Source organism: Enhydra lutris, unplaced genomic scaffold (assembly GCF_002288905.1).
Source record: "Enhydra lutris kenyoni isolate GAN:26980312 unplaced genomic scaffold, ASM228890v2 scaffoldscaffold9, whole genome shotgun sequence".
NCBI classification, from domain to species: Eukaryota; Metazoa; Chordata; class Mammalia; order Carnivora; family Mustelidae; genus Enhydra; species Enhydra lutris.
Window position 1 is genome coordinate 74,193,146 of NW_019154093.1, and position 69,477 is coordinate 74,262,622.

Sequence of the window (69,477 nt, forward strand, 5' to 3'; positions counted from 1 at the left end):
TTGGTGCTACAGTGGGATGGGTATTTAGGAGTGGAGAAGGTTGGAGTGGCCTCCAACAGAATGGAGAAGTAAGTTGACCAGAGAATCCTAGGAAGGTTGTTGTGCCACTTGAGAGCCCACTTGAGGTTAATGACCATGAAAAGTAGAGGGACACCTGTGTGTTCCATAGTGCGTTTTTCTCTAGAGAACTTGGCATAGAGAAAGCCAGTATCGAGTTCATTCATGGTTGGGGCTTGACTGGGGTTGATGTGACATACAGGTAGGGTAGCAATGGACATCCTGGGGTTATCCTTTTGATAGCCCACGGACATTTTATTTTCAATATGTCCCAGATTCATGATCTCATTACTTTCTTCCCTACTGTTCCTCAAATCTGTTCCTCTTTTGAAATTCCCTATCCTGGTTAATAATAATAAATCATCTAATAATAACACTAATAACAGTCATTTTTTAAGCATACATATCAGATGTAATACCAGATATTTTAAAAAAATCATCTCATCTGATCATAATAACAGCCTTATGGGGGATGTATTATTCATTGTACAGATGTGGAAACTGAGGATCAGAATGTGCTCAAGGTCTCTAGTAAGTGGCAGTTGGGATGAAAGAAAACAGGTCTGCAAGGTCCAAAGTCCTATCCTTCCCCATCAGCACACCATTAGTGCAGTGAGTTCCCTTGCCCCCAAACCACCTAACTCTGACCCCACCCTTCTTCTCCATCCCCGACCAGGTCCAGTGTCCCATTCTGTTGGTTCACCTCTGGCACGTCCCCTGGATCACTTGCTACTTCCTGCCATGCCTCTTCACCCCACTCCGTGTTATTGGTTGGGTCCCCTTGCATGTCAGCTCCATGAGGATAGGGATCATCGCCTGTCCTGTTCTCTGCTGTGTCCTCAGGGCCTAGAATAGCACCAGGCAAACGCTAGCTAGCACTCAGTAGCTGCTGAGTGAAAAGATAGATGTCCTTTGGGAGATAAATCTCCACGGGAGTCTCACATTTCTGCAGGCCTTGTAGGCAGAGGCACTGAGGGCTGTTTGCTCCAGACTATCTTTTCAAGGATATTTGCATAGTGAACAGCTTCGGAAGACAGTCTCCCTCAGTGGAGGATGGGCTTGTTTGCTGTCTAAGATAACCATGTCTCTCTCCAGGGCAAAGGCTGGCAGGTTTGCTTGCAGCCCATTATAAAGGACTGGGGTTTCTAAACTTAGAATTCCTCAGGGTATGCAGGATCGCAGGGACCTAGCCCTTCCCATGGAACTTGGAAAGCAAGGGAAACTGACTTGAAAGTGAAGCTCCTGCTTCTTGCTGCACTACAGGTAATGAAGTCCTTTGTCTCTGGCCATGGAGTCTCATGTCTTCTGCCAGCTTCCATGAAACAGTGGCAGATTCACTCTTTAGACTCCAAGGGTAAAAATCTCAGAACCTTCAGAGTTTGTGACAGTGGTCCTCTTGCCTGTCAGTAGGACAACTGAGAGTCAGCCTCCACCTCCCCCTGCCTCTCCCTTCCCCCAACACTGTCTCTAATGCCAAGGTCCCCTAGAGCACAGAGAATTCAACCTAGACTCTCTCCTCACAACCAGCCCTCCAAGGCTGGGAAGGATGGCTCCCCCTCCCTAACTTCACTCCTATTACCCCACTCCTCCAGCTTGGGCAGTCAGTCACCTCTGCTGCACACCTTCTCCACTCTCTGATATCTTTTTCCTCGTCATGCTCTCCCCTCAAGGGCCAACCTTCTCCCTTTCTGTCTGTTGAAGTCCTGTCCACCCTTTGAGGCTAGGATCCCACTTGGCTTCCTCAAGGCCTGCCCAGAGCCCAGTCAGAATTTTCCTCTCCCTTCATTGTCCCCTACTTTCCTCATGTTATAGGGTTCTCCAGTCCTTCGGCCTGATATTGTGGCTCTCTAGGTAACCCCCCTCTGCCTGTCCCAGAGGTTCCCCCAACAGTTCTGTGATCTTCTCAACCCCGTGGCATACAGGAGGAGCGCAGCAGAAAAGTACTATATTGAAGTCGAACCGCACGGGAAATGGTCTTCAGGATGGTAGGACAGAAGAACGGTGGAGTGGAAAAGGAATTCCAAGCAGGGGAAGAATGAGCGAAGGAAGGCAGGGAGGGGGAAGTGGCTACAGGGGAGTAAGCACTTTGGCTGGAGCTGAGTTCACGAAGGAAGGCCAAAGAGCTGCTCCTTAAAAGGTGAAGAAATAAGGCCCAGGACTCCGGAGGCCCTTGGCCATCGGGGCCCCATTCCTCTCTGAGGACAGAAGCCCTGGTAATGCAGTCCTAGGGTCTGGGTCCCTTGGGCTGGCGCCACAAGAGGCTGGTCCCGGGTTAGCCCCTCTCCCTCTCCCGGCCCACTCCCTCAGCCTGCGTCGTCGGCCATCAGAGCCTCGCTTGCGGCCCCAGAGCCTCGCACTGACGCGGGCCCGCGCGTGAGTCAAGCCTGCGTCACGGCGCCCCGCCGCCAGGGTGGCCTTTCGGAAAGCGAGGGAACAGTGCGCGCCGCGCTCCGCCCAGCTCCGTTCCGCTCCGCAGAGCCGGCGCGGCCAGGGCACCGGGAGGGCGGCACTCGGCTCCGGCGACCGCAGCCGCACGCGCCGTCTCCACCGCGGGACCTGGGTGTCCGCGCTGCTTCCTTGAGGCTCGAGCGCGCAGCGGGCGGGATCTGGGCCGGGACCGGCGGCGAGGGAGGGAGCGAGGAGCGAGCAGAGTCGCGTGCGCGGACGCGCTACTCCAGGTCCCCTCCCAGACCGGGCCGGTGCCCGCCGCCGCCAGACTCGGGCTGCCCGTGGGAGGGGCGGTGCGCCCGCCACCCGTCTGGGACCGCAGCTACTCGGCCGGAGTGCAGGGTCCGAATCCGCGCGACGGCCCACGCCGGACAGGTGAGTCGCCGGCCGCGCCTCGCCTGGGTTTACCACGCCAGCCGCCGCAACTTTAGCCGTTCCGGCCCCGCCCCAGCCAGGAAGGCCTAAGGACAGAGGCGCGAGGAGGCGCCGCCAGGTACCCGCCCGGCCCTGAGCCGGCCCCGGGCTCCTCCCGCCGCTCCAGCCGCTGTTGCCTGGAGACGGAACCCCGGAGCTCGCGCTCTTCCGCGCTCACGGGTTGGCCAACCGGCTCTAGCTTCCCGGGCTCAGGAGGGCCCAAGAACTCCGGGGTAACCGGGCAGAGCTGCAGAGGCAAGCGCCCCGCGGAAGACCAGGCTGGAGGCCCGGCAGGTGTGGCCGCCCGGAGCTGCGCGCCCAGGGCGCAGTTCCCGCGAGGAGGCTTCTACGCGGCTGGAGACCCCAGCCCCAGCCGCTGGGCTTCAGGCCCGTGACCTTGACAGTAACATTGGCCAGAGAAGCAGAGAGCTCACGGCCGAGATGAATATTTAATTCCCAGTCTGGGGCTGGACCGCGCTCAATTCGGAGCTAGCGGGGAGCTCATCTTCCCTCGAGGGAAGCGCGTCTGGCAACCGAATGGCGGACATGGGGGACGTGCGCGGGGTGTGGGTCTGGAGAACTGTCTCGGGAGAGGCCTCTGCCACGTTTATACCTGTGCACACCGTGCTCCCAAACTACGCTCGCCGTAGTCTGGGGAGGGCTGAGGAGGGAAGCCTAGTGCTATCTTTTAAAAGCCCAAAACCCTTCTTGACTTTAAGTGTTCGGAAATCCTGAGGCCACTCACTTTATAGGACCCAGTTGCTATCAAGTGGAGTTTAAAAAAAAATTTTTTTTTTTTTTAAATCCTATTCCTCTTTCCTTCTTTGGGAAAACATTTAGGAATTAGGAAATTTCTAACCAGAGCTGCCTTGGTGGGGGTGCAATTCAGCTGTGAGAGTGAGACAGGAAGGTTGGGTTGGGGAGACAGGGCAGCGGTATACAGAAAAAAAGATGCTTGTGAGGGGGCTGTCCTTGTCAATAGGAACTTCCAGGAGCTAAGAAAATCCTGTAATGGCTCCCCAAATATTCAACCAAAACTTGAACTGGAGCCTGTTAGATGGTGCTGGACATTCTGATGGATGCCTGGAGAACAAGGTCAGAGTGTGTTGAGGTTAACAGCAAAGGATTCCTGTATTTCGTGCTGTGCCTACATTGTCCCATGGTCCAGTGAGGTAGACCCATCACCCAAGCAGGAAGGGCTTTGAGGTCACACCTGACTGTCCTTGGCTGTGGCCCATCCAGTGGGACCATCAGAGGTTTTGGCTCTTGTGCTGGCCTTTTCTCTAACGAAGCAGCTGCAGCTAAGTAGGTGGTGAGTTTCAGCAAATCCTTGCAGCTTGGCCCGAGTGACTCAGTGCAGGAGGCAAATCGTGCCCACCGGTGCTGATTGGAGTCAGTTCGTTTGGCCTGAGTCACACACAGAGTTGTGTGTCAGCTGTTTATGAGTTGAATGGAGTTCTTTATCAGGACTTGTAAGCAGAAACCCCAGAGCTCCCAGGGTTTTGGGGTCACAGAGGTGGGCAAGTCCTCGGGGTGAGCTAAGCAGAGCTCGGGCTGTCTGGCTCCTGGGCAGGGGTCCTAGAGCTCTGGCCTCACGGGCAAGGCAAGCAGGGGTTGGGGGGTGGGTTGGAGCACAGGCTCCGTGGGAGGCTCTGTGATTGTGGACAGAAATGGGCCCCATGCTCTGCCACATGCTGGCATGGGGTGACCTTGGACAAGTCACTTTACCTCCAGAGCCTTGATTTCCTCAGTTATAAAATGGGGATGCCTATAGTGCCTTTTTCTCAGGCTTATTTGGAGCCCCTTGCTGGACACCTGGCAGATGCTCATAAAATGTTGATTCCCCACCCTTTTATTTATGGCCCGTAACCAGCGGTGGTTCTTTCTCTCCCTGCCCTTGTGCCTTGGTGTGAGAGGGGGTATGGAGACCAATGAAAGTGTCAGGGCTTCACACGTGGTTGAGAAGGACCCATAATTCAGCTTTAAACTGACCTCTTCCCAACCTTCGGGTCTCCCCAGGACACCCTGAGTAAGAGCAGGATTACAGGGCGAGGGGTGGCAGGAAGAGTTGTGCTGGGTCTGATGGGTGTGCTTGGCTGTCTGCAACAGCTCCGGGGCGAGACTCCTGCATGGACCTTTACTCTTTAGGATCGTGCGTGACTGTGGCCTGCACTCAAGTTGTGGCATTTAGCTGGGTGGACTTCAAGGACCCCTGCCCTTGGATCAGATCTTGCCCTTCTCCCCATACCCCCACCTGTCCTGTCCACCATGGAGTTGGAAGCTGCATGACAACCATCCCGGAGAGGAGACTGTATTATTCTCTTGCCTTTCCCGAGGGATCCTGGTCCCTTGCTCTCTTTCTGTAATGTCTCTAGACTTGGTGTGAGCTAAGATGTGTGCGCCTCAAAAGTAAAGGCAGTAAGGGGATCCCCAGTGCAGCAAGAGGCCATGCTGGCCCAGGGGACTCCAGTCTACTACTGGCAGTGCGTGTGTGTGTGTGTGTGCGCGTGTGTGTGCATGAGGCACACGCACCCTGGAGGTATGCCCTCCCCACTGGATCTGGCAGCAAATTTCTGAGATGAGGGCATTCTTGACAAGCAGGATCTCTCTGCATGTGCACCTTCCCTCCCCTCGTGCTCCTTTCCTGTCTAAGTTAGCTGCAGCAGGACAATTCATCACCAGTCCCTTTAAGGCTGCTAAGATAAGCAGCAGAATAGTTTAAAGGGAAGATGGATTTGAGCTTTCTTCCTGGAAGCAGATCTGAGTTATGGCTTGCTCCTGGGCTGGGCTGCAAGGCATTCTCACAGCCAAACATCTGGAGCACCCAGGCTGGGAAAAGACTCTGTAAGTCAGCCACCACAAAGTCCTTTTCCATCATCCTCCCCCACCTTGTGTCTAAGACTTCCAGAGGTCAGAAGCACAAGACCGCTGGTGGATCTGTATTAGTGCCCTAACCTAGACAGGCGGGTTAGTGACCTGTGGGGAAAGGCCAACTTGGCGTGCTTTTAGGGGGGTGACTGCCGTTCTGGGTTCCAGCAGCTCACGCCATGCTTGGCACACAATGATGACACCTAGGTTTTTACCGAAGGCTTTGGTGTTATGCTAAGTGCTTTATTCATATACCATCTCATTTAATCTTCGCTACAACCACAGGAGACGGATAGTGCTCTCTATACTTTACAGATGTGGGACTTGAGGTTCAGAGAGGTGAAATAATTTGTCCAAGGTCACACCAGTAGTGAGCAGCAATCTGACAATTTGAATTCAGGTATGGCAGGATCCAAACTTTATGCCCCGAACCACTTATGTGATATCTTCACAGTATGCTCTTAATAAATATTTGCTGGCTACCTGAGCATTTATCCAAACAAGGTGTTCTAAGCCTGTGGGTCCGGTTCTTTAAGGTAGTGCCCCAAGGAAGCAGAAAATGAGCCTCCACCAATGGGAATTTGGTAGAGAATGAACATACGTAAACTTCCACGGTTTGGGGAATCTGGTCCGTTGTGGGTTGGAATCCAGCCGAAGATTCCAGGTTCCATTGTCATGTTTTACGGTCCTGTTGGTCTTTTTCTTCCTGATCTCTACCACTCCTGACCTCATTCCTTAAAGTTTATCCAAGTCAGGGGTTGGTGCTGGAAGCAGCGAGGGAAGAGTCCCGGCAGGCTGGATGGTACCCAGAGGATGTCTGCCTCCGCAGAATCAAGGACGGCCGTGTGCTGCTGGGAGCTCTGGTGTGTCAGATTTCTCTGCTGGAGAGCACGTGCCAGGGACTTGGAGGGATTTCTGGTCAGGTCCCAGACCCCAGAGCGAAACTGTTAACACTCCAAGGTTATTTACGGCAGCTGCTGGCATGGGCTGCTCAGAGGGACGCTGCTTGCTTCCTAGTCTTGTCCCATGGAGAGCCCACTGTCCTCACCCCTGGGGCTTTGCCCTGGAGTCCGTGACTGCTCTGGGAAATGTAACTTCTGATTCTTCCTGCCTCTTCATCTCTTCACTCTCTGAGAAATCACCAGCCTTGGTAGAATAGGCCCATTTGTCCTATCCTGCCTTGTACCTCCAAGCCACCGTTGATCTTGGGGAAGTTCCTGTAAGTGAGGGTGGAAAACTGGAGTGTAAGCATTATTGCTCCCCCACCCCACCCCCAAAGGACATGAAGAGTTCTCCCAGAGGCCCTTGCTGCACAAGCAGCCATTTTGTGCAGATACAGTGCTTTGAAAATTCCCCCTCTTCCACCTCCATGAGTAATTATTTAAATTAAAATGTGGTTCAATCATGGCTAAAACTGGTTATTAAAAAAAAACTAGATATTCACAGTGTTCAGAAAATTTACAGGTGAGAAACTAAGCTCAAATACAAGATGGATTACTGTACTACATTATTCTCGTGTTCGTGACTGGGTATATTTTGTTGGAGAATAATTCTGGGTCAGGTGAGTCCTGAGTAGCCTGAGTCTCCAACCTGGGGATTGAGACTTATAGCCCTATCTGGATGGGGCCTCTTGTGGAGTGAAGGCATAGGCAGGAGGAAATAATGCCCAGCTCTTGGGCTCTGGGCTCATCTCATCTCCTGCGTTTGTCCCACCGAGCTGCCTCTCGATCTTCCAAGGCTACTCATGGTTCATTTGGAGATAACAAGTTGCCTCTCACTGTTCTCCATCGTTTCTAATTACTGGGTTAATTAGAATTTCCCCTGGATTCTGTGCACCACTAATTTGCCACCTATTCTTTTACTCACAAAAATAATTCATTGGTCCACACCCCCAAATTCTGCTGCTTGCATTTTTCTCTTTAATTATAAGACTCCCGGGTCCTGTGGTTTTAAATCCCACTCCAGGTCAGGAGTGATGTTTGTTAAAGCTCCCTTTTGAGGAATGAGAACAGTCACCTGCTGGAGTGCCTCCATCAGGTGCTGCCAGGTGCCTATTCAGTGAGGATGTGAGGATGTGGACCTTCTCTTCCCTGGGGGTGGGTCTAAGGGAAGGAGGGCAGCCGCAACCCACAGTTAGCTCCCAGAATGGCCCGGTGGGCACTGTCCACGGTCCTGGCACACCACGGAGATGACCCTCCGGCTAGTGATTTGGACACTCCTTTAGAGCAGCTGGAAGGAATCTCCTTGACCAGTTCCCCAACTCTCATTATGCCATTGGCTTTAGGGAAGGACCTAGCCAAATGAAGAAACTCCTAACCACAGGGAGAAACGATGGTAGAAGGACTTGCCTCACTGTTGACATGCTGAGTGAGATTCAGGTGTGTCACTGTGCAACACAGCCAGGCCCAGTGGAGAACTTCCTCACCGGTGCCACATACAGGTAGTGCATGGCCCGGAAACAGTGATGCCTTCATGTTTTGGAGTAGCCCCAGTGTCCCAACCAGCATTCTTTTCTTTGTGTATTATGACATACAGAAGATTGGAAAGCACCAATATATCAGAAAGGAAATGGGCTACAGAGTTTTGAATCCCCACTCTGACACTTCATGACAGGCTAATCTTGTACTTGTTATCTTCCCTTAGCCTTGGCTTCTTTGTAAATGAGAATTACATTTTTTATCCCAGGATTTTTGGGGGATAAATTATGTATGTAAGCATAGCAGGTCCTCAAAAATACTTGCTCCTGGGGCGTCTGGGTAGTTCGGTCCATTGAGTGGCCGCCTCTTGATTTCGGTTCAGGTCATGATCTCAGGGTCGTGGGATTGAGCCCCATGCTCAGCGGGGAGTCTGCTTGTGGATTCTCTCTGCCCCTCCCCCCACTTGTGCACTATCTCTCTCTCTCTCTCAAATAAATAAATCTTTTAAAAAAATGCTTCCTCTCTTTGCTGTGATCTCAGCTGTCCTGTGACCTGTTCCCAGTAGGAGCACTTTTCTGGCCACCCCTTCCACAAAGCTGCACTGAGTGCTGATGAGCAAAGAGGCACAAACCCTTCTCATTCCCAGGAAAGAGACATAATGTTGGGACGGTAATTAAGGGTTTCTGATTGCTATTCCTTCAAGTGCACTTCAGCAGTCTGGTGGGTAACTCAGGTAATTGGACCCCCTTGGTTCCCTCTATCTCTCTCTGAAACAAGACAAAATAGTGGCTTTAAGAAAATCCAGGTCAGAGAATTTGGACAGATACTGCGAGGATCCATCTGTTACCACCATGAGCCTCCCGTGAATGAGGAAAGAAGGTAGTGAGGTTTTTACTCGTTGCTCCTGAACTTTTTATTTTCACATCTGATTTTAAAAAATTGTGTCTTTTTCCAATTGGGACAGTCTCATGAGTCTTCTGCCTGTCTGGGACCTGATATGCTCTGCAGCAGATTGGGGCCCTCCTTTTCCTTCTCTCTCTAAAACTTAAACCTCACCCATCACCCAGGCTTGGGTCACCATCCCCTCTCACCTGTCCTCCCTGTTTTTTCACTTGTCCTGTAGTCATCTCCTTAAAAACAGTTGAGTCACATCACTCCCCTGCTCAGACACTTAAAACAACTCCCTGCTAGCCTTGAAAAGAAACCCAGGCCTTTCCATGCTTTGCAAGTCTTCTCTGGAGTCTAGCTATCCTCCTGTCAGCACTTCCCATTCTTCCCTGCTTAGGATGCTCTAGGCTCAGGCTCTTCTTTCTGGTCCTTGTACTCACAAGCAGGCTGCCTCAGGGCCTTTGCACTTCCTATTCTCTCTGCCCTGAATGGTTTCTCAGGCTACTCACATGGCTCATTCTCTCCCTCTATCAGGTCTTTATGAGAATGTGCCCACCTATTCCCCCTATATGTCGTAGCATCCCTGTCTCACTCCATCCCCTCACATTCACTATTACATATTTTTGTGCGATCTTTATGTATACTACAGGTATGTGTCTATATACACAATATTGATTATATGTTTGTCTGATTTTTATTTGTCACTTTACGCAAGAATATAAACCTCATGAGGGAGGGACACCGTTTACTCTGTTCTCTGCTGTGCTCGAACAGGGCCTGGCACTTAGTGTTCAGTAAATATTGGATGAAGGAAGTAAAGAAAGCAGCACATCAGTTGGAGCGCCAGCACCTGTGTCTCCCAGCAGCAACCCCCCCCCCACATCATGAGGGACCCACATGCTTGTTACACTCTTCTTTGCCAGACTGTGGGCAGCTTGCCTCTAGACTTGGGTCAAGCCCATCTCCCCCGCATCTCCCAAGACATGAAGGGGTGGATGGTGTCTGTGTTATCTTTTTATCCTCATGACGCCTCTGTGAGATTGGGGCTGTCTTCTCCATCTTTTCAGATCTAGAAGCCAAGACCACAAAGGTTATGCAGTTTCCTGAAGACTCACAGCTAGTAAGGAGAGCAGGACTCCAACCAGGCTGCCCTCTCTCCGAAGCCCATCTTTCTGGGCTTGTGTTGAGGTATAGAGCCAGGCCCCAGAGTCAGACTGCACTGGTGTGGACCCAGGGCCCCCAGATTTTGAGTTGTGTCTAGGAACCCGTTGCCTTACCTCATCAGTTCCAAGATGCGTTTTTCTGTACGTTGTCACGTCGTCAATTCAGGACACCATGCACAATCAGTGGTATCTCAAAATGGCTATTGATTGGGTAGGGGTGGTGATTGGGTGGAAAACTTCCATTGACCCTCCCCGGTAAGTTCAAGAGAATGCCAGCATCAAAGGGTCTTAAGTTCAGTGAAATTAGGTAACCAATCCCTTCGAACCTCTACTTCTTCATCTGTAGAATGGAAATAATTGTGGGACCAACCTCATCCCATAATGGGCAGGAGACGACGCTGCTGCACACAGGGGCTGCTAGAGAGCCAGCCCTCAAGAAGGGTCCCCTGTGTGTCGTGGTTGTTGTTTATCACTACACCACCCCCTGCCTTCAGAAGTTCCCTTAGCACCCAGAGTCTGGCACAAGGTTAATGCATCTGTGGGGTGGCCACGGGGCTGCTATTGCTTACACACCCACGGGCATGCCTTTCCCCCCTCACGTGAGATGGTAAAGCTGAACCAAAAGATTTTATTTGCGCTAGCCCCGCCCACTTCTTCCAGTGCCAGTTCCTCCCCCTCTGGACCATCTGCCCCTTTTCCTGCTTCCCTTCCTCCTTGACTAAGAAAACAAAATACCAGCTGCAGAGAACACGCTCGGCAAAAGCAACAGGAAGGTGAGACCGGCCGGGGAAGATTCTACTGGCTCCTTTGCCTGAGCTGTTGTTCGGAATGATCCCACTGGCCTTGTGGAATGCTCTGGGCCAAGACGGTGCCCCTCTAGGGTATATTTCTCTGAGGTGAAAATGGACCCTGTCTACGGCGTGGAGAAAGTGAGGCACAAAGAGTGGATCCTTTGTAAGACAAAAAATGTCTGTGAATGCTGGCTGGACTTCTTAGTTCACCTTTGCTTTAAACCGCCAGCTTGGGGGAGCGCCTGGGTGACCAGCTCTTGGTTTCAGCTCAGGTTGGGACCTCAGGGTTGTGGGTTTGAGCCCCAAAGTTGTCTCCCTGCAGGTCTCCCTGCTCAGTGGGAACTCTGCTTGTCCTTTTACCTAAGCCCCTCCCCCAGCTCACGCTTTCTCTCTTTCCCTCTATATGTGTGTGTGTGTGTGTGTGTGTGTGTGTGTGTGTGTGTGTGTAATAAATAAAAACCTTATAAAAAATAAACTGCTCCTTGGGGCGCCTTTGGGGACATAATGTCTTCTTGAGATCAGAATATTGCATCAGAAAATAGGAAAATTTTGGAGCTGGGAAATTCTATCAGACTCTGGAAAATTTGGGGACTTCAAAATGCACCAGTTCATGAGTCCACTCATTCGCTTCCTTCATGTCATATTTATTGAGCACGTAAAATATTAATACATGAAGGTTTGGTTTTGCAGAACCAAAAATGGTATTCTTTGAAATACAGGTGAGAGACAAACACACCAACCTGACAACTCTCTGAAACGGAGTTGGAAATGACCATTCTGTTTATTTGCCTCATTGATAAACTTCTCTTTTGCTTTCTCTCTCTAACCATGTGGTAACCAGATGCAGTTGGTAGGTAAGCACTGTTTCCTATTTTACAGATGATTGCAGAACAGAGTACTGGCTTCCCAGTCCTGGGGTCCTCCCACCATGGGCTGCAGGGCTGCACCCGATTAGTCACCCTAGCTGGGACAGGCAGACACCTAGCAAGTTTAAACATATCTCTCAAGTGCGTAAGCATTTCCCCCCTGCCTCTCTTTCAAGGTGAAGGCAGTGGTTAGCATTTCAACAGGGAAGCAGGCTGCCCTTGGAGGAGGGGAAGGCAGGGACCCGAACATTTGTAGGGACCCTGTTCTGTTCAGTGTGTGGCAGGCCTGGGCTGGGCTGGGCTGGGCTGGACTAGGGGCAATGGCGGGTGGACACAAAGCTGGGTACACCTGGGTTTTTGCCTTCAGGGAGCTTCCTGTTCAGAGGAGGAATCAGGGGTGCACACAGGTGACTATGGGAAAAGCGTGGAAGAGTATTCTAAGTTCCGTGCCGAGAAGGGGAAAGAAAGGAGCATTAATTCTCACTTAGAGCATCACAGAACATGTCACAGAGGTGATGCAATGGACCTTGAGATGCACCTTCGAAGGCTGGAAGGTTCCATAGGCAGAGACTAGGGAAGGTTTTATGCAGAGGGGCTTCAGAGAAGAAGTGCCAGCTGAGGCTGGGGGTGAAGGGGCCCCAGGGGAGGAGCTGCAAATGTGTCTGGCAAGGGCAGTGGGCTCTCTCCAGGAGGCAGTGGGAGTGGGTGACATGAATTTCAGGAAGATGTCCCGAAGGCCTATAGGAAAGTGAGCCTGCTGCAGGCATCTGACTGAGGAAGGGTCTGAACTAGAGCACAAGAGGTGGGAGCGAGGGTGGGCTCAGATGTGCTAACAGGGCTCTGTGCCCTTGGGAAGGAGGGTGGGGGGGGCGGGGAGAGGTCAAGAATGGAGCTGGATGAGAAAACCCAAGGAGAGCAGCCATCGAGGCCCGCCAGGGCCTGTCAGGAGCAATTTGCCCCCAGGTGACTACCAGAAGTTTCGATAAAACAATTAAAAATAATTTGTAGGACAATTTGTGTCTCTGATAACAGTCTGATCTGTTCTGGGCTCAGTTGAAGCCCAGAGGCTCTGAGGTAATTAGTAGAGGTGTTTGGGCCACAACCGCTTGTCACATGGAAATCAGGAAGCTGTGGAGTTGTCCAGAGAGCAGGACCCTGACCTGGCTTCCTGCCCACCACATATGAGCCTTGAGTTGGACCCTGGCTTTATGGCCGAGGCGGCTGGGTGTTCTTCTCCTGGCCTCCCCTCCTGGGGGCTCTTCTCAGCTCTCCACTGTAAAGGTTCGCATTTAAGAATGTGCACTACTGTCCCCAGAGCCAAGAGACCCTGGGGGTGCTGAGCAAGGTGTGCCCCGTGGGGCTCAGGGAAGTGGGGCTCTGCGGGGGTGTCTGTCATCACCTTGGCTCCCTCCTTTCCCAAAGAAGGTGACCCCACCACACAGACCCTGGGAGGAGTCTGGCTGGGAAAATAAGTGATTCCCTCGAGTCCGTCCCCTGAGTTACCTGGGCCAACCCTCCTGAACAAGAGAGACGCTGACCCCAGGAGGCGGATGTTCAGGGGGCTGACTGGATGCTGTGTTCCAGAAGGCCCCCAGCTCTGGCTGCCTGGAGCAGAGGGGCTGGCCCCTCACCCCGGAGGGGATGACTGGGAGCCACGCTTGAAAAGTTGTTGGGGACCTATTGGCCCTCTGGCCCGGGGTTTTTTTACCTGCTCGCCTCCTCGTCACATTATTATTATTATTATTATTTTCTTTTTAAGAAGATTTCGCAGTTCACTCCCTCCGGGATGCTTCTCTCACGTGTTCTGCTGAGCTGGAAGCTTAGCCTCTGTTGCTAAGTGATGGATCTGCCAGCCAGGCGTTCTCTGTTCTCGAGTCCCCCGGCATTGTGCTTTAGGTAACTGAAGCATTCCTCTCAGAGCGCACCCCGGAACTCTGTTATCTGACATCCGGCCTGTCCCAACTCCTCTAGGGCCACGATTCGAGTTTGGCTGGGCCAGCCGTCAGAGCGTCCCCACGACAGCCCAGCGAACTCTCCACCGACAGAGTGGGTAAGATAGGTGGAAGGACCTGCTGTGTCAAGTACCCGAGGCAGGTCACACCTTGCTCACACCCTTGTGCGGGAGGGACACACCCTGGATATAGGCAGGGCTGAAAAGGGCCTCAGAGATCGTGCAGACCAATCCATTTTACACATGGGGAAACAGAGGCCTAGAGAGGTCAGGGTAATGGGGCCAGCTCGCACAGTTGGTTGGTGGTTGGTTGGGACCAGCACCTAGCTGGCTTCCTGATACCTTAATCGTGGCTGGCTCCATGGCCTGTAAAGTCAGGGGCAGAGAGGAATCTGCCCCTTCTGGGTCCTTCTCTGATCTTGCTTGTCCCAGGGTTGTTGGCTGGGTACATGGTGGATTCCTATAGCCTGGTCTGAAAGCTGACCTTTCCCAAGCCCAGGGACTCCCAGGGAGCTGGAGGGTGTAGGAAGGTAGGGTCGTTCCAAGTCACTGGTGCCCCATCATCTTTAAAACATGGAGGCAGCGCAGGAGTGAGCAGACGTGGGTGCTGACAGCCACGTGGTGTGAGCCAGGTGCTGTCCTGCCCTGGGGCGCGGCTACCCGCCCCCCCGCTCACTTCCCGGGCTGGCTGTGAATCGAATGAGGTGTCAAGAAGAGGTGACAATTGTGAGCCCTTGCTGGGTGCCATTCTGAGACCCACCTAACTGCTGTTCCCCACAACAGTGTAAGGTGGGCACCGTTATCCTCCTTTGACCACTGAGGAAACGGATCTCAAGCCAGGCAGCCGGTGAGCACGAGCTGGGGTTTGACCCCATGCAGTCTGGCTTCTGAGCAGTGTCCCCTCCCCAGACCGTGCCAGTAGACTGAGTAAAAACTGTTTGTAAGTGGTTTCAAATGATCACAACTAGGAGCTGTCCCTCCACTACTAATATTGCTAAACATTAAGATGAGGCCACGTTTATATTTGTAATAACATTGCTGATTTTTAGACCCAAGACCCAGTGCTGTGTGGCGTTTACCTGCGTCCCTGTGGCCCCGGGTCCCTGAGGGGGGTGGGCTGGGCTTTGCAGGGTGCTGCCCCAGCAGCCTCCGGTGGAAGGTGGGGAGCACCCGTCCCTGCTGACAGAGCTCGGACCTTTCTGAGATGGTGTGGGTGGAAAATGCTTCTCTCCACCCTCATCCCTCTTCCTCCGCAAACTCACTCTGGCTTTTCCTGAGGAGCAATGGTATTTCTGTGACCAAATAGAAATAGGGAGGGCTGGGGCACCTGGGTGGCTCAGTGGGTTAAGCCTCTGCCTTCAGCTCAGGTCATGATCTCTGGATCCTGGGATCGAGCCCCACATTAGGCTCTTTGCTCGGCGGGGAGCCTGCTTCCCTCTCTCTCTCTGCCTGCCTCTCTGCCTACTTGTGATCTCTCTCTGTCAAATAAATAAATAAAATCTTTAAAAAAAAAAAAAGATAGAAATAGGGAGGGCTTGCATATTTTTAAGTGAATTAAGGCAAACAATGCAAGGCTTCCCAGTAGCAGGATCCTTCCTGGTGCCAGGACTGGGCACTTTGGATGTGTCCACCCACTGAGTCCCCATGGGAGCCCTCCCTCGGAGGGGGACCTGTCATCACGTAGACCCTTTTCACCCCCAGGAGGACTGTCAGCCGCATTGTTAAGGTGAAATGGCTTCCCACCCCTCTCAGCGCACTGAAGTCCCGATAGTTGGCTGCTGTGGTGGAGGGAAGGGGCTTGGAGACAGGCCAGGGGTTGAGCGCTCCCATTTCATCCGTTTGCTCGCTCACCTGGCACACATTTCCTGAGCGCCTCTGCTCAAACATCCCCTCCTCAGGGGTGCTTTTCCAGACCATAAAATGGCGGCCCTCCAGCTTGCGACGCCACCCCCGTCCATGTTATTTCTTTGTATCCTGTACCCAGTGGGCCATGGTACGTTTCTTTCTTTAGTATCTGGCCCTTCCACGAGAAATATAAACTCCACGAGAGGACATACTTTGCTTATTTTGTTTGCTGCTGCATCCCAGGCACCTAGAACAGAGCCCGTCACAGAGAAGGAGCTCAGTAAATGGGTGTCAGGGGAGAGAATGAATGAATGAAATGGGAACTCTCCAACTCGGGCCCGTCTGATTGCAAAGCTGCCGTCCTCACCACCTCCATCTTCTTCCTGTCCCCCCCCCCCCATGCTGAGTCTGATCCAGTGGCTTTGGGCAAGTCACTTCATCTGTGGGGCCTCAATTTCCTCATATAGAAAATGAGAATATTGCTAGGGCCCCTCGAGCTTTAATATTCTATGTGTCAGACTCGGTTGTCACTGAGCGTGTTTCTGGGCACAGAACGTTCCAGTCAGGATTGTCGCCCAGCCCAGGGGCTCTGCTTGCAAATTTGCACCAGTACTTTTTGTCCTGTGAGCCTGATGGCCCAGGAGGCCCCTGGGCCCCCCTCCTGTGATGCAGGATGCTCACTCACATCTTGGGAAGAAGGAAGAGGCTTCGGCTGAGCTGATTCCTATGGTTTCTGTGATGCTGCTGTGGCGAGCCCTCCCTGGCTTTACCAGAATGTGCTGATTTTGTCCTTGAGTCCTCCTAGCTTAAATGAGACTCGCCCCCCCCCCCCCCGCAGCCCTTTCTTTGTTGGTGACCAGAGCTGCCACTCTTTGCTATTTATGGGAAAGCTTGTCCTCCAGTTGGCCAGCAGCAGGATAAATTCTGTGGACTTGCGGGAATCCCCTTCGGTTTTCTCCAGTTGTGGGATGATGGGCAGTAAATCATACTTAATGCACTGCAGATCCGTCCCGATCAAATTCCACTGCAGGCCCAGTACCCGCATTTAGGCTCTGAGCTGGGACCCTAGTGATTGCCATCTCCAGAGGGACCCCAACCCTTCTCCCCAGTTCTAGTTTTTATTTTTTTTAAAGATTTTATTTATTTATTTATTTGATGGTGGGTGAAAAGAGAGAGAGAGAGAACAAGCAGGGGGAACAGCAGACAGAGGGAGAGGGAGAAGCAGGCTCCCCGCTGAGTAGGAAGCCTGATGCGGGACTCGATCCCAGGACTCCAGGATCAAGACCTGAGTCAAAGGCAGATGCTTAACCGACTGAGCCACCCAGGCATCCCCCCAGTTCTAGTTTTTAATTAAAACTCTTGTTTAAACTGTAGGGGAGTTAGGATAGCCAGCCAGCCAGACATTGCATGGGCCTTAAGTTTTCTCTATTTGAATGCCCTGGTGAGAGGGACCTGCTGACTAGGGAAGGGGGAGGGGCTCATCCTGGCAACACGGGCAAGAACATAGGCCTCCCCATTGCATGCCTTCTGAGGCACCATTCCCTTAAGAGGCATGGGCCACATGGCATCCTGGGCAGGCTGAGGGCTGAAGGGTCCACGGAACACACACTCCCTTCGGGACACAATGGAACGTCCGCCTGACCAGATGTGAGGAGGAGTCCCAGCAGAGAGCTGCATTTCTTATAGCGAATTCTGAGGTCTTTTAGGCAGACCGGTTCTGTCTCAGTCCCTTCAAGCCCAAGACCTTGACTGTTCCTGGGATCGACAGAAGAGGGGCGGTGGCAGTGTAGTCACTAAAGACTCATGGTCTCCCTTGGATGTGGAAAGCAGGGAGGTGTCACCTGCTGCTGTGGTTCCCGGCCTGGCCCAGGGAGGGCTGGCGAACCGCACAGACCGGTGTAGACGGCCTCCATCCATCGGGTCTCCCAGCGTCACTACACAGGTAACAGGATCTGGTTGGTCAGGTCCCCTTGAAGCCTGGGTGTTACTCAGTCGGCCAGGCAGTCTGGGTGAAGCTTCTGCTTCGTGGAGCCGCTGCCCGCGCTGTTCTGACGGCACAGATGAGAACAGACGGGACCGCGGATTCCAGAGGCAACTACTTCCCTTCGTCAAGGAATTACTGGGTAATTTACATCCCTCGAAAGATGCAGGGCAATGGCAGGCCGGGTGTATGCATGTTTAATTTTAAATCCTCCAACCTCCCCTTGACGAGGAGGTACATTGAAACACAGCATGTTGATATCCTTCAAAGGACTCATTTCCTTGGTGCTTTATTTCTTTAAGGAAAAGCATGAAAGACAGATGAGGAATGGCAGGAGCCGGGGAGGGTTTTGCCTCCCCCGCCCGCATCGTGCAGACATTATCTGCTGTAAAGCTGTCACCGAAGGATGGAGAACTGGCTCTTGGCTGCAGTGGCCCTCAGATAGTGTCAGCGCTGAGCGATGACCCAGCATTTGTTGGCACTCAGCAGACGCCTCTAGGGCGGCCGTGCCAGAATCCTTAGCAGAACCTGGTTAGTGCTCCTGCCTGGGGACTGCAGGGGATGCAGGGGCCTATGTGCAGGGTCGCTGCGGTTGGAGCTCTAACTTTTTTTTTTTTTCTTTTGCAAGCATTAATGTCCCTTTGAATCACCAGAGAGTTCTGTAAAAATACAGAGACTGACTCAGTCAGTCTGGGGGTGATCCTGAGAGTCCGCATTTCTAACAAGCTCCCCGTGATGCTCCTGGCCCATGAACCGTATTTGGAATAGAAAGACCCTAGAGATGGCAGACACCAGCCTCCCTGGGTCCCACTGGGTGGTTTAGCTATGTAGAGCTCCAGAGGGGTAGGGCTTGGCCACCAACCTATGCCACCTGGGGCGGGGGGAGGGCTGTGGGGGCCTCTTGAACACTCTAGGATATGCAGTTATGGGAAGGGGGGATACTGTCATGGAGGGCCCTTTATTTGGGGTTGGTGTCTGGTTTGGCTTCTCCTGCCCCCAGTAGGTTTACCTTTCTTTCCTTTTTCTTTTTTTAAGATTTTATTTATTTGGCAGACAGAGCACAAGCTGGGGGATTGAGAGAGGGAGAGGGAGAAGCAGGCTCCCTGCTGAGAAAGAACCCAGACACGGGGCTCAATCCCAGAACCCCAGAATCATGGCCCGAGCTGAAGGCAGACTCTTAACTGATGAGCCACCCGGGTGCCCCTAGGTGTACCTTTCAGTGCTGCTCACATAAGGCCTGTGGGAAAACTGAGTCTGCAGACTCTGAGCTCCTCAGTGGGCACCCTGTGATGGGGAGGAAGACAAGCTCAGTGTTCCAGGCCACTCACTGCCCGGCCTCTGAGTGTGTGCCCCGGAGTGATGGGGGACTGGGGCCCATGTGGGCTCCCCGCCTCTCTTGCTGCGGTCAGCTAATCCTCTTCTGCTCACCCGGTCGCTCTCCCAGGTCCCCGGATGAGAAGGAGCTGACGGCAGCCGAGAGTCACCTTCTCTGAGTGCGGCGGAGCGGGGCTGTGTGGCCTAGGCGGCACCCATGCCGAAGAACAGCAAGGTGACGCAGCGTGAGCACAGCAACGAGCATGTCACGGAGTCGGTGGCCGACCTGCTGGCCCTCGAGGAGCCGGTGGACTACAAGCAAAGCATCCTGAACGTGGCGGGTGAGGCCGGTGGCAAGCAGAAGGCGGCAGATGAGGAGCTGGAGGCTGAGGACCGGCCGGCCTGGAACAGCAAGCTGCAGTACATCCTGGCCCAGATTGGGTTCTCTGTGGGCCTGGGCAACATCTGGAGGTTTCCCTACCTGTGTCAGAAAAATGGAGGCGGTAAGAGGTGGCCCTGCTTGCCCTGATGGCATTCCGCAGCCGGGCCAGGCCAAGGCGTGGAAAGGAGCAGCCCTGGGCTAGTGCAGAGCTGGGGCTCTTGGAGGGTGGGGCTCGGGATTCTCGAGGAAGGCTCCCCAGAAAGAGCCAATGGTTAACAGTGAACAAGAGGCTGCCGGGAGCGGTGATAGCGAGGACACGCGCTCCGGCCCGGGACGGCCCGGGCAGACCCCAACGCAGCTGACCAGACCAGAGACCCCATGCAAGTTGCTTGATCTCTCTGTGCCTTCTGTTCTTCATCTGTAAAAAGGGAGTAAGAGTCGATCTTGCCTCACAGCAGAGTGGGGAGGATTCAGTGGGCTTTACATGTAGAATGCTTAACTCGTATCTGAGGTATAGTGAAGAGCAGCGGTTGGCCATTCTAACGAAATGCTTGCCGGGTGCCAGGCCCTGTTCAGCACTTATTGGATATTAGGCTGAAATGCATGAAATTGCTGGTATTTGAGCGTCTTGGAACAACCAAAATGCCAATTTCATATAATTCAACCACTGATTCCCCCTACACTCTATGTGAGGGGAAGAGTCATCATCCTCATGGTAGGGACTGCAAAACTGAGGCACAGAGAGGTTAGATGACTTGCTCAAGGTCACACAGCTAGTGAGAGTCAGCAGAGAGCCCTTGTGGCTCTTAGTCCCCGTGGCCTGGGACTGCCCCATGCCAGCCTGATGGTTGGCCACAGCTTTGTAGGCATTTCACCTGACCCCTTCTGTCTCTGTTCCATGGGGCTCTGGCCATGGAGCCTTTCCCAGAGATGCAGCCCCATTCAGGGACACTCCCTCCTCTCCAGAACACACCCTCTCTGGCTCAGAGGCCAAGTCTGGCTGGAAGCTTCCCCTCCTTTCCAATCTCTGTTGAAGGGCAGAATGTGAGAATGGCCCTTCGAGCCTATATAACTGAGGCCAGAGGCTTTTCTCTTTCCACGAGAGCATTTACCATTCGCTCTCCAAGCTGTGAAAGGTCTTTCCCCGCCCCAATCAGTCAATCAATCAATCAATCAATCAGTAACTGCCAGTTAGAGCTTTTGGTCTGGGTGATGTGGCCAGGCTCAGGTCACTGAGTGGCTACAAGATCAGCCCAGAGCAAGGATACAAATCTAGGTGTGTGGCTCTCTTGTGTGTGGAGAGATGATGACAAGCGTCCACGACGTGGGAGGACACGTCACCTCTGCGACTCCAGCCGGGAACTTCTAACCTTGTCCTTTGCCTGGTCCCTGGGCACTGATTCAGAGTCCCTCTCCCCACCACACACACTCCCGGGGCAGTGGGCTTGCCAAAGCTTTCTTGCTCACGGTGTCACCAGCCCATCGCCCTGGACCCAGACCCCGCAGACAGCCCCCAGAAGAGTCGTTAGCGCTCTGGATTCTGAGCTCTCCCTTCCCCGTTCCTGCTCATGTTCTTCCATCCTGTCTCATTCCTAGAATCCCTTCGTATCTCTGCCTTTAACGCTCCCATAGCCTACGAGCATTACAGTAAGTCATCCCAAACGCTTTCTGGAAGGAGTCAAATGATCCCATTTCAGATAAAGGAAGGAGAAAACTGTTGGGTGGGAGAGAGGCAGCTCTGTGGTTTTGAGCCGTGCGGGAGCCGGGCAAACATGGCTTAAATCTGGGTGGGCCTTCTGGAACTCTGCTTAGCTCCACTCGATGCTGAAGTTTCCTTTGATCTGGTTCTCTTAATTGGCTTTTTTCTTTCTGCTGATTTTTATGACAAAGAGGCAACCGTTCTGTTCTTCAAGTGCTGACTAAGACGAAGTAACTTGTGTAATCCTCACAACAGCCCCCCATACCCTGCCCCGGCCCGTTCAAAAGGGAGCATGGAAGCCTGTGAATGTGTGCTTTTCTGAGCCAAAGATAGTCACATATCAGCAGTTTCATGTGGTTCTGCCGAATGTTATCATCTTCTTTTAGAAGACCAAAAGTGGCACAGAGAGATCAAGGAATTGGCCCAAAGTCACACAGCTAGTAAGCGGCAGAGCCAGGATTCTGGCTCAGGAGGTCTAACCCCGGGGGCTGTCTCAGCCCCTACTTGGTATGCATCTCAGCAGGCTGAGACCCAGGTGGTCTTCCAAATCCCAGAAATAACATCAGTGTTTGCCCGAAGCAAGACCCAGAGTATAGACCAAGACGGAGACTGCAGAGATCCAGGAGGTCTCGGAGTTGCCACAGCCCGGCTTCCCAGAGCCTGACACCCTGAGCAGTGCTCCCAGCTGTTGAGAGGGAGGACCCAGAGTTCCCCTAAGTCACTGAAATAGCCAAGGGAATCCCGTTGCGTCTCCAAATTGTATTTTCAAAGGCAGAAAGGGTGCATTTCCAAATGATTTCAACAAGGGTTGATAAGAAAAAGGACCTCTGCCTACCCAGAAAGCCTCACCCAGACCCCAGCCCCTGAGCGCTGTGGATGGCTGGGCCGTGGCGTGCGGAGGAGAGCTGCCACCAAGTCTGTGCCCTGGGCCCGACCAACTCGGGCCACTGGCCCCAGTGGCAGGTGGCGGCATGCCCGTGGCCGATCTTGGCTGAGAGCCGCTCTGTGGACAGCACATATGTGGAGACTCTCCCTGGTTCTTTGGGAGAGAGGAGAGAAGCCTTCACAGAAGGCATCAGCCTACCCTTCGGACGCCCCGAAGCCCACCTCCCTGCACATTTTGCCCTCCTGCCCCTGAGGGGATATGGCTGAAATACAAAACCAGTGAGCCGCGTCCCTTCACTTTTCTGCATGTCACGAGTCTCCTCTTGCATTTCCCCGAACCCCAGAGCAGGAGACAGAGCTAGGAGTCCTTCAGGCCCCCTCTCCTTTGGGCGCCAGAATGGCCCTCCTTGTTAGTGACAAGAGGAACTTATGTGTATGTGTGACCGCGTGTAGTTGTATGTTAAATGAATTAGATGCTGTCGTGTGAGGCTGGGTGGGTTACCGCCTCGGAAGCCTTTGCTGATTAGTTGCGTTGGACTCTGACCCCTCCCTTGGCAGGCCTGGAACTCAGCTGGCCCTCTGGGACTGGTCCATGTGTGCGTGCGTGCGCGCGTGTGTGTGTGTGCATGCGCATGAGCTCACATTGCTCACAGGAACCTGCTGCTCCTGCCTCCCAGATTGTGAGCTGTGCTGGGATAGGGCTGTGCTTTCTTTTCCCCCCAGATCCCCCTGCTGCTCATGCCCGGCCCAGCATAGACCTGTAGTAAACAGCTGGCTGTTGCCAAGTGCCAGGCCTAGTGCCTGGGAAATGCCTGGTCCCCCAGGGTCGTGGGCAGATTGGCTACATGTGGCATGTCCTGTTTTGGGGGGCAGAGCCACGGGTGGCTGGGGGTCTTCTGGATACTCCTAGCCGGCAAAGCTTGGTCTGGGGGTGTCGGGTGACCACCGGGGCCCTGGTGACTGGGGCCGTCTGATGGCTTTGCTAACAAGACTAGGTTGCTGGCACAGCTCTCCTCAGAGATCACTCATCTGTGTCCAGACACGATTTTAATTCTCCTGCTAAACGCCCTGTCACTTGGAATTGAGATTGCGTCTGCATGGAGCCCAGGGACCGTGAACTTAATTTATCATCTGGAATCTTTATCAAGATCCATTCTGTCTCTCCATTACGATCCTCCCGGCTATGCATTTCCAAACTGTTAATTTCTCTGTCTCGTTCCTCCCAATTGGCTGTAGATTCATGGTGATGCCGGTCAGACCCTGTCTTCCTGGAGAGCTTCCAGGCTCCGCCTCCCCGGAGCTGCCCAGTCTGCTGTGGCATCAGCATCTGCTTCAGAGGCGGGCAAGACTGTGCCTGGGGTCTAGGCCTCTGGGGGGCGAGGGAGCAGGGCCCACTCCATCTGGGGCTGCTCCTTTGGGGCGGGGAGTGAGTGTGAACAGGTGTCCTCCCAGTACATCAGGAGGCGACCAGGGACTTGACATGTGAAATTCTGAAGAGACGGTATAGTGTCTGTCTGTCTGTCTCTGAATCTAACCTTGTGAGCAGTCCTCCCCCAGAATTTCAGAATTTCAGATCAGGGGAGTCAAGGGGAAGAAGGGCGGGCAGGGGAGGCAGTATGTGGTGGTGGGCCACACGTGGGAACCAGACCCCTCCTGGAGGAGTACAAGGCCTGGAGCAGTTTGAGGACTGTCAGAGGTGCAGGCAAGACTGCAGGACGTGGCCGTCCGCCCTCAGCCTGGTGCCCTGCTCCGGACGCCCTCCGACACGCCCCTGTCCTCCCCAGGTGCATACCTTGTGCCCTACCTTGTGCTGCTGGTCATCATCGGGATCCCGCTCTTCTTCTTGGAGCTGGCTGTGGGCCAGAGGATCCGCCGTGGCAGCATCGGTGTGTGGCACTACGTGTGTCCCCGCCTTGGGGGCATCGGCTTCTCCAGCTGCATAGTGAGTCGGGGGTCGGCACTGGGCGTGAGCTGGCAGGCCGGGGGAGCCGCTCCTGGGGGACGGGGTTTGCAGACCAGAGTCTGGGGCCAGATCAAGGGTAGGGAGGGAGACCCTGCTCTTGAGAACTGCTTCTAGCTGGCGTCCCAGGGCCATGCATTTCCTACACTAAAAGCAGGCTGTGCTGCCTGGGGCAGGATACAATATTTGGAAATGTTACCAAGGAGGAAAGGCTGGGACATCTCCGCTGGAGTTCTCTGTGGACACGTGGACCGTCCGGGATACCTCTGTCTGCTTACCAGCCCCTCAGCCCCGAGTGAGGGAGGCCCTTCCTCTTTCCTTGATTGAAGAGTATTTGCACTGGGCAAGCGTGGGGCCCAGGGAAAGGCCACCCTGAGGCATGAGGTCTCATTGCCTGTTTGCTAGGCACAGACACAGAGTGGGAGAAGGTCTCAGACAAGAGCCCTGTGGCCGAACCAGGAGGGGTGAGGCTTAGGAGCAGTGGGAGACAGGGATCAGCATAACAGAGCTGGGCCCCTGCAGGTGGAAGGGGTCTCTCAGCAGCCAGATCGTGTAAAAGCATGGCTTTTGGAGAAACCGCTCAGACCTTCAGTCCGAATTGACGCTTTCCTCTTCCAAGTAGAATTCTTCCAAGACTAGCGATCGTGTTTCCAAGACACGAGAAGTGACATCTTTCTGGGGGCAGGCTGCCGCCAGGACCAAAGAGACAGCGGTGTCCTGAGGGGAGGGAGGACACAAACACCAGTAGGAAGCATCCGCAGGGCCTCCAGAGCCGTTCAGTCTGGGGCCTGTTGTCTGGGGACACAAAGGCTGTGCGGGCCTCCACAGTCCCAGAGGGTAGCTCTGCAACTGTCACCCCGAGTCATCAGGAAATGATGGGGAAATGCTTTAAGCATCTTAGAAGAATTTCAAACTGGAAAGGATTAACATTTTAAGAGTTCATTGCTTAGAGGAGAGATCTTTAATATCTGAAGCATTCCTCTGTGGATTCCCTGAATACCAGATGAATGGAGGATTAGGAGGGGGCCCTCAGAGCCCCTTCCTCCTCCTCCTCTTCCTCCTGCAAGGGAGGCCCATGAACTGGGGATGGGGGTGGGGACTGCGGCCTTCATGACCCCTCCCCCCACCATGGACCCTTGTCCTCAGGTCTGCCTCTTTGTTGGGCTGTATTATAACGTGATCATCGGGTGGAGTATCTTTTACTTCTTCAAGTCTTTCCAGTACCCGCTGCCGTGGAGCGAATGTCCCGTCATCAGGAATGGGACTGTGGCAGGCAAGTATGGGACCCCCCCGAGTAGGGCCACCCTGGGGACCCCAGCCAGCCCGTCCCAGGAAGGGCTTGAAGGAGCCCAAGAGGCTTAGGCACAGGTTTGGGATTTCATTAACTCGTCACCTTGTATTAGACACCTACCCTCTCTGGTCCATTCTGATGGCCCTTGCCAAGTTCTTAGGTGGATTGAATGAAATGACTGTAGGGAAAACTCTGGAAAGTGTGGCTTTTGTTTAGTTGTTTTCAGTAGTCCTGTGTTACTCAAATACCATCCTATCTGGAAACAGCCTTACTTTGCATGCCAGTCTTATAAAAGGCTGGATGATTTATCCTACCTCACCAATGGGTAAACTGAGGTCCAGAAGTGACTTTCCTATGTTCACACCAGGATCTGAGATGAGACACCAGAGGTCTGGCTCCTAGCTCAGGACCTTTCCCGAGGAACTTGGGGCCAGCTCTGCCTAATCCTTACTGTCCTCCACGGATGGAAGCAGGAAGAGGTGGCATGTGTGGGAATTCAGCCAGATCCATGTGTCCCGAAGCCTCCTGGGCCCCATCTGGAGCCCCATCTGGAGTCCTCAGGGTCTGCCAGATCCTGGCTCACCCACAAGGAGCACAGCACCCCCCTCCGCTAGCCGCACTCAGCCAGCCGCTCACCCGCTGCCGCCCTGGGTGGGGATCAGGCAGAGGAGGTGACCCCACAGTCCCGCCTGAGGGGGCCTTTGTTACTGTTCCAGTGGTGGAGGCAGAGTGTGAGAAGAGCTCAGCCACTACCTACTTCTGGTACCGAGAGGCCTTGGACATCTCCAACTCCATCTCGGAGAGCGGTGGCCTCAACTGGAAGATGACCCTGTGTCTCCTGGTGGCCTGGAGCATTGTGGGTATGGCCGTCGTCAAGGGCATCCAGTCCTCGGGGAAGGTGAGTCAGGAAAGGAGTCCGACCCGTACAGGCGGCTGCAGAAGAGCATGGCAGGCAGGGGGCTGAGGACCCTGGGTTCCACCATGCCACGCAGGGTCTGCTGAGTGGGCTTGGCCTCTTGGGGGCTCAAGATGATGACACAGGTCCCCCGCCATGGGCGCGATGGGTGTGTCACGGCTGTGTCCCTGTTCCCTGTGAACAGCCCACCAGGAGTGGCTGGGAGAGGGCTTGTGGAAAATCAGGGCTTGACCCCAGCCACCTCTGGGATCATATACGTCAGACCCGCTCCACAGACTTTAAAGAGGAAGAAAGCTAGGAGTACAGACCCAGGGATGTTCATCGAGATCCTAGTCCCTTAGGTTCCCAAGCAAAAGGCCTAGAAGAGCATTCCCTGAGCAGTTTTTGGTGAAAATGGGCAGCTCACCATGTGTGAACTAAAGGGCGCCTGGAGCAGGCAGGTGCTGTGAGTGAAGAGGCCTGGGGTATCCAAGGGCGGCTTTCCCCTGCTCTCTCAGGGTGCAGCCCAGCCAACCCCACACACCCCCTTCAAGTGAGGGCCCTTTCTTCTTTGTCACATATCAGTATTCCTGGACTGCCAGAGCCGTGGCTCTATCCGTCCATTCTACAGATGAGGAAACTGAGGCCCAGAGCCGGGAAAGCCCCTCCCCTGAGGTCACACAGTCAGTCAGTCCCAGAGCTGGAACGTCTGAGGCTCCAGGTTCCATAACGTGCTTCTCGAGTAGGGAAGCTAAGCCTTGGGAAGGTAACTTGGTCTCAGCCAACCCCTCCTCCCTCTCCACAGGCCAAAATAGTAGCTGACACTTGGGGGCATTTATCAGGTACTGCCACGCATATGAACACTTTTGGTCCACAGCAACCTTATGAATTCAGAAGCCTTACACCCATTTCATAGATGCACAAACAGAGGCACACAGAGGTTACGTGAATAGCTCAGGATCACATGGTAGGTAAATGGCAGAGCCAGGATCAGAACTCAGGTGCTCTAGCTCTGGACGCATACATGCTTACACCTTCAACACCATCCCACCCAAACAGCCCTCTTGAATTGTTTCGGCACAGCAGACGTGCTGTGAGCATCTCCTTCCTGGGCAGCTCTCTGCCGGCAGGGATGGAGAAATGCATGAGAAATGCAAGTGCTGGAAAACAGCGGGTGATGTATAATCACAAGAGGCAGGACCTTCTCTGATGTTTTGGCTTGGGAGACATGCCTGTAACCTCCCGGATGCCTTCCATCAAAGGAACTCTAAGGACAGGGGAGAGCCTTAGGGGGTCCCCTGGAGTCAGGGATGGAAGAGCGGGCATGAGACATGAAAAAGTGAGGAGGGGAGAGGAGAGGCTTCCTCGCCCCCTTGGCGGCCCTTGGGGGTGGGGAGGCTGCAGACCCGGCCCTGCCAGCTCTTGAAAGGGGGAGGCTAGCCCCAGGCACAGCCATTCTGACTCCAGCTTGTCTGTGCTCCTGCTTCTGCCTTGGCTCAGTGCCAGGTGTGTGGTGGTTTTGGCCCTGTGCCCAGGGGTCCCAGGGCTTCTCTTTCTGCTGCCATCAGAGGAGGCTCGGGTGCTCTGACTGTGAGCGGGGAGGGGGATGCCCCAGCTGTGAGCGGGGAGAGGGGTGCTGGCCGCAGGGGGCCCTCTGCCCCACGGTGGGTCCCTGTCCTCTCTGTAGGTGATGTACTTCAGCTCCCTCTTCCCCTACGTGGTGCTCGCCTGCTTCCTGGTCCGGGGGCTGCTGCTGCGAGGGGCCGTCGATGGCATTCTGCATATGTTCACCCCCAAGGTAAGAGTCTGGGGGCACTGACAGCTCTGGTGGGCCCGGCCAGCATCCTGCAATTTCGAACTCGCTGAGGGCCTGTCATGGGTCAAGCAGTCATCACAGACCCCTGGAGGCATGCACTGGGGAAGGGGCACGCACCTGCCCCCTAGGTTCCAATGAGAGGGACAGCGCGTCAGTTTGGGTGGAACCGGAGGGAGGCTTCAGGGAGGGCATGACCTGGAAGCGGATCCTATTTCAACAAACGGCCATTGGACATTGCAGTCAAAGGAAGGGCAGGAGCAAGTGTGGAAAAGCACTGGGTATGCTTGAGGCCCTGGTGGGAAGGCAGGTTTGGCTGGGGCATGGGCGGTTTCATCACTGGATCTGTGACAGCAGGAACCAAGGAGATGCCTAAGAAAATTATCTCCCTGCCGGGAATCCCAGCTTGTTCCCAAATCAGGGGAACAGTGTTACTGTTTTATTCAGGATACTAGACCATGCGGGGTGTGATTTTACCCTTACCAAATCCATTCCTTTCGTCTCTCACTTCATCCTCCCATAGCCCAGTGAGGGACCGCTGGGCACATTTCACAGGGCTGTCACAGAGCCATAGGCATCCTGAAGATCTACATGCAGGTTTCTTGATGGTGGTCTTTGCCACCATGTGGCCTTGCCTCTGTATTCCCCCTGGCCACGGCTGGCACGGGCCGGTCCCCTGAGGAGTCAGGGGATTGCAAACGCAGACTGGGAGGCCTTCAAGGTGCCCCAAGCCATGTACCTTAGGAACCCCAGCGGGAAAGGCTGGGGATGTCCACCTCCAAATGCCAACGTATCAGTGAGCAGCCAGCTCCTCAGTGAGACTCTAGGTTGCGGGCATGGGTCAGAATACCACCATCTTGAGGCCCCCAACCTTGGTCCTCAACAGTGCCGTGTCACATACGTGCTCACCCACACTGGTGCTCACACGGGAAGTTCATAGAGATGACAGGGACTAGAACCCAGATCCAATGGGGAATCCCTGTTCCCTCCCAGCTGCTGTGCCGCTGGGAACACCCCCGGATATTGGGGGATGGCAGTGGGTAAGACACACAGCACTCATATTCGTCAGATAGGAAATAACGCTGGCTCCCAGCAATCTTGGATGTAATATTTGAGGCTGAAGTGGGCCTCCTGAGCCATGCGGCTGACATGAGGTCATCGTGAACCTGTGATACCCGACAAAGAAGCAAAATGCAAACCTGGCACGTTTTGGGGGAGAGATGGCCATGAGAAGAAAGCCAGTGGTTTTTATGACTTACTTCTACTGTATTTCTAGAATGAGGATCAGTCTAACCTTTTCACTTGAGTCTTTCAGTTATACTTATCGGTGCTTTGGGAGGAAATGGTATACTCTGGAGATGTTCATAAATAGGGAGAGTCACACATGTCTCCAGATGGGTGGGCCTCTTGGTAGCATCCATCTTGAGAGAGCCCAGGATGGGATGGATTCATGAGACTGGTTTCTGGTCCCAGCACACACAGTACAGCTCCCCATTTGACTCAGACACTCTTTCAAACATCCGTTTAATCATACAATGTCTCAGGCATGTAAACACACACATATATAATAATATAATAAACATTGGAGAGGCCATAAAATATTACAGAGACCATAAAAGTGTCCTCATAGCCTGCCCTGATCCCATGTCTTTCCTGCCCCAAAGATAAGCACTATCCTGAACATGGGGTGTATCCTCCTAATACATCTCTCTCTCTCTCTCTCTTTCTCTTTAAGATTTTTTTTTAAAGATTTTATTTATTTATTTGAGAGAGAGGCAGTGAGAGAGAGCATGAGCGAGGAGAAGGTCAGAGGGAGAAGCAGACTCCCCGTGGAGCTGGGAGCCCGATGTGGGACTTGATCCCAGGACTCCGGGATCATGACCTGAGCCGAAAGCAGTCGTCCAACCAACTGAGCCACCCAGGCATCCCTCTCTTTAAGATTTTATTTATTTATTTGAAAGAGAGAGCATGAGAGAGAGAGAGCATGAGAGGGGAGAGGGGCAGAGGGAGAAGCAGGCTCCCCGCTGAGCGAGGAGCCCAATGCAGGCCTCAATCCCGGGACTCCAGAACCATGACCTGAGCCAAAGGCAGTTGCTTAACCAACTGAGCCACCCAGGCACCTCCTCCTAATACATTTCTTAAAATACACGTATTTTATCTCGTAATGCATGTATGCGTATGTGTAAACAACATACCGCATTTGTGAGTACTTCCAAACTTTACGTAAGTGGCATCATGTTATAATGCATCTTCCTGTGGCTTGCTTTGGCTTTTATTTTTGCTCAGCACTGGTACTTGAGATTTATTTAGAGTGCTGTTTGTAGCTCTAGTTCCTCCATCTTCCCTGCTGTGTCATAGTCCACTGTAGCACTAAACTGTGCTCATGTATGAGCACGTGAGGCTCATTTATGTTGTTTCCAGCTTTCCCCATGGCTAGTAATGCTACAGTAGACGTTATTACACAGGTCTCCACTTGCACAATTTTCCCATGGGTGTCTGTATTTAGGGGTGGAATTGCCATCTCAAAGGGTACATGTACCTTCAGTTATGCTAGAAGGTGGCCACACTGCTCTTCAAAATGGCAGCCAAGGTCAACACTCCCACCAGCTGTATGGGAGAGTCCCTGTGGCTCCAGGGACTTCTGTTTTTGCCACTCAGATGGTTGCAAGATGGTGGGTGTGCCCTTGGAACAATAGAAGGCCCTCCTTTCAAAAACCTTTTCCTGGATGTTAAGGAAATGGTGTGATACCACTTCAGCATCTGCAGGGGGCAGAGTCCTCCTGAAGTGAAGTTTAAAGAAACCAAACCCAGAAGGCCCTAGAAGAGCCAGGTCATCAAGACCCAGCAGGTGGCCCTGACCCATCTAGCTCTTGGGACTTTTAGTCTGGATAGAGCCTGTGGGCTCATCTGAGCAGTTATATGGGGCAGCCCTTAACCTTGGATGGATGTGTCTCACAGGGATGGGGAGGCCTAACTTCTCCGTCAAGGATCTCTTTCATAGCCTGTGCTGCAGGTAAAGCTAGTAATGATGGCTGGGTGAGGCCATTATTTACAAATTCCTCCAAGTCATCCACAAGAAAGGTGGATCCACTCTCAGAAATAGTCTTCTGACTGTCCATACCGGGCAGTCTACTCTTGTAGAGCTGGGATTATTCCAGCACAGGATTGGTGAGATATGAGGAACCCTGGAACCATTTCAAGTTCCTGACCTAGAACAGTGTTATTGAATACTAGGGTCATTACACACAGCTGCTCAGGCTGTGCACTGCTCCATTTATATTGACCACAATGGGAATGAAATCCCCAGGGGTCATGCCATTTGGCAGCCATGGCAGAGTCCAAGAGGACTTTTGGCCAGGGCATCTCTGAATCCACTTGAAAAAAGCATAGGCTCTCCGTGGATGTGCTGCATGTCCTCTTACAAATTCTTCCAACATCAGGAATAATGCAGTGTGGCCAGGATACCATGATGACCCACTAGCATCTTTGATGGGACAGTAACTCATGTTGATGACTAAGTTCTTGGATTCCTTGGGCAACCTCTGTCCTGATTACTTTCTTTCCACCAAAGAAAAACCCAAGTGGGGCACCTGGGTGGCTCAGTGGGTTAAGCCTCTGCTTTCAGCTCAGGTCATGATCCCAAGGTCCTGGGATCGAGTCCCGCATCGGGCTCTCTGCTCAGCAGGGAGCCTGCTTCCCCCCTCTCTCTGCCTGCCTCTCTGCCTACTTGTGATCTCTCTCTCTCTGTGTGTCAAATAAATAAATAAAATCTTAAAAAAAAAAAAAAAAGAAAAGAAAACCCAAGTTAGCATGGAGGGCCACAGAATTCACCATGTGACTTGCTCAACACAAAGTCGCAGACTATGGTAGACTTCTCACCACTAAAACTTGCAGAAAGTGTTTATCAAAATTACAGCTGTTCATGTCCTTTGGCCCAGCAATTCCACTCCCAGGTACTTGTCCTACTGATATATTCACTCACAAGCAAACTGATCTGTGCACAACATTGGTCATTACAGCCTATGTTTTAGTGGCAAAAGATGGAAAACAACCTGAATTGCCATCATTCATTTATCCCTTCATTCCGCAAAGGTTCACTGGATGCCTGTTATGTTTTAGGCTCTGTTGTGGGTCCAGCCATGGACCAAGCAGACAAACTTCCCAAGCCTCCTGGATCTTGTATTTTAGGGAGACAGACAATACAAGAGTAAGGAGTTGTTGGGTGGTGTTGCTAAGGAGAAAAATAAAGCAGAGAAAGAAGGATTAGGGACACCAAGGAGAGGGATTGCTTCAGCTAGGGTTCAAGGAGGGCCTCCCTGAGAAAGTGGCATAAAAAGTAAAGACGTGGGAGATGCGGGAGCAGGCTGTGTGGATATCTGGAAGTAGTACATTCCATTCTGGAGGGAGCAGTAAGCAAAAGGCCTTGAGATTGGATGTGTCTGGCATCCAATTAAAGGAGGGGATTGGATCTGGAATGGGAGGGGAGAGAGGTAAGGACATGTGGTCAAGGAGGTCATGGGAGGCAGATCACGAGGGTCTTGTGGGCCAGGGATGACTTTGGTGTTTACTCTTGGTGAAATGGAAGCCATTAGAGATTCTAAACAGAGGAGCAATATGGTCTGACTTCTGTCTTTGAAGGATCCCTCTGGCTGCTATAGAGAACCTGAGGGGACAAGGGTGGAATGGGAAGACCTGCCAGACAGCTCCATCCAGGTAAATCCATCCAGGTGACAGGTGACTTCGATTTGAGCCCAGATGATGGCAATGGAAGTGATGAGAAGTGGTCGGATTGAGGATACATTTAGGAAGTAGGGTCAACAAGATTTGTTGTTGGATTGGACTTGTGGGGCAAGAGAAAGAGAATGGTCAAGGATGACTCCAACATCTTTGACTGAGCATCTAGAGGCATGGAGTTGATATTTATGGAGATGAGGGCAAATGATGAGAGGAGCAGGTTCAAACTACTGTTTTGGACATGGCAGGTCCAAAATGTCTAATAGATATCCAAGTGGAGGGGCCCTGGGTGGCCAGTCCATTAAGCATCTCTGCCTTCGGCTCAGGTCATTGTCCCAGGGTCCTGGGATCGAGCCCCACATTAGGCTCCCTGCTTAGCGGGGAGCCTGCTTCTCCCACTCCCTCTGCCTCTCCCCCGCTTGTGTTTGGTTGTGCACTCTATCTCTGTCAAATAAATAATACATACAATCTTAAAAAAACAAAAGATATTCAAGTGGAGATGTTGAGTAGGCAGTTGGAAAGATGAGTCTGCAGGTCAGGTGGAGGTATAAATTTGGGAATCAGATAATTTGAAACTGTGGACTAATGAAAGTCACCTGTAGAATGAACATAGAGAAGAGGACTGAGCATCAGGACCCAGCATTTAGGGGTTGGGGGAAGGGTAGCCAATGTGGGAGGAGGAAGAAGAGGAGGAGGAAGGGGAGAGAGATGTGGATATGTCGATCCCAGAGGCAGAGAGGAGAAACTGCTTTAAGGAGGGAATGGTCAGCTATGTCCAAAGCTGCTGAGAGGTCAGGCGATGGGCCTGACCCATCAGAAAATGAGCAGTGCACCTGGCTGCAGAGGGGTCCCTGGTGAGCTCAACGAGAGCTGTTTTGGTGGAGTGCTGGGGACAAAATCTGAGTGTGGTGGGTTCACGGGAAAATGGGACATGAAGAATTGGGAGGCAAGTAGTAAAGACTACTTGTTTTCAGGAGTTTTGCTCTACAGGGGAGCAGAGAAATGAGAAAGGGGTGGACACTGGAGAGGGTCATGGGATCAAGGATGTTAGTATATCATCCAGCAATTCCATTCCTCGGCACATTTCCAAGAGAACCCAAAACACGTTTACATGAGAACTTGTACACAAATGTTCCTGGCAGCATTGTTCAGAAGAGCCAAAAAGTAGAAGCAGCTCAAATGTCTGTGAACAGATAAGTGGAAAAATCAAGAGTGGTGTGTTTATTGGATGGAATGTGATTAGGCCATAAGTGGGAATGACGTACTGGCACCTGCTACAACACAGGTGGACCCCGAACACATCAGGCTAAGTGAAAGAAGCCAGTCGCCAGAGACCACATATCATGTAATTCCGTTTACGTGAAACGTCCAGAATAGGCAAATCTGTAGAGACAGGAAGCAGACTAGGGGTTGCTTAGGGCTGGGTTTTGGGGGAGGTTGGAGGAGGAATGGGAGTGACCGTTAATGCGTGTGGACTTTCTTTTCAGGGTGTTAAGAAGTTCTAAAATTGGTCGTGGCGTTGGCTGCCCAACTCTGTGATACGCTAAGAACTGTTAAATTGTACACTTTTTAAAAACCCAGCACAGAGTGGGAAATCACTGCTCTTGGGTGGAGGGAACCAGAGTGCTTGAATGAGCGGGAGAGGTGGGGCCCGGTGCCCAGCTGGAGGACGCAGGGGAGTGTGTCGTTTTGTCTGGGAAGGAGGAAGCGAGGGCATCATTGAGAGTCCGAATGGTGGAGGGGTGGTGGGGGCCTAAGGAAGGGTGAGTGTGAAGTGACGGTGCAGGGGATGGGGAAGGCGTGCAACCCAGTGGAGGGGGGAGCACCCTGGCAGTCAGGGTTATGGGTGTGAGGTGCATCAGCCAGCATGGCGCCGTTAACATTTGTCCGGTTCCAAGCTGGACAGTTCCTCCTGGTTCACGCCTTGGAAAGCATGCCAGTTCCCACAGTGAGGGGCTACTTAGAACAATCCTGTGATTTACCGTGGACGGTGCTCACTGGGTACCGGGCACTGTTGCCCGCACCTGACAAACATCAGCTCATTTAATGCTCATGATAACCCTGGAGGCAGAGGTTATTCTTGCCATTTTGTGCGTGGGGAAACTGACACACAGGAAGGTTGAATAACCCGTCCAAGGTCCCAAGGTGTGTGCTGTGTGATTTCTCCAGCTGGGCTTAGCTGCTGGGGGTCGGTGGGGGGTTGGGCCAGGATCAGGAGGCAATGACAAGCGACGACCACAGAGGGAGGTGGCTGGGGAGTTAAGAGGGTAGCAAGCGAGTAGCCAAGGGATGGGCCATTGACTAAGCCCATTAAGAAGGGAAGTTAGGACACACAGGGTTGGGGAGAGTGAAATGTAGGTAGGTCCCAGGGAGGCCAAAGAATTTTGGAATCAAGATACTAGAAGAATGGGGTGCTTGGGTGGCTCAGTGGGTTAAGCCTCTGCCTTCGGCTCGGGTCATGATCTCAGGGTCCTGGGATTGAGCCCCACATCAGGCTCTCTGCTCAGCGGAGAGTCTGCTTCCTCCTCTCTCTCTGCCTGCCTCTCTGCCTATTTGTGATCTCTGTTAAACAAATAAATAAAATATTTTAAAAAATACTCGAAGGAGTGAGCTGGAAAGATGGGGTGCTTGGGGGTTCAGGGTCCTTAACGTTGAGGTCCTACTTGGAGCATAGCTCTCAGATATGACAGAGGCTATGGAATGACCCTAGGAGTGGGGTGAAGGACAGGACTGGTGGAAGGGAGGAGCTGAAGGAACTGAGAATTCTGATGGCAGTAGAGCGGGACAGAGAGAGAGAACATTGGGATAGCAATGATGACCTGGAGGGAGGGGCGGCACCCCGACCACCTCCAGGCCTGAGGGCAGCATGGGCAAGTGCGAGAACAGCCTTTACCCCAGGGGGCTGAGGGGAAGCCTTGGCCTCAGGCCCACCCTTAACCAATCAGACTCCAGCCAGCAGACCGGTTAATTGGGATCACTGGGCATGGTATCCAGGTAGCAGTAACTATTGAAAGCTCCCAGTGGTTCTGAGGTGCAGCCAGACTGGAGAACCACCACGTCAGAGCAAGGAGGACCATCCAGGGAAGGGTATGGAGATGGGGGATTTGAGGGATGATGGACTGTGAGTTCCAGAAGCCCTAGAACTCTGTGGGTCCCCAACTCAGCACAATGAAGTAGTGTTGAGCCTGGGGCAGGGCTGTGGACATCTCCGGTGTGGACGGGAGGCACTGAAGGCTCAGGGGCAGAGGGCAGTGACCTTGACCCGCATGAGTAGAGGAGGGCTTCTAGAAAGGATGACCAAAACAGGCCAAGCTTGTTGCCAGAGGGTGGGCTCTGGAGCCAGACTGGCTGGTTCGGGTCCCAGCCCATCACTCCACGGTCCGTGGTCCGAGGGCAAGATCCCTGGGGAACTCACTCCGTTTTCCTCAGCTGCGAGATTGGGCGAACCATGGTAGTTCCCTGACAGCCTTCTCGGGAGAGAATGGAGGGCTGCTCCCGGTGTGCAGAGAGTGCATGGGAAGCCCTAGTGATTATTATTCTCTCCCTCGTGAAGGTGACACTGTTCTTGGGTGGTGGGAACCTGGCGCTCCAGTGCCATCTGGTGTCTCGCGCACCGGCAGGGGCCCGGCAGGGCTGAGAAGCAAGGGCGTGGGCTCTGGTCACGCACCGGGTCAGGCCAGGAGCTGGGGAGCTGCTTGTGGATTCCGAAAGCATCTTCGTGCTGCTGAGTCAAGTGCGTGAAACACCTTGTTCTCTGTGTGAGGAAGTGACTCAGCCGTTGTGCCAAGGAGGTGGCAGGAAGCCCTTGCTGAGTTTCAGGGCATCTGCCCCCCCACGCCCTGCTCTTTCCGCCTGACACTGAGGAGGGTGCAATCTTTGTCTTTGGTGAGGAGAGCCCATTTCCCACCTCTCCTCTTGCAGTCACATCCTGACGTTTGGCAAGGACATTGGGCTTCCTGAGGTCTGGCCATGAGTTCAGCCTCTTGGACACTATGATCAGGACCTTGTTAGAATTATGTACCAGCACCCCAGAAATCCTCATAGATCCCCTTTGTTTTCTTTTCATTTTTTATTTGAGAGAAAGAGCAAGAGCAGAGGGGAGAGGGAGAAGCAGACTCCCCACTGAGCAGGGAGCCTGATTCGGGACTCGATCCCAGGACTCTGAGATCATGACCTGAGCTAAAGGCAGACACTTAACGAACTGAGCCACCCAGGTGCCCCTAGGACCTTGTTGGAATTATGCACTAACATCTCAGAAATCCTGATAGAGCCCCTTTAAATTCAAACAACGACAGGCATTGAATCCTAAAGGTGACTGACTCACTTTACCCCCAGATGAACATGGAGATCTGGTCATCTCCATCAGCAAAAGAGCCCCTCCAAGCCCCAATGAGAGGGGTGCCCAGGCTCACATGGGGCACTTTTCTTCTCGAAGGTCAAATTTTGGCACTGTCAGGTTGTTTCCTGGGGCCTCATTAATAGTAGATTTGGATCCACCGATTTTCCTCAAAATAATCTAGGGCTGGGGGTTGAGGGTACAGAGGAGACCAGATAGGCCCTATGTTGGTTGTTGTTGAAAATTAGTGATGGGTACATATGGGTTCATTATACTATCTTCTCCACTTTTGTGCATTTCATAGTAACTGTTCTGTAATTTTTAAAGATGAGGAAAGATCAGCAAATACAGTCTTAACATACAAATAATTTTTCTTCCCATTCCAAATCATGACATTATGTAAGATATTCCTACCCTGTCCTTAGGGAGTCTGTCCACCATGTTGGAGGGTGAGCTCAGATGATGCAGTCTGATTATGGCAGCCTCCCTAGGGGGGCTGGCGATGTTGATGGAGGTTGGCCCTGAACAGTGGCTGGGCCTAGGAATTCACCCATGTCTTATTTTTAGCTTCAGGGAGTGACAAAATCCTAACAGTGACATGTCTGGGTCTCACATATGATCCAGATCCTTCCGTAAAAACTTTAGTGATGATTGATATAGATGAAAAATGAAATAATCACCAGAAGGAGATGAAGAAGAGGAGGAGGGGGGGGCGGGGAAGGGGGAGGTAGGGAAGCAAGAGAAAAGGAAAGGAAGCCAACATTAAAATAGCCATGCTTTAAAAAGCAGAAGTTTAAAGCCATAAGGATCTTCTTGTCCTAGAAGCCTGCATCCTCACACAAAAAGGCCAGGACGATTTCACAGCGCCTGGTTTGGTCCTTCCCGCTCAGCTCAGCTTGAGGAGAAAGCCTTGTCTCTCTTGCCCCCCAGTCTTTTCCTTGACATTCGTGTACCAGACACTGCTTACACAAAGACGAACAGGAGATGGGCTTCGCCCCTCAGAAACACAAAGTGTTGAAAAGAAGGCAGACATGTGAACCTGAGACGCAGGTGTGGACCACAGCGGCAAGAGCCCAATGACCATGACAACCTCTGCCAGAGGCATCAGGAAAGGCTTCGGGGAGGAGGTGATATTTGTGCTGGGTTTTGAGAAATAAATGGGAGTTTCACCACAATGTGAGTAGGAGAAAGGGAATTCCAGGCAGAGGGAACAGCCTGGGCAAAGGCTAGAGGTAGGAGACTGCTGTGCTTTCAAAGAGTAAGTTCACTGCCTTTAGAGATAGGGACAAAGAGTGGGAAAAGATTTTCCGGCAGACACAACCATCAAGGGTGTTTCCCTAGGCAAGGGGGATGACCAGGGCTGTGTCCATCTCAATCTACCCTCTCTTACAAAATCTTGTGCTTCCTCCTGCTTGGAACTCACCGGACCACCCAGAGTCTAGCCTTTAGGTCTAGGTTTCTAGTCCGAGGGAGGTGCCCAGGTTCCAGCCGATTGGTAAAACTGACATGACTGACACTTGTAAGCATCATTGCCCTCCAGGTGCAAGTAATTTCCAGAACTTTCTGGGAGGATCATTCAAGAACCCACCCAGGAGAGGGGAGATACAGAGACCTTTCTTTCCCAGTGGGACAATGATGACTTTGTTCTCCTTTTAAAAATAATCTTCGAATTTCTGTATAGGCCCCTGTGTCCTTACTCACAATGCCAAAATCCAAATAGCCCCGAAAAACAAAAGTTGTTTTTTCTTTCTCCTGGAACTCGTTTGGCGGCAAAGTGACCTGAACAGATGTGAGGCTATTTATAGTCTTTATTGATTCACTTGGTGTGAATATTCATATTCTGCTGCAGAAATACTGATGTGTTTGATTATGGGCCCCAGACCCCACCGGGGGTGTTATGTAATTGTGCGGCATACGCACCACATTACCTTTCTAAAATAGAATGAGGAACAAGAGCCCAAATTCCACAACCAGTCTGGCCTCAGGGCTTTTAGATAAGGAAATGTGGGCCTGTCCTACTTTTATAAAGATGCCATTTCAAGCACAGAGGACCCTCAACAATGTGGGCTAACCCTACCCCATTTCCCTGGCATCTCATTCTCCCTGCTTCACTGTGACCGTTTTCAGCCTCTTCCACCTGTGTGCATGTCCTGACCTCACCCCAAACAGATGATTTGGCCGTCTGCTTTCCAGGGTGAACAGGAACCGCCGAGACAGAAACTCGTTCACAGACCCGGAACGTCCAAACCGGTCTGTACCTGCCTGCCACATCCCGTCCTCTTGTCCTGGTCCCTCCGTGAGCAGCTCCAGGGTCTCCGAGGGGAGACAGCTCCCCGCCCCTCTAGATCCCCTGCCTTCCGCCTTTACCTATCTTCAAGTCACTGCATTAAAGACAAAAATGAGACAACAGATAAAAAATCAACTCACTGATTTCGTAGCCTCTGCCTGAACCTGCTCTCTTTCTCCTCCTGTTCCAAGACGAGCTTTCCAAGGAGTTGATTATCCACCTTACCTTCATTTCTTCCCCTCTGCTTCTCAGCTCTCCCGACTCCTACCTGACTCTGGCCCCATCAGCTCCGACCCAGCCCACCAAGGACAGGCTCACCCTGGTATATTTCTCTGGGTAGCATGGGCCCCTCCCTGTCCCAGCCCTTTAGGTGGCCTCTGGATCCAGCCCTCTCTTGCTCCTCCTCCTGTCTGGCCTGCTGTACCTCCTCTCCCTCCCTTGGGAGACCGTCTTTGCTGCACTGAACCTGGAGATGTTGCCTGGCTTGCCTCTTCTCATGACTCCACGGTTGGGGTTCCTCCCGGCACACCTGCTCCTCCCAGGTTATATCTCTGGCTCAGCCTCTCTCTGGCCATCAGACCCACTTGTCTGCCTGCCCACTAGACATCTCCTCTTAGATAGCGTAAAGACACAATGAATTCAACATTTCTGCAGCGAATGCCTTGATCTGCCCTGTTCCAACCCCATCAAGATCTTTCCCTTCTTCTCGGACTCTATCTGTACCCTGCCAGGTATGCGGGCCAGAAGCATGGCTGTCCCCTTGGCATCTGACCCTCCAGCATCCCTCCATCTCTAGTCCGTGGCTGAGGATGGTTTGGTTGCTTCCTTCCTCCACCCCATCCCTTAGTGGTTTCCCATAATAAGTGCTTTCTTAGGCTTCTTCCACTTAGGATCCCTACAGGACCTCTGATTGGACTCCTCTGCCCCCTACCTCCCGCCTCACCTCTACCTCTACCACCCGCCTCACCTCTACCTCTACCGCCTTGTCCTTGCAGCTTCAGGCAGCCTGGCCTCTTCCCCTAACTTTCACATGCGCTCCTCTTTCCGCCTTGACTCCAAGTCTCTGCACACACTGTTCCCTCTGCTGGTATGCTTTTCCTCCCCTCTTAGCCTTGCCTTCATATCTCTCAGATGTCACTCAAGGATCTCCTCGTCCTGGGGAAGCCTGCCCTGCCTTCCTGCCTGGCTCAAGGCCCCCTTCTACAGGCTCTCCGAGCATTGGGTACCTGGCCTGCATGGCCCCTGTCCTACTTGCAACTCAGCATCTGTTTGCAGAGTCACTTGACAGTGGCCGTCTCTCCCATTAGAATGTCAGCTCCATAGGAGCTGGACCTTGCCTGTGCTTGCTCTCCACGGCTCCCCATCACCCAGCCCCAGGCCTGACCCACAGCAGGTGCTCAGTGTTGCATGGATGAGTCGTAGTCACAGGGAGGCCACACGGTACTACTGAGGCGGCAGAGAGTCGTGGGACAGCGGGGAGTGTCGTCTGCTCATGGATGTCAGGGGCTCGTAGCTCCTTAAAGCCTGGCTTCTGGGCTTTCTTGGTGGACCAGGGATGACTTTATTTTGTGCGAGGTGGGGGACACAATCTCCCCTAGAACACACATGCTTGTGGGCCAAGGCTCCATTGGCGTACTGATCCTAAAGTCTCTACTACCATTGTCCTCCTCTTCCCCGTCAGCCTGCAGTGCCCCCCCCAGCAGCACACCCCCTCCAAGCTTGCCAACACCCTCTCAGCTAGTGGAGGGACTCCAGGTGCTCACATAGACCCAGGGAGCTGCTGAGGTGGCAGGCGGGTAGGTCTCTGTCATGGATGTTAGGGCTGTAACAGAGCTTCAAGTCCAGTGCCTCAGTGGGCACACGAGGAAGGACTGAGCCTTGGGCACTCAGCGAGGGGAGGTAGGCCAAGACCAGGTAGGGCTGGTGCCTGCAGGGACGGCAAGCTGTCTAGTGCCTCCTCGCCTCCCTGGTCTGTCACTCGGGTGGACCTCAGCTGCAGAGGTCCAGGGGCAATGCTCAGAGGAGTAGAGGCGTCAGGGGATGGTGTAGGACGGTGTCTTGGGCCACATCAGACCACCTATGCTTGAGCAACTCCTCTGTCCCAGCAACCAGCTCTGTCACTGGAGCAAGGAATTTCCACCGTGGGGGTCTCTGTTCACTCTTTCTGGAAATGTGAATAATAATTCCTGCTCCTCACCGAAGAAACCTGTCCCGACTAGGTCAGAGGAACTTCAGCAGGATTCATTTTGCTATTTATGTGCTGGGTTTACTTGTTGCTGCCACATCTGATCCTCACAATCACTGTGGGAGGGACACGGTATTATTATTCTCATTTTTCAGATGGGAAAACTGAGCCTCATAAAATAGGCGCTGTTATTTTCCTAAGCCTTGTCAGCTATTTAAAGATGGGAGTCATGGGGCGTCTGGGTGGCTCAGTGGGTTAAGCCTCTGCCTTCGGCTCAGGTCATGATCTCAGGGTCTTGAGATCGAGCCCCGCATCGGGCTCTCTGCTCAACGGGGAGCCTGCTTCCTCCTCTCTCTGCCTGCCTCTCTGCCTACTTGTGATCTCTGTCTGTCAAATAAATAAAATCTTAAAAAAAAAAAAAAAAAGGTGGGAGTTAGGTTTAGACCTGGGTCGGTCTGACTGGACAGCTCTGTGCTGGGTCCAAGCCATGGTCCCTGCTTTGAGGAGCAAACAGCAAAAGGAAAATGGATACTAAAAGCACTTTGGGAATTGTCCCCTGCTCTCTACATGCTGGTGTGGTTCAGGGTTCTGTCAGGTTTGAGGACACATAGAGAGTTAGGCAGGGACTTCCCTCTCCAGAAGTATCTGGGTTCTGTGTTTCAAGTTGGGTGGGTGGGAAGGGGGAAGGGGACTTTTGTGACCTAGAGTATGTCAATGTGTATGAATGAACATTGGTCTTTCCCCCTCTCCCCCAGGGATAGGGAGGTCAGGTGGGCAGGAGGGAGAAGTTGGTGTCCTTTCTCATGGTTTGAAGTGGAGGGGAGGTATCAGGGAAATATTGGTGTTCTTAGTGCTCTGGTACCATTGTACAGGCTGTACACTGCACAACTCTAGGAGGCACCATTCAAGTGAATGGCACTCCCTGGAGTTGTGCACCAGGCCTCATACCTAATGGTCCTGAAGTTATTCCTCAGTATAATAGCTCCATGGTAAGCAAAGATGGTAGTTAAAATTGACTGAGAAGTTGCTGAGTAAGCACATAGCGTTTATTTGACCTTAAGCCTCACAACCATCCTCTGAAGTCAATATTTCCATTATCGGCGTTCTGCACATGGGGAAACCGAAGCTCAGAGGGGCGTGGAGGATGGCCAAGTTCACGCAGCCCCGGCTTTCCCACTCTGCCATGCGGAAAGGGGTGTGGCGGGAAACTGTTATCTGTGTGTCTCTGGTCCTCCCCCTACAGCTGGACAAGATGCTGGACCCCCAGGTGTGGAGGGAGGCGGCCACCCAGGTCTTCTTCGCCCTGGGTCTGGGCTTCGGGGGCGTCATCGCCTTCTCTAGCTACAACAAGCAAGACAACAACTGCCACTTCGACGCCGCGCTGGTGTCCTTCATTAACTTCTTCACCTCGGTGCTGGCCACGCTCGTGGTGTTTGCTGTGCTGGGCTTCAAGGCCAACATCATGAACGAGAAGTGTGTGGTCGAGTAGGTGGCCTCTCTCCTCCTGTCCATCTTACCCAGGTGGGGCGGGCGGGGCGGGCGGGCCACAGACACAGAGTCCCTGTCCTCCTGGGGGTGGAGCTCTCTCTGTCCCCGGCTCTGGATCCCAGGCTCAGGCTCAGAAGTGTCTCCATCGATGGCCTGTGGGGCTTCCTGCCTGGGTGCCTGGGAGGTGCCTCTGGGACTGTGCCCACCCCTGCCTTTTTACCTGTCCCTCTTTGCTTTGTGCTGCAGGAATGCCGAGAAAATCCTGGGGTACCTCCATACCAACGTCCTGAGCCGGGACCTCATCCCGCCCCACGTCAACTTCTCGCACCTGACTGCCAAGGACTACACGGAGATGTACAAAGTCATCAGGGCCGTGAAGGAGGACCGTTTCGCCTCCCTGGGCCTTGACCCCTGCCTTCTGGAGGACGAGCTGGACAAGGTGTGGGACAGGCTGCCCTTCCCAGCCGGGGTGGGCAGGAAGTCAGATGTGGGAACATGGGACCCAGAGATGGGACTCAGGTGGCTAGAGCTCTCAAGCAGGCCTCAGAAGGCTGCCTGGGACGCGTTCACTTGCTTGAGAAACAAGGACGGACTAGGGATCCAGGGAGGGAGAGAGGAAAAGGATCAGCTAAACCCCTGCTCCAAGGTATGCTGTCTCGAGGAGATGAGGCACACACCTGTCATCGAAATCACAGGAATTGTACAGAATGGTGTTCAGATTCATCGAATGGGTTTCTGAGTGGGGGGAGGAGAGTCAGTGCTGTCTGTAGTGTCCTTGTGACCGTGCTTTGTACATGGCTCACAGAAAATAAGCATTTTCATTAGTGTTTACCCTCTGCTATCTCTCTCTCTTTGGCCCTCAGGCCAGTGCTATGGATACTAGGATGGTAGCCGTTTTTCTTATATAATAGGACCTCGATAAGAGCCAAATGACAAGAAAGACACACTCATACAGTTGGGGGAGGTGTTCCCTCACCTCATGGGTTCTTACAGGACAACAGAGAAGCGACGTCAGTGGGCAGTGTGTGGTCACTTTCCTCATGAGCAGGGGCCCAAGCTTTAACACAGTGGCTCTCTCTCGGCTACCCATCAGAGACACCTGGGGACTTAATAATACCCAGATACAAGCTCTACTCCCAGATCTATCAAAGCACTGTCTCCAGGGTGAGACCCAGGCATTGGTGTTCTAAAGGCTCCAGTGTGGTCCCATTAGGCAGCTGAGGCTGAGCCCACTCTATGAAAGTCTGGAGCTCAGGGCTGGGAGCTCCCATAGTTGTGTCTGGAGCAATCAGGGAAGACTTCCTAGAGGAGGAAGGTCTCAAGCGGGGCGTTATTTCTAAATGTGAGCATCTCCATCTGAATCACCTGGGGTCCCTGTCCAAGGCGTAGCTTCCAGATCCCACAGGTGAACTTCTAAATTGGTATCTTACTCCCTGGGATAGGGCGGATTCTGATACTCACCCAAGTTTGAGACCCACTAGCGGAAAGATGAGGAGTTAGGCGAGGGCACAGATGCCTGTGAAAGAGGGGAGAGTTATTCTTAAAGCTCTGGGGGCAAAGATAAGAGGTCAAGGGGCTTCCAGGAGTGGCATGGGCCTCACTGAGCCCTCGCCTGTGTCCCACCCTCAGTCCGTGCAGGGCACAGGGCTGGCCTTCATCGCCTTCACCGAGGCCATGACGCACTTCCCTGCCTCCCCGTTCTGGTCTGTCATGTTCTTCCTGATGCTTATCAACCTGGGCCTGGGCAGTATGATTGGGACCATGGCTGGCATCACCACACCCATCATCGACACCTTCAAGGTGCCCAAAGAGATGTTCACAGGTAACTCCTCCTGGCAGCCCCGCTGGCCTGGTGGGCTGCCCTCAGGGACGACAAGCAGGACAGGCCTCTGACTTAAACAGACTCCACGCTGAGAAGGCTCCCCGCTGCCCTCAGTGGGATGCAGTTGGAGCCTGGCTTGCCTCCCAGAGAAGAGCGCTCAAGAGCCAGGAGAAGGCTGTCTGGGAATCTGGACCCAGCCTGAGCTGGGGGTGGCCTCTTCCTCGGGTCATTTGCCTCTCTCTCTGAGGGCCTGCTGAATCCTCTTGGGCAGGGGTGTCCTTCCCCATGCCAGCCTGCACCTGTTCCATCTCTCCTAAAGGAGTGGGAGCTCAGAACCCCAGCACCGGATCCCTCCCCGCTTGAAGGCCTTCAGGGAGGAGGGGTGGGAAGGGAGGGGCCTGGGTGCCCCCCTAACCCCCCCGGGCCCCGCCTACCCTGCGCCTGTGCCCCCACACCGGCCTCCCGGCTCTCTGTAGTGGGCTGCTGTGTCTTTGCATTCTTCGTGGGGCTGTTGTTCGTCCAGCGCTCCGGAAACTACTTTGTCACTATGTTTGATGACTACTCGGCCACCCTGCCGCTGACCGTCATCGTCATCCTAGAGAACATCGCCGTGGCCTGGATCTATGGAACCAAGAAGTAAGGGGGCCACAGGGAAGGGTGGGATGGGAGGAGGGGTCTGTCCTCTTCTGACCCCCTGGAGAGTGCCTCGTTCCCCTGGGCTGCTTCTGAGTGGGACAGGAGATCACAGAGACAGAATGTCAGAGCTGAGAGTGCCCTCAGAGATCCTCAGAGAAACTGAGACCCAGAGAGAGGACGTGACTGCCCAGGGCCACGTGGCTGGTGAGAGGCAGAGCCAGGCTGAGCATGTGAGTCTCCTGGGTTCAGGTCCTGGCATCGCCCTAAACTGCCTTAAATTACCATAGCCTCCTTACCTGAGACCCAAAACTCTTCAGTTTTGTTAACTTTGTTGAGCACTTAGTGGGTATCTAAGAGGGATCCACCCTCAAAGAATTCTGGAACTTCAGCAGCCCGAGGCAGTTTTCAGGTGATCGACCTACGGGTGTGCGATGAGGTGTGGTTAGGGCCGCAAGTGTGGGGTCCGGTCGGGTCAGGGAAGTCAGGAGTAAGGAAGGATTGGGTCTCGTGGCCTGAGCCTAGGGCAGAGCCACACTCCCCATCAGCCCCTAGCCTCGTTCCTCATTTAACAAATCTGTGAGCCTGGGAAACCCCAGGGCCAGGCCCCTCCCACTCTCTCTGCAAGGCCTGGGGCTCCCCTGATGTCTGAACTGGGTCTCAGAATCACGCTCTCTCATGGCCTTGGCTACAGTCATCTCCTTCCTACAAGAACGCAGGTGGGACCCAATGGTGGGTCAGGAGCAGCCCTGGGATTCATGGTTGGAAGGGGCTCTGACTCTTCTGCTGTCTGGTGAAGACGCTGCACACCTTCTCAGAATATTATTTTTAGGTGGACAAAATAAAATAGATAGGATTCTATAGGAAACGAGTTAAGTTGAAAAATAGCAAAAATACTGTTTAAAATCTGGTATGGTAATGTATGTGCAGTTTTTTTCATGTATGTGTTATTTTTACTGCATTAAGTCAGAAGATTTCGCTAGGGTAATAATAACGGTAATTGTGAAATAGTGATGAATATAAATGACGTCTGTAGGTAGGTTCAGTCGTAATGTGGTAGGGAGATATATGTCATTGTGGCTAATACCACTGTGGTGGTTTGCATTTACAGTACAAAGAAACGCAAGGTTTCAGTTAGGTGTTATTCAAGTAGAGAAGATTTTTTTCTTATGACATTCATATACACAGCGTGCAGCTACGGTCATCCCACCCGCAGACCCCGAGGTCAGAAACCCCAAGTCAGGGCCTCTGGACTCTACGGAAGTGCACTTCACCTTCTTTCCAGCAGGGGGAGACCAGGCCCAGGCCAGTGTGAATGGGGCGGGGCCCATGGTGTCCGCAGAGGTCCTCAGGTGCCTGCCCCGCTGCCCGGCATGTCCCGCGGATTATACCATATCCCTGGGTGCGGTGTGACGTGTGGTATTCAGAGGAGGTTAGCAGGCGACACCAGAGCCTGCCCAGAGGCCAGCTGGGCCACCACATAATAAACTGGTATCCCCAGATGTGAGGAATGGAAGAGCCTTGGAGGGAGGGATTGGTCAGTAAAGGTTTCCTGGAGGAGGCAGTTGTGGGGGAATGCGCAGGCACAGTGGGGATGCCAATGCTGGGCCCTCTGCTCCTGGCAGGTTCATGCAGGAGCTAACGGAGATGCTGGGCTTCCGACCCTATCGCTTCTATTTCTACATGTGGAAGTTCGTGTCTCCACTGTGTATGGCTGTGCTCACCACGGCCAGCGTCATCCAGCTGGGGGTCACGCCCCCAGGGTACAGTGCCTGGATCAAGGAGGAGGTGAGGGGGGACCTGAAACCCCGGGGTCACTTTAATACAACAGGCAATAGAGATGAATCCTCAGAGGGTAGCTGCTGTGTGCCAGTCCCTGCCAGGACCTCTGTCTTTACAAGAGCAGGGAGAGAGAGGTGGCACTATCCCCTAGCACACATGGGGAGACCGAGGCTCAGAAAGGTTGACACACTCGTCCAGGTCTCACCCGTGTTCTCTCTCCATGTCTGTGGAGCAGAATCACCCACCCATTTTACAGATGTAGAAACTGAGACCCAGGGGAGCTTGGGCCCTTAACCAAGGGGACCAGCTAACTCAAAGAGCAACAGTGAGGGCCTCCATCGCTGGCCTGGTCAGGATGGCAAGGGGTGGGGTGGGAAAAGGCAGGAAGAGACCAGCCTGGAGGTCCCGGAGGGTGAGCTCCTCACAGCCCTCATCCCCGCCCCCCTACCAGGCAGCCGAACGCTACCTGTACTTCCCCAATTGGGCCATGGCGCTCCTGATAACCCTCATCGTTGTGGCGACCCTGCCCATCCCCGTGGTGTTCGTCCTGCGGCACTTCCACCTGCTCTCCGACGGCTCCAACACCCTCTCCGTGTCCTATAAGAAAGGCCGCATGATGAAAGACATCTCCAACCTGGAGGAGAACGATGAGACCCGCTTCATCCTCAGCAAGGTGCCCAGTGAGGCGCCGTCCCCCATGCCCACCCACCGCTCCTACCTGGGGCCCGGCAGCACGTCCCCCCTGGAGACCAGCGGGAACCCCAATGGACGCTATGGAAGCAGCTACCTCCTGGCCGGCACCCCTGAGTCGGAGCTGTGACCACCGCCCCACACTCCCTGCCTGCCTCTCCCCCACCACGCCCATCCAGCCCGCTTGTCCCAACCTGGCCTGTCTTCTTAGGCCAGGCCCTCTGCCCAAGGAGAGGGGGTCTGCCCTGCCTCATCCCCCACCCCAGTCCCAGCCAGCTTCCCCCTACACCTGAGCAGGGGCTGGGAAGAGACTCTGTCCCCAGTGCAGGCTCCCAACTCGTCTAACCTCCTGAGATCCTCTCACCAAACTGCAGCTGACTAACTCGAACAGTCCAGAAGCCCTGATTCCCAGCACAGGAGAGATGGCAAGTGGCCATCGTAGGGGTCGCTCCCCACACCTTCTCTCTCTCTGTAACCTGGCACCTGTAGGTCTTAAGTCCTGGCCATCCCTCTGTGCTGATGAGAAGCACCCGGTGGGGTAGGATGCTGATGATTTATCCTAGGGGTGATGCATCCCAGGGGCTGATTTAAGACTGGGGATGGGACAATTGTGCCAGGACTCAGGGCTCAGCCTTGGGATGGAATCTCGTAGAAGTCCCCAAGTTCTGTTTTGCGATGCAGATGGCACGCTCTGCCTTGAGCGCCAGCCTTGGCAGCGGAAGGGGGCTAGGCATGGGGGCCCCCTCAGCCCAAGGCTCTGGGTGGGATCTCCCATGTCCTTGGCCCTGCCTGGGGCAGGGTGTGTCCTGTCACATCCTGCCTGGGAGGGTGATGATTGCTCGGGACCCTTCCCCACCTCCACTGGGGCTTTGCCTGCCCTCTCTGTCCCCACCCGGGAGCCCACAGTTGTGGCCTGTGCCTCTTTCCTCGAGAGAGGAGGGGACAGTACACAGAGAGGTTTCCAGAGCACACCTGATGGTTCACAGCACAATTCAGTTTGGAGCACAATTGTGAAGCACATTCCCTTACCTGGGGCCCAACTTCCTCGCTTGTGGCAGCTTCTCTCCTGGAATGGGGGTCCCTGGAGCTCAGGGGCTCATACCCAGGAAACCTCACACCTGGGGAAAGACAGATAATTTCACTGCCCCTTTGGGCTGCCGCTTATTCTCCTTGTGCGCGGTGTGCCCGTCTTGTGCAAATAACCTTGGGAACCTTCCCCAAGATGCCCAGCCCATGGTGGGGAGGGCGCGGACAGTGCTGTGGACACTACAGGCTGCCAAAGGGAAGGGCTGGGTCTCTGTTCTGGGGCCCAGCACCCCCAGCACCCCACCCACCCTGACCTGAGGCCTCCCCCGGAAGAGAGCTCCCCTCAGAACGCAGGCTGGGAGGATCAGAGCCTGGCTGGCGAATCGTGTCTGTAGAGTGACGGATGGCCTGGTGGAGGGACGCATGCGTGGTGCGCAGCCGTGGATGGATGGCACGCAGGCAGGCAGGCCAGGACGGCCCAACTCTATCTGTGAGCGCCATGGTGGGTGGAGTGGCTGCAGGCCACAGTGCTAGGTCTGGGCACCTTCACGGAAGGTCCTGAATTCTTCTCGTGTTCTCAGCACGGGGAGGGACAGACAAGACCCAGGGTTCCCTCCTTCATCCCTTAGCCCCTTGGTCCACCCCCCCACCTTCCCTGGGGGTCCTTCCTCCCACCCTGCCATTTCCTTGACTCATCCCTCCCCCACAACTACTCCCATTTCCAGCCCTCCTGCCACACCCGTCCTTTCGGAGTGTGAGGGGAGAAGGAGACCCACGTCTCCCCAAAGACATGAGCCTTTGGGGGACAACATCCCGCCTGAGGCACCCTCACCTAACGCCTCCTGCCTGGTCCCATGCCTAATCCCGGCAGATTTAGCAACAGGAAAAGCAAGGCCCCGGGAGAGACACTGTACTATATATATTCTTCTAGTCTATTTCTATTGTATATTCAATCTGTACACGTGGGTGTAAATGCGGTTAACTGACAAACCCCATATTCTGCCGTGGCTCGTGGACTATTTTCATCCTCAGTGCTGTACAGATCTATTTTCATTGTATATTTGATATATTTTTAATTTTGTAGCGTGTGGCTGGGCCAGGCCCCAGCCCGCCAGCCTGTATCAGGGCGGCAGAGCTGGGCCGTCTGCTTGGATCCCAAGAGCTGGGTAGTGCTTGCAGCCGTCTGCTGTAGGCCAGGCCCTGTCCTGGCTGTGTCTCCGCTGTGTTAGACATAGGGCCTGGAGCTTGGCGCGTGCGCGTGTGTGTGTGTGCGGCGGCTGCGCATAAGTGGGTATGGGTGCGTGTAGGGTGATTTGTGATTCCCAGGGTTCACCACGTTCCTGAAGACCACACTGCCCTCCCCCTGCCTCCTTCTCCTCCCAGCTCTGTCAGGCAAGGCCTCGGGGCAGGGTGCTGTGGGGAAAGGCAGGTGTTTCATGCTGGGGACTCATTGCCTTCACACCACTGGGCTTGCCAGAAGCAGGGAAGGAGGGGCTCTGGGCCGAAGAGCCCCTAAATCTGTTTTCTAGCTAACCTCTCCCTGTTCCTCCCGGACTCATGAGCTCTTCATCCTGGGTTTCTTGAGATGGTGACACCCCAGGAGAGCAGCTCGCAGCGCCTCTGTCCCGCGTTTGTCCTTGAGACGGTTCTGAGAGAGTTCTGAAAGGAACAGCTGCCCTTCCCCTGAGCTTCTGATACACACTCCTCTCCTCAGTCCTCAGGGCAGCTGGGAGTGAGGCAACGCCTGTGGGGGAGTCAAGAACAGGTGGGGCATCTGATGAGGTATGATCCCTCCCCAGATGCCCCAGAGGAGCAGGAGGGGGCCAGAGAGGGGCAGGCCCCCACATCCCTGTGCAGGGTCCCCATCCCTTACTGGTTTTGGTGCTGTCCAAGCAGTGCCCACAGGGGGACAGCGGGCTCAGGGCAGGGCAGGGTGGGGGCGTGCCTGGAAGAGTCCCCTGGTCCCTGCCCCTTCCTGTCCTCCAGCCCCAGTCACCAGCTTCTTGCTCAGGGAGCCCTCTCCACTGAGGCAGCATGAAGCCCGAGATCCAGATGGGGATGGACAGGGAGGACATTCTAGCTGATACCAGCGGGGTGGGCCTCGGCCCTCCAGCAATAAATCTGAGGGGACTTGCACTCTCCTAGTGCCGGGAGAAGGCTTCCTGAGTCACCTGCCATCGGCTGAGGCTGGGGGCTGGAAGCTGCATGGTGCCGGGCCCTGAGCAGGCCTACAGTATTATGGGCAGGGGCTCCCCTCCAGTTCCTCCTCACAGCTGCATCCCCCTCCCCCCACCAGAGTACTCCCATGGTGGAAAAGAGGAGAGACAACAGGTTAGAACACACCTGACTCCCGGAGCATCCACTAGGCCCTGAAACTGGGGGCCTGCTGCCCCCTCACTGGAGCCTAATGACCAGAGGTGGGAAAAAGGGCGCAGGGTCCCTCCTCAACCCGAGTACTGCTTTGTACAGACCCAAGCACATACAGCCGGTATCACTTTTGGTTCGGGTACAAGTTTAGAACAGTTCAAGTCCATGTGCCCCGTGACTGGCCAGAGCCTGGGTGAAGACCACTGAACCCAGGGGAGGGGATGAGGCATCGTCAGCCCTAGATCCCCTCCTTCCTCTCTTCACCGCCCCCCCCACCCATGGTGTACAATAAAGTGTCTGTTCTTACCAAACCCTTCCTGTCTTTCTGACCTTCTCCGGGCTCGGGGAGAGGGGATGGGAAGGCCAGAGATCCCAAAAGAAGCTCTGGAGGACAAGTGTGGGATGGGATGGGGCAGAGAGGACTGCAGTGGGGTTGTAGGTGCTGGCTGGCTGAGGAGTTCGGGCACAATGAGGAGGGATGCATGTTTATTTTCCTGAGAATCTTCTTGGGTGTTGAACAACACACACACTTGTAGCAGGCCTTTTGGGGGTCCAAGTCCTCCACACACAAAATCTCACATGAACAGCTTCAGAGGGAGGTGTTTTGTGCTCCGGGTTTTCCCAATGAAGGAGAATGAGGCTCTGTCTGACATGAGAAAGGTGCTTGGTGCTTGTGGGGTCTTGTGGGGTAAATCCTGCCTTAGTGCCAGGAAGAGCGGTACCTGTCACTCTGCAAGGAAGGGCGCAGGTGGAAACCCACCTAGGGATGAAGAGCTGGGGGGTGGGAGAGAGGAGAGGGATGGCAGGGGGCTAGAGGGGTCACGGGGAACCACATTCTAAGTTCTCATCTTTTGCAAACTTCAGCGGAAGGTAAGGTGCCCCTACCGCACCCCACTCCAGTCTGGAATGCTGCTGTCTCACCTTCCCCCGCCCCCCCCACCCCGGACTGCATGTACAGCCAAGGTCCCCCAAGCAGCCCTCCGATTCCTTCTCCAGCCTTAGAAGAAAAGTGTCATTCCAGAAATAGCCACCAGGTGGCAGGAAAACCTTTCCCTCCAGATCTTCGGACTGACCCTTCTCTCCAACTCCAGCACTTCTGCCTTTGTGGATTAGTTTGACTGTTGAACGAGCATATATTAAGTGTCCACAGTGACAGGTCACGTGCCAGTGATGGATGCACAAAGATAAGTAAATCGTCCTGTTGTCCTGAGTTTTCTGAAGGGAATACCTCTCCCCACCATCCCCAGACTCCAAATCACCCCACTGTACCTCTCAATTCTGAAAGTCTCTGTGCTGAAAATGTCCCTTCTTGTAAATTCATTCAGTCATTTGTTTGAAGGGAAGGTTTTTGGTTGAAATGTCAACAACCCCCCCGTCCCGCAGGAGGTGCACATAGACCCACTAAGAAGCAGTGGGTGTTAAGGAGCTATGGAGTCTGACTCTCCAAGTTCAAATTGAAATGCCAGCTGGACCTCCTGCCTCCCAGGAGACCTAGGGCAAGTTATTTAACCCCCCTGAGCTTAAATGTCCTAGTTTGTAAAATAGGTATAATGAATGAATTGGATGAGATTATGCATGTTGCTATATATCAAGTTACCCCAAATCTTAGTGGCTTAAAGCAACCATTTTATTCTATCTTGTGGGTATGGGGGTAAGAGATTCGGGCAGGGCTTGTCTGAGTGACTCTTCTGGTGGCAACTGAGGTCCCTCAGCGGTGTTGAACTGCAGAGAAGCTGGTCTGGAGGGCCCGAGGGAGCCTCACTCACATTCATCTTAATGAACTCAGCTGGGACTGTCCCCAGAAGAGTGTCACACCCGGCTTCTCCAGCATAGTGCCTCTCTGGGTGGCCAGACTTCTTAAGTGATGGCTCAGGGTGTCCAGAGAGGCCCTTTCAAAAGATAAGAGTGGGAGCTGCCAATTTCTTAAGATGAGGACCTGGAAAATGACTCAATGTCTTTTCTATTGTGTTCTATGATCACAGTATCTGCCCAGGGTTAACGGGAGGGCATATAGACCCTTCTTGCCGATGGGAAAGGGGGGCCACAGAACTTGTGGCAGCCCATGTCCCAGGCCCATCATGGGGTGCTAGGGATTTGCAACCATTGACATCTGGGTGGGAGCTTTCTCCTTGGAGGAATATCAACTTACAGACACAAAAGTGGGGCACAGAACAGGTTTGTTCTGATGGGGAGGTGAGTGTCTGAGCTGGGGCTGTAGGAAGACCTGAGAACAGCTCATTCTGCCTGGGGCAGGTGTCATGCCTCGGTTTGAATCATGGCTTTGTCACTGACTGTGTGAACCTAGGCAGGCCACAAGCCTCTGGACCTCCATTTCTAGTCTGTAAACGGAGGATGGCAATCAGATCTCTTCTGCCCAGGGATTGCTGTGAGGGAAAAAGGAACTCCTTCTGGAACACCTCCTAGAATACAATGCAGAATTCTTTCCATACTGGAATACAACAAGTACTCATTAAACAGTTGCTTCCTTCCTTTTTGCAACTGGAGTAAGTCCAGGGAGGCCTGTCTCATTCCGGGGGTCCCATCACCCGTGCAATGAGCCATTCTCACAGAGCCGTTCAGAAAGGACGGTTTCAGCCCCAAACCCAAAGAAACTAAGAAAGGAGGGGCAAGAAGGCATCGTTCCCAAGGAAGGGAGTATCATTGATCCTACACACTGTCCTGCTCCCCCCCGAAAATAGCTACAGCCAGCCCCACAGCCTCAGCCCACCTGTAAGGGCTTGGGTCAGGGTTGAAGGATTCCACACACCACAGGTTGTGGTGGTTTTAAAAATATGGCCTTGGGGGCGCCTGGGTGGCTCAGTCGGTTAAGCGTCTGCCTTCTGCTCAGGATATGATCCCGGGGTCCTGGGATTGAGCCCCTTATCGAGCCCTGTATCGAGTCCTGGGCTCCCTGCTCAGTGGGGAACCTGTTTCTCCCTCTGATTCCTGCCCCCTGCCTGTGCGTGCGCGCTCTCTCTCTCTCTCTTCGTCAAATAAATAAATAAAATATATTTTTTTAAATGACCCTAATCCTTTAATACTTCAAATGGAGTCTGTGCTCCTCCCCTTGAATCTGGATGAGTAAACGTCTCCCGGGACCCACAGAGCACAGCAGAAGTGATGCTATCTGGCTTCCAAGGCTAGCTTAGGAAAAGACATGCCGCTTGTACCTGGCATTCTAGGGTTAGTGGTTCTAGGGGAACCTGGCCGCCATGTAGGAAGTCCAACTGCCCTGAGACTGCTAGAGGAGCTGTGTGTTTGGAGGCAGTTCTGTCGAAAGGCACAGCTCAATTCCCAGCTGAAGGCGGCCATTACTGTGAGCCACGGGAGCATGCCACAGTGAGCATGCAGCCCTGCTGAGCTCGAGAGGTCGGCAGCCCCCGTGGACTGCAGCTGCGGGAGGGACCCGAAGCCAGAACTGTCCAGCTGAGCCCTTCTGACCCGCTGCCCCAGAGTATCCTGAGCAAAATAAAATGTTTGTCATTTTGACACCACTAAATTCTGGGGGACATTTGCTTCAAAGCGATAATAACCAGAACATGAAGCCTAGTGATGATCTGGCCCAACCTCCTTCTAGAACAATCGGAGAACTTGAGGCCCAGAGAGGGGAAGAGTTCCACCCAGAATTCCACAAGCAAACGGGGTGGGGGGGGTTGGGGAACCAGGGCTGACACCTGGGTTTCTTGACTCCCAGTCTAGAGAATGCAAGTTCTGATTGGGAGGGCTTCTATCTTCCCCGCATCTTATCCCACCTTATGAGTTCCATGCGTCAAGCATGAACTAAGTGTTCTGAATCCTAAGGATTGTGCTAAGCACTGGGAATTTACAATTAAGGATCAGGCAGGGGCCATCTGCCTCGTGTAGGCAGTCATAATCTGACTTGGAGGTCCCACCACTGTCATTACCCACTGGTATCAGGCACCCAGGTGCATTCTTCACTGACATTGTCCTATGTGGGAGGAGACCCGGGAAATGGGGAAAAGATGATGTCTGTCACTCAACCACAAACCATTATTAAGATTACTCCATGCCAGCCAAAGTGCCAGGTGCAGAGCGGAAAGACTCAGTGGAGATCCACCCTGCAGCTCCCTGGGTCAGAGCTGGCTGGCTTCTGGGTCTCTCCATTCTTCCCAGGGCTGGCCCAAGCAGGGAGGGATCCCTGGGCTTCATAAGCATCCAAGAGGAGCCAATGTTGGGTCTGCCTCTCCAGACAACGGCTTCCCCTTTCCCTAGGACACTGCTGGAGCGAGCTGGGACCGTCATAACTAATTAACCAGTCTAATGGAATGAACCAGTTTTGTTGGAATTTAGCCCAGGTGGGAGGAATCTGTACTTTTCTAGATGGAGAAATGCTGAGTGCCAAGAAGTCCTGCCAGCTGGGCCCTGAGCTAGTGTGTGTGTGTGTGTGTGTGTGTGTGCACACGCGCGTGCACGCGTATGAACGCACCCGCACCCGCTTTCTCTGGTTGAAGACTGGGTCTCTATCCCAGCAGCCTTGAGTAAAGAGGGCTCTGGGGGTCCACTTAGCTGGCCCTGGTCCTGTGACTCCCATGAATACTATCCTACAGGCAGAGGCCATGTGGGATCCCGTATCATTCTCTACCCTTGGACCAACCATAGGCTCCACTCAGTCTCCCAGAGCTCACTGCTGCTCCTTAGGACTGAAATCTCTTAAGAAGACTATACCTGGGAGCTGGTGCTCCCGTCCCTGCCAACTGTCTGACTCCGAGTCTATGAGTTATGAGGATTTGAGTCTTGGCCAAGCCTGAGCCTCTGGCCTGCACCCTTCTGGTCCTTTCCCTTTAAGGGCTGGGACATCAGAATCCATCTCCTGAGTTCCAAATACACCTTCATAGGATTTTAAGAGCCACCCAACCCTGCCTTCTGCCCCTGTGCAGAACCATTATAGCTGACCTCCACAAGGCCCCGAGGGCTGTCCTCCATTCTGGGCTCTCCCCAGGCCCCTCTTGGGAAGGCTCTCGGCATTTGACTTGAAGCCTGTTAGTCTCTGCAGGCTGCCTGCGGGTGGGGGCAGGAGGCAGGGTTCAAAAAATTGATAAGCAAACAGGAACCTTCCAGCCTCCTCCCCCTCTCTTATTTAGAGCCTTCACTAGAGGGAAGGAAAGGCTCTATCACCTTCCCGCCAGTGATGATGGCTGAAAAACCTTTCAATTAATTGGGCTGGGGGGCAGGTAGGCTGGGAAAGGATGCTGGCTCCTTGACCTGGGCCTCAGGAAGGAGGGGCCAGTCCCTGGCCAGAACTGGAATGCCGAAAAGGGAAGATGTATCAGCGGAGAGATCCTTGCTTGACAGCTGTGGGACTTGCTGCTATGGCTGGAACCCCTCAAAACAACTAGAGTCCAAACCGGGAAGATGGAGAGGATATTGCATGGCTCCTGTCACCCCAAAGTGGCTGAGCCCCACTCCAAGCCCCAGTAGGGAAAGGGGAAGGGCAAACGGCTTTGATGTCAGGCTCTCCAGCTCTGGGTGGGCAGGGACGACCTCAGCTCTCAGAGACCAATGAAGGGCCTTATTTGAGGGGCTTGCCAGCCCATCAGTGTCATTCTGGGAACAAACGTTGCCCTCTTTTCCTGTTCTTGTGCTATCCCTTTATTCCTGGTAAGGGGAACCACTGTGGCTGCCACTTTAGTGTAGCTAGTGCCCAGAAAGGGGCTCTTTTCTGACTTCAAGATGCAGCTCTGGGGCCCCGAGAAGGAAGGTGGAGAAAAGGAGACGATGGAGGGAAAGAGGCTTGAGGATTTAGGAATTTCCAGCTGTGGCTATTTCACAACCTTGTTTAAGCCTGCTGGTTATCAGAGTCTTGGAGGAATGGGATAGGGCAAGAGCAAGCAGAGTCTCCGATGGGAGAAGTAGACTGGGAATTGACAGGAAACCCAGAATCTGGTGTTACCCCAAGCCTGTAACTCATTTTCTCCTCATCCCCACAGCCCGGAGTGGTGAAGTCTGGTGCAGGGATTCCTAGCACCACCAGGGGGCAGCACCTACCCATCCAGAGTAGGCTGGCACAGGGCAGGCTGGGAAGGGGGCTCTCTACTCCGTCCTGGGTTCTGTACTTTGGGGAAATAGCATGACTTCATACATGCAGAGCTAATGGAGAGGAGCCTTATGATGCCAGCTTCAACGTTTTTAAGCCCCCAGAAGATTCCAGAAAGGCCAGGTGACAGGTTAGTTCAGAGCTCTAGGATAAAGCCTTCAGCAAGTGGAGGGGATGTATCTGGAGGCCTCTGGCTGAGCTCCCATCTTTAGGAGCTGGTCAGTGCACTGAGTCAGGGACCCTCCCAACCCCTCACTACCCTCAACCCCCCGGCACCTGGACTCCCTCCCTCTCCCAGGCTGGGCCCTCTGTTTTCTCTGACTCTTCCTGGGTTCCCCTACCCCTACCCCAACTTTTTGATTCTACACCCCTCCCTCCAGGCCTTCTATTTGCCTGGTAGCTTTCTCCCTCCACCCATCTCCCCACATGCTTGTCACCATCCACAAACACTGCAGAATGCTAGAACCAAGAGTGCAAAGATTTGCTGGGATCTGGTGGGGGCAGGGGTGGGGAGGGCTATTTTATTCCTTGACTTCCAGTGCCTGAACCGCTTCTGGTACACAGTAGGTACTCAAGAAATATTTACTGGATGAATAAATGACTCGGCTATGGGATGCTAGGATTGTTCCCCCCCGCCCCATTACTCCCATCCCACTCCCATCAGTTTCTCTCTCTTCTTAGAATGACTGAACTCAGCCAGCCTGAAAAATGCAAGTGGGAGAGACCCCCTCTGCCAGGACACACCCAGACAGCATGTTAAAGCCATTCATCGCGGTCAGTTCTTTTAAAGTCCTTGCTATGACTCTTCCTTTCTCACTCCAGCTTCTGTTCAGTCCTGGGTCTCCTCTTCCCAGTCACACTTGGGATATTTTTTCTTTGCTGCAGCAAAATCAAAGCCAGCCAAACTCTGAAATGCAGACATTAGGGACCGGACACATAAGAGGTGCTGGCAAATGTGTGTTTCTGGCCACAGGCCAAGATGGTACCCACCTTCCCTGCATATTAGTACAGATCATCAAAGACCACGATCCTTCTGGTTTTCTGACCTCATTAATGATACTTTTGCAGACAACCCTTGGCATCTGCATTGAGCTTTTAACTTTTCCTAGGAGCACACCCAAGCCCTTGTCTTGTTTTCCGAATAACCGGGTACTGCCTGATCTGGAAGTTGGGTGGTGCACAGGTGTCCAGACCAAGTGTCCATCGCCTTGCAGTTTGGCCTTAAAATCCTCCTTACGTCACCCGGATGGACATGGAGGCTGCCTCAAGCTGTAAGGAAAAAATGAGTGTTAACATAAAGATGTCGAAGAGGCTCTGGACTCAAAAGCAAATAAAAACACATGAATCTGGAAATTGCTCTTGGGATGAGGCCAGTAACATCCGGCTGGAGCCTAATGTTTTGGGTATGGCAGCTTCTCAATCACTTAGCAAAGAGGTTCTCAGAGGCAGGCACTGTGGGAGCTATCAAGATGAAAAAGCAGCAGGGTCTGGAAGACCTCAGGGTCAGAGGGGAGATGAGACAAATTGCAATGAGTAAAGCAACACAGAATCAGGAGGGGGTCGCAAGGCAGGCACGGGGGCACTATCTAGGTGCTTCCAGGGCATGGAGGAGCCACGCCTTTAACCTAATGATCTTTCAGGACGACACACTCCATACCCATGGGTGCCAGAGCTCAGGTTTTCTTCCGCCCAGACCAGGAGCCAATTCTCTCCGCAAGGCCCCCAGGTCTCACATTCCACGGTGACAGAGACAGTACCAAGGCCACAGGCATCTTGGGCCTAGCTGGGCCTCGGAGGCGCAAGATGGGGGCGGGGTGGTCAGGAAGTCCCAACAGGGTGTCTGGGACAGGAGAGGGCAGCCTCTTCCTCGCGACACCGTCTCTCCACTCCCTTTCTTCCCCGTTCTCCAGTCCGTCGCAATGAAACCGCAACAATAGTGGGCAGGGGGAGACCAAAGCAGCCAGAAGGGACGGGCGGGGGTTAGAGGTCAGAAGCCGCGAGCGCTTGGGTGTCACCGAGGCTGCAGTGGGAGGAGCTGTGGGGCCGGGGGTAGGCGGGGAGCCGGGCCGATGGGGGCGGGGGGTGGGGGGAGGACGGTGGCGGAGGCGCGCAGGGGCGGCGCGCCAGGCTGGGCGCTGGCGGCGGGGGGGTTACGCGCCTCGGCTCGGCTCGGCTCGGCTCCGCGGAGGAAGGCTGAGCTCTGCGGCCGCCGGGCCCTGCAGCGAGCCCGGTCGGCCCCGCGCCGCGCCCCGCCCACCCCACCCCGCGGAGGGCGCGCCCGGGCGAGGCTGGGCCGGGAGGAAAAGGCGCCAGCGAAGAGTAGCATCCGCTACCATCGCCGGAGGGAGATCGAGAGCCCCCCTTAAGCCCCAGCCTACCGGCGCCAAGGCTCCTCTACCCTTAGGCCACCTTTCGCCCACCTCCTGTCGCGAGCCAAGGCCGGCACCCCGCCCGGAGATGGGCAGACGCGCGGATGGCGTGGTTCCCAGCGCCGCCAGATCGCAGGAGCCCGGCGCTGGGGCGCTGCGCTGAAGCTCCCGATCGGCGCAGCCTGGGAAGCCTGCAGGTGTCCTTGGCCGCTCGGCCGCCGGAGCCCAGAACCCCGCGCCCCGGAGCGGCTCCGCCCCTCAGGCTCCGCGCTGCGCAGGACGCCCCGTCTGAGGCCCCCCCGCCCCAGCACGGCCCCCGCTGCGCAGCGCCAGCCCAGCGCCGCTCCCAGCCGTTGCTGAGCGGCGGACGCAGGACCGGAGGCTCGCTCCTGCGGGCGCGCTTGTTTTCCTGGGGCCGCTTCGCCCTGCGCAGCCCCCGCCTGCCTAAACGCCGCGCTCTGCTCAGCCCCTCCCGCCTTCGGAGCCCTGCGCTGGATTTATGAATGGGGGGAAGAGGCCACATGCCGCCGCCCCCGCCGCGTGTTGACCGCAAGCACCCCGGGCCCGCGGAGCTCCGGCTGCCGTGAGAGCGTTGGCCCGGCCCCGGCAGCCGCTCCGAGAACTTGTTGCTGCTGCGCTGCCGCCGCCGCGGGGAAGCCGGCGGCTCCCGGGAGAGCCGGAGGGTGGCCTGTGTGAGTGTGAGCGCGCGCGCGCGCGCTCCCCGGACCCTCGCAGTGCGCCTGGACTGTGCGCTAACTCGCCTTCTGGGGGTGAAGGGGGGGCGTGTCCAGAGCCCGAGCGTCTGAGTGTCCAGTCCTAGCAGGGGAGGTGTGTGCTTGCCCTTGCCTCCCCGGGCCCCTCGCCCGGGTCCTCGGCTAGCCTTTTTCTTCCCTGCCTCCTCGCCGAAGCTGCCTGCCCAAACCCCAACCACCTGTGCACCCGAGAAACCCAACTCCTCCTGCTCGGCGCCCCGTGGGGGAGGCAGGGGCAGGGCCAAGCCGCAGAGGGGGCCGCCGCCGCCTCCTGCCTCCTGCTCGCCTCCTCCCCCTCCCCCATCTGACGCTGCCTCCTCGGGAAGGGTGTTTAGAGGGCAGCGGCCGCCCCAAGCCGAAGCCCCGCAGCGCTTCTTATGATCAGCTCGGTGTGTGTCTCCTCCTACCGTGGGCGCAAGTCGGGGAACAAGCCTCCGTCCAAAACATGTCTGAAGGAGGAGATGGCCAAGGGCGAGGCGTCGGAGAAGATCATCATCAACGTGGGCGGCACGCGACATGAGACCTACCGCAGCACCCTGCGCACCCTACCGGGCACCCGCCTCGCCTGGCTGGCCGATCCCGACGGCGGGGGCCGGCCCGAATCGGATGGCGGCGGTGCAGGCAGCAGAGGCAGCAGCGGCGGCGGGAGCTGCGAGTTCTTCTTCGACCGGCACCCAGGCGTCTTTGCTTACGTGCTCAACTACTACCGCACCGGCAAGCTGCACTGCCCCGCCGACGTGTGCGGGCCGCTCTTCGAGGAGGAGCTCACCTTCTGGGGCATCGACGAGACCGATGTGGAGCCCTGCTGCTGGATGACCTACCGCCAGCACCGCGACGCCGAGGAGGCGCTCGATATCTTCGAGAGCCCGGACGGAGGCGGTGGTGGCGCGGGGACGGGCGACGAGGCCGGCGACGAGGAGCGCGAGCTGGCCCTGCAGCGCCTGGGGCCCCACGAGGGAGGTGCGGGCCCCGGCGCCGGGTCCGGGGGCTGCCGTGGCTGGCAGCCCCGCATGTGGGCGCTCTTCGAGGATCCCTACTCCTCCCGGGCGGCCAGGGTGAGTGGCAGGAGCCTGGGTCTCCTCTCAGGGGTGCAAGGGGGCCCGTGGCGGTGGGGATAGGGGACGGGAGGGGCCGGCAGAGACTGATTTACCTGGCCTCTCCCTCCCTCCCAATTCCCTCCGACTTCCCTGGGCCCCCAGGGGACTCACAACCCGCCCCCCACTCCCCCCACACAGCCTCTCTCCTGCACGCCTCACCAGGAGATTGCACACACTTGACTTACCACTTGGACCTCGTCCCAGCTGCCTGCTTTGCCGCATCCCCTCAGAGGGAGTGGGGTACCCTTAGCTGAGCTCTTCCACCCCCTTCTTTGTGTGCAGGCTGCCTGTCTTCATTGACCCCTCCGCTCTTCCGCAGCGCCAGCGTCCTGGAGAGCTGGAATGAGGCCTCTTGCCTGAGGCAGGCAGGTTTTGGGGGGAAGAAAACGGGGTGTGTTAAGGGCCTACTCTGTGGCAGGCCACCTCCTTTAAATGCTCGTGGTACCTCCGAATGCTGTGAAGTATGAGTTTTGCAAAGGGGATGCCAGCTTCGGCCCGTGACAGACGGAGCTGGGACCAGAACCCAGTCCTCTCATCAAGGTTTCTGGAGAACCCTTTTTTTCAGGGAGATAAGTCAAGATGTCTGCCCCATGCCATGCCCCTAAGGCTTCTGGGTCACCTGGGATGGCCTGGCTTCAGTTGGACAGTGAGGGACTAATGTTCCGGGCGCTGCAGGCTCTTGTGGTCAGTGGCAAGCCACAGGCTGCCTGCGATGATCCCAGATGTGCTGCCACTTCTTTTCTTCCTGCTGCAGCACCGATTGGCTTCCCAGAAAACCCTGGTTCAGGTTACTGCTTGAAATGGGTATATGGGGGGGACAAGAGGGATGACATAGGTTGATCTAGGCAAGGTCTAGTCCCTTCCCACCACCCCCTCCCCAAGTCAGTCCAGTTTCTCCCAACCCCCTTAGGTGAAAGGGGGTGGAGGGACGGAGATCTGCTTGGAGAGCTTTAAAAAAAGAAAATTCCTGAAGGATGGCTTTAAGATTCTTTAAAAAAAGAGAACCCTGGGGGCTGTTGTCTGGCTTCATGGTTGGCAGCCTGAAGCCTGGCTGGGGTCTGTCTGGGAGACAGGAAAGAACAACATGTTTTGGGTGTGGGGTTCGGATCTTGCTGTGGAAGCTGGTCCTCACTTCTGGCATCCCCAGTTGTCCTGTTAATGAGTCTCAGAGCCCTGTCACCCTCCCCAGCACCTCCTGGGCTGGGCCTCAGCCTTGTCATGGAATGAAAAGTTCCACTTCCCCACCCAGGGGAGGATGGGAGACCGAAATGAGACTGCAGGGTGGGCCAGGCTGGCGTCAATGCCAGACCAGCAGAAGCAGCTCCTGCCTGGGAGGAACAGAGGTCCCCGTGGTGGAGGCCTATAAGGCTGGGGCTGCAGGCATCCCCCAGGGAGACCCCTGGTGGGCAGAGAACTTTCTCAGGACTGAGAGTGAAGCCGGCTGGGGGGTGGGGGGTGGTTGGGGAACTGCCTTTGTTTCTTCTCCTGCAGTCATGAGTTACAGTCCTGAGATCAGCTCAGAAGGTGAGGGCCCGGGGCATGGCCTGGCCAGGGTCTGCTGTGAGTTCTGGGGACTTCTCCTGGACCTCACTGACCCTGCTCTTGTCAGCTTGAGGCTATGTGTGCTAGGGGAGAGTGACAAGTGTGGAATTCAGGTTCTTTCCAAATTGGGGGTTAGGGGAGGAGTCTTCATAGACATGGGGGAAGGGGACAAGCCAGGGAGGCAGGAATGCTGTGAGGTGGTTAGGAGAGTTAGGTCCTATTTCTGGGCATTCTGGGGTCTCTGGGGGACTTTTCACGTTCTCTGGTTCTCCTCTTTTGGATTCCAAGGGACTGTTCCATCAGTGAGCTTATGTTCTGCCTGACAAACCCCAGGGCAGGCCAGCCAAGGGGCTCTCTGAGCAAACTCAGCCTAGCTGGCCCTTTCAGTTCCTCCAGGAGCCCAAGATACTTGTCCTCTAGATACGGAATCCCATCAGCCAGCGCCTTCCCATTGTGGTCAGGAGTCCGGGACCAGGCAGGGTTAATTCTCCCCACTGAAGTGATGAAGATACCAGGATTCGGAGGCGTTAGATGTTGTCAAATACAAGTAACCACAAACAGGACACCTTCCCTAGGTTCCAGCTTTCTGGTTGTGAATACTGATGTGAACAGCTGTATGGAGCTTAATGGCACTTGTCCCAAAAGAGGAATTGTCTCCTGCTAAGGAGCACAAGAGGGAGGCAAACCTTCCAGTTCAGCCGTTCCTGGGACAGACACGTGGGAATACATCATCTCAAAAAATTCGTAACTGTTCTTCACTGTACTTTGCATTAAGCTCTAGTGCTCCCAGGAAACTTAGGGGGGAGGTGTCCTCCCCGGGTAGTGGATTGGGGCCTCAGGAGGGTAAAGAGCTTGCCTGAGATGACACAGCCAGATAGTAGCCCGCTGGGAGTCCAGGCCCCCGCTCCTCAGACTGCCACATGTGCTTTCCGTCATACGTGCTGTTCTTCAGATGGAGAGCTGGCTTGTTCCTTATTCTGGCCTGGAAGGTGTTCTGAGGTTCTGGGGCTGTGCCCTCCCTGCTTAACTCTGTTACCCACAGGCCGGTACCATGGCCGCTCCAGCAGCGGCCCCTGGGTCTGTGGGCGTATCTCCCCTCCTCGGGGCCCGGGGCATTCACTGGAGGTGGGAGGGCAGTGGAGCAGCGCTCTGCCCCCGGCGTCTCTCTGCACTTGGCAGCTGGTCATCTGAGGAGTACGCCAACAACGCCATGACAGGAGCAAAACAGATACAAATGGAAAGTGGACTGAGTGGAGCCTGTTGCCTCGCTCCTGGCCTGGCCTGCAGAGCCATTCCTCATCAGGCAGGCTCCAGGCAGGCCAGGGTGCTCAGCCCTGCTCCCCTCACTGGGGCTGGGCCCATGACAGCCGCTGCAGAGCTTCCGTTTCCGTGGCCTGGCAGCCGGCACGATGAACTGGCTGATCCAGTCCCCAGTCCCCACCTGCCCAGGGCCCTTTGTCCCAGGCTCTGCCGCAGCCTGGTGGCTTCCCAGACTCAGGAGGACCGGTGGGGGTTTGGGCAGTATTGAGAGTGCTAAAATAGGCCTTCCTTTTTTCCTGAGGGCAGACAGGAGGCCTGAGGAATGGAACCCCGGGATACTCCTGTCTCTCACCCCCAACCTCTTGATGACCCGGGAGTGAGACTGGCTTTGCCTCAGTTATCAGCTCTGTTGAGAAGGATAGTCATCTCCTGTGGCTAAATCCATACCTGGGTTAGTTTTCCCATAACGTTTCCCTTCTGAGTAGAGGATGTGACCCAAGGGTCCCTGTTGCCCCAGAGAGGCAGCTGGAGCTGGGTTTTCACCTGGATTCAGCCCCCACGCATGTCAGGGGCTGTCACCCCTGCTTTCAAATCTCATATGTCCCATGTGAGGCAGGATCATTCACCTTAGTCTACAGTGAAGGAAACTGAGGCCCACAGGGACTTGTCCAAGGTCACACAGCTGGCCATAGAACTAGGCTCCAAACCCAGATCTGGTGAACCCATGTCTGTGTTTGTACCACATCTGCAGAAGGCCTCTGACTTCTGCGGGCCCCAGAGGGGGCCTTCTCTCCTCTCACCTGTCCCCTCACTTCTCCCTCCAGACTAAAGCTCCCATCCCCTCACTCCTTAGAATTGCTTGCCTCTGATCTTGCTCTCTATTTTTTTTCTCACTGTGGGACTTCAATAAAAAGAAAGGGGACTTAGTTCTGAGAGGAGACTAGGTGTCCCCTGGCCCAGGCAGGGGAACGAAACAGGGCTTCTTGGAAAGAAATGCAGAGCTCTGTTCCTGCTCCTCCCTTCAGAAGACCCCCTGCCTCTCTGGCCCGGACATTGCCTGGGACTAGCCGGTCGGTGGGCGGGACCCTCTGGTTCCTCCTGGGAGGCTGGCTGCCCTGTCTTCCCCAGCCCTCTAGGAAGGGAGTGCCAGCCTGCGCCTTCTGGGGAGCAGGAGGGGTGTCAGGCCAAGTCTGCAGGCCTGAGGCAGCCTCCCAGTCTCCTCCTGGGTTTGTTTTGTGTTTTTCTTTTCTGTTCTCAACAGACCAACATTTGCCTCTGAACATCTTGTCTCCGGATAATGAGGTGTTTTCTCTTTGTCACCATTTGGGGTGGGGTGTTAAGTGGGGGAGGGGCTAAAATAAACTTGGGCTATTTTGGGACAATGGGGGAAGAACAGGCAGGAACAGAGCCAGGCAATTGGGGCTGGGGAATGGGGAGTCCCCAGGCCCCTGGCGTCCACCCGTGGACAGTGCTGTCTTGACATGCTGGGCACCAGCCAGCCCACCACAACCTTTGGCCCAGCTCCCCGCTAGGTTGCTTTTTTTTTTTTTTTTCAGGCTGGGTGATAGTGACCCAGCCCCTGGCACAGGGCTCCATCAGGCAGTGGTCTTGGCCGACCCTGGAAAGCCACAGAGTCTGAGAGCCCACGTGCTTAAAGGTAGTGCTGGGCATACCTGTCACCTCTAGCCCCAGTTAGTGGGGCTGACCATGTCTCCTCATGACAGGCTCCAGGAGAGGAAGCAGGCAGTCACCTTGGCTCCAGGCATTCAGGAAACATTTATTGAGTACTTACTACATGCCAGACACCAGGCTGGGCCCTATAAATATAAAGATGAGTCAGACGTGGTCCCTGTTCCTGAAGAGAGCTAGGTCAGGGGGAGTAGATGGCAGCTGAGGAAAATTAGGTGATGAGGAATAGTAATAATAATGCAAGAAAGATCATGAGAGGTGCCACAGGAGTCTTAAAAAATGAAGTCCAAGAGGTGCGAGGAGAAAGCGATAAATCCCGGTCCTGTGTGAGGTGAGGCAAGGCGGGGGAGAGCGTTGGCAGGCGGGGAAGCTTCCCTGAGGAAGCAGAAGATAAGCTGGATAGGCCCTGCAGGATAATGACTTAGCTCCCTTAAATAATTTTTAGAAGGAGGCAGGCTATAAATAAATATATAAATAAATAAGTTTTTCAATGTGGGTAGCACTTAACCATGCAGAGTTAGGGAAGGGGCGAATTTCCTGGCCAGGGGACCAGCCTGGGCAGAGATGGGACAGCATAGAACATGGATAGGCTATAGCCAGGAATTGCATTTGGTTGGATAAGTTCTTGGCCGGTGAGCCTGGCTGGACTGAATTACTTCTGGGGCCGGACTCCTCAGCTCTCAGCACCCCGGAGGCTCTGAGAAGCCCTGTGTGCTGGCTTGGCAGGAGGTAGGCATGGGTAAAGGCTGGATCTGGCCCCCTGGAGCAGAATGGGAGGTCCCGGGGCCAGGGTCTGCTTCTAGGGGAGCCCGTGAAGGGAGAGGAGCAGGGGTATGTAGGCTGGGCCTGGACCTCACAGGGCAGGCCCTCATTCAGGAGCCCAGGTACAGCAGAGAGATGCCTTGCCTGGCAGACTCTCTCTCCTTGCCTTCCTCTGAGCCCCCAGGGGCTGCCTGCTGCTCCCTTTGCAGCTCTGCTTGGGCACTAGGATCTCACTTCCCCGGAAGCTTCAACTCCTCATTCCATCCCCACAGATATTCGTCTGCAAGCATCTTTGGCTGTGTTCTCAAATTTCTCTTCTCCTACACTTCATCCTTAATATAGGTTTTGGGCATGAGTCTTCTTATGTTTATCTGTCCATCTGTCTCCTTGGCCCTTTCTCCTTGGGCTCCCCTCCCCTGCCCCCGCTGATTGTATTCAGTTCCCAATGACTGGTGTCTGTCACCTCCCCCTAGCCCCCCCCCCCCCCACCCCGCCTGTGCCAGATTCCTGAGACACTCCAGGCTCTGTGCTGAGTTTTACAAATATCGTTTCTTTTAATCCTTAAAACAGCTCATCAGGTGGGCACTGGTCTCATCCCCTCAACACATCAAGCACACTGTAGCCTCAGGGCCTTTGCACTGCTTGCTCTCTCTGTGTCTTGAGCTCTCCTGGGCCTTCACATAACCCCCTCCCTCACTCCTTCAGACCTCTGCTTAGATGTCACCTTGGCTGAGGCCTTGACTTATCAACCGATTTGAAATGCTTCCCTCACCCTCATATTCCTTACCCCCTTGACTCTTGTTTTTCTTCCTAACACTTAGAGCGGCTGGCATACGATATAGTTTACTAATTTGTTGACAGTTTCCTTCTACTAGAATGTAAGGCCTAAGGGACAGGGGTGTTTATTTTGTTTCCTGCTGTTCTCCAACACCCAGAACATTGTCTGGCACGTAGTAGGCACTCAGTTTCCATTCTATGAGCAAAGATATGAAGGCTCAGAGATGTTAAGAACTTTGCCTAAGGTCCCTCAGGCAGTCGGCAGCAGAGCCCAACTTGGACCCAGAAGTGTGGGACTTTAGATTTCCACCACCAACTATCTCAGGATGAGTTCGGTGAAGGAGACTAAGAGAGCTGATCCACCAGCTGAAGCACCTGGGTCTCCAGACCAGCGGGTCCCTAAGAGGATATAGCACCAGCCATGTGGGGTCCCGGGGGAGCAGGAAGCTAGAAGGAGCAGAGCTTTCCTGCACAGGAACCTCTAGTTTCCTCTAGGTTTCCTGCTAGGAACTTCCTGTCCAGGATGGTGAGAGCGCCCTGTAGCCTTCCAGCAGGGACAGAGTAGCTGCTGGCCAGATCAGTTCACACAAGCGGTTTTCCGCTTGGGCAGTTTTGTCTTCCAGCAGAATCTACGCCCCGTGTCCTCAGGTCTTAGAAAGAACTGACCGCTTCCGCCATGGCAACCAAGGCGAGTCACTCCTCCCCTGGCCTCAGTTTCTTCGGTTGTAAAAAAAGCAGAAAGGGAGGAGCTTCCAGGACCCTTTGCTTTTAGAAAGCAGGAATTTTGTGATTTTTCTCACTCCAGATCCAGCTCTGCTGTCAGAAGCTCAGGCAGGGGTCTGTGGAGGCCCCCACACCTCGGCTCTGTCATTGTCTTACTGAGCACATACTGTGTGCCAGACACTTGCCATTAGAAGCTCCTTTAGTCCCTCAGTAACACCACGAGGTGGGCTCTAGTGTGTCCCCATTTTGTAGGAAGAGACAGGTACAAAGCACACCATTCCGGGGGAGAGACCTAGGCTGTCTGACCCCAGGGCAACTTAGCTCCTTGCACTGGCTCTCTGGTCCACAGGGGCCGATCAGGAAGAGGTGCCAGTGCTCATGGCTCGCTGTCCAGGATGGCCTTGTAAGGGCTGCTCAGAGGGCTCCAGCTCCAGGCCTTGATGCCTAAATGGGGTGATTTTTGCAGCCACTATCTCCTTCCTTGGCCCTTTTTTGTCCCCCAAAACCCTCAATCAAGAGAGTGGGAGGAAAAAAAAAAAGCAGTGTCCCTACTGCCAGAGGGGAAGACCTGGTGAAGGGCCTTGATTGAGTTTGCTTAGGACCAACACTTAGGAAATAGTTCAGTTTGGGGATAACTTAGGGGAGAAAAGAATAACTGGGGTCCAGAAGGGGGACCCAAAACTTTGGGACTCACCTGGGGCAACGTGGCCAGAGCCCAGATGCCTCCATTTGTCATGGCTCAGCCTCAAGTCTGTCTGTCTCCTCAGGGAGGGACGGCTTTCTGGGGCCTGCCCGGCGCCGCCTGCCAGCCCTGGAGCGGTCACATGAAGAGGTCACCAAGGAGGAGTGGACTGTCCCTACTTGTTTGGTTAGAGGGCCAAGTGGAAAGAACTCTAAGCTGAGAGGCAGGAGACGTGACCTCAGTTCGATTCTGAGCCAGTCATTTGCCCTCTCCCATGTGTCTGCTGCCCTGAGAAATGGGCACATGTGGGTGGCTACCCTTTGCCTGCCCCATCTTTACCCTCCGCCTGCATGCGGAGGTGAGTGGTAGGAGTAAATAGATAAAGAGTTCTGTGTTTTAAAAACACAGCGAAAGTGAGTGAATACTGCGGGAATTCAGGGAGTTGTTCCCTAACATGGGAGGAGGAAGGAACTTGAAAGGAGCCGGGCACA

The 69,477-nt window shown here is 54.3% G+C and overlaps 2 protein-coding genes across 5 annotated transcripts in view; both read left to right on the forward strand.

The window, feature by feature from the left end:
- Positions 1 to 2,787: 2,787 nt before the first annotated feature.
- On the forward strand, positions 2,788 to 48,048 carry LOC111143397 (solute carrier family 6 member 17). 2 transcript variants are annotated; one of them, XM_022497102.1, is made up of 12 exons: positions 2,788 to 2,880; positions 19,134 to 19,506; positions 23,754 to 23,911; positions 25,076 to 25,202; positions 25,937 to 26,118; positions 27,803 to 27,913; positions 42,714 to 42,955; positions 43,205 to 43,397; positions 44,588 to 44,780; positions 45,257 to 45,416; positions 47,039 to 47,201; positions 47,647 to 48,048. In XM_022497102.1, the coding sequence occupies exons 2-12, from the start codon at positions 19,221 to 19,223 to the stop codon at positions 48,013 to 48,015; spliced, it is 2,184 nt and encodes a 727-aa protein (XP_022352810.1). In that variant the 5' UTR covers positions 2,788 to 2,880; positions 19,134 to 19,220; the 3' UTR covers positions 48,016 to 48,048. The 2 variants fall into 2 exon arrangements, with proteins under 2 accessions (XP_022352810.1, XP_022352811.1); XM_022497103.1 differs by lacking the exon at positions 2,788 to 2,880 and having other exon boundaries at positions 19,221 to 19,506; positions 44,597 to 44,780.
- A 12,783-nt stretch (positions 48,049 to 60,831) lies between these two features.
- Positions 60,832 to 69,477, forward strand: part of LOC111143408 (potassium voltage-gated channel subfamily C member 4) — a 20,525-nt gene continuing 11,879 nt past the window's right edge. For all 3 annotated transcript variants that reach the window (XM_022497126.1, XM_022497128.1, XM_022497125.1), the window contains exon 1: positions 60,832 to 61,509. In XM_022497126.1, coding sequence (XP_022352834.1) covers positions 60,832 to 61,509 — 678 coding nt within the window. The remainder of the gene's footprint in view (positions 61,510 to 69,477) is intronic.

What these genes read in the sequence shown, in the direction of transcription:
- LOC111143397 (XM_022497102.1), top strand. Translation starts at nt 19,221, where the DNA reads ATGCCGAAGAACAGCAAGGTGACGCAGCGTGAGCACAGCAACGAGCAT. An exon ending in TCGGCTTCTCCAGCTGCATA is followed by an intron (nt 23,912 to 25,075) that starts GTGAGTCGGGGG and finishes CCTTGTCCTCAG; the next exon opens with GTCTGCCTCTTTGTTGGGCT. An exon ending in AACGAGAAGTGTGTGGTCGA is followed by an intron (nt 42,956 to 43,204) that starts GTAGGTGGCCTC and finishes TTTGTGCTGCAG; the next exon opens with GAATGCCGAGAAAATCCTGG.